The following is a 71,578-nucleotide window of genomic DNA, read 5'->3' as shown; positions in this document are numbered from 1 at the left end:
CTTGACTGGCTGGTAAGTGAGCCACGTTTACTAAAGAGATAGCCAAGGCAGAGTAAACCTGTATTACCACTCATTGGCATGGACCTATCTCATTGCATGCACTGTGCTCACACCAGCTCACCATTGGCAAGGTGGAGAAGTGGCAGGAGAGTGCACTAGCAATGCATTTGTTTCTGGCTGTAGAAGATTTGGGAATGTAATGGTTTTAAAGACTCAGAGCTGCATATTTCTACCCTACCAGCATATCTAAGACTTAGAAAATCTTCCTATCCTGAAGCAGAAAAACTTGCCTATATTTTGAAATGAACGAAAACATAAAAAACAAGGCTTCTGTCAGTGAAAATGGTTTTGACATGTTTTATTTCAATTGTGAGCTTTTACTAAGTGTTTGCAGACTTTTCATCTGTAACAACTCAAAACTTTGAAATGACATATTTGAATAATTTTGAAGCTATTCTTTCTCTCATTGCTTATATAAAGACAATCTTCTCAATTCCCTGCAAGCCTACACTTTTCACTGATCTAAGTGAATCCCTACTTCCTGCTTAAAAAAGGCATATCAGTTGGTATCATCTAAATCTCCTTGATTCAATTAGAAAGAGGTTTTGCAAAGCGGCAAAGTTAGGGAGTTTCTCTCTCAAATGCTAAATGATGACAAAGAGGTCACCACTGGACAGAAAATTAATCCCAGAACTGTTTTTTTTTTTTCCAGCTTCTAGTTTTAATTAGTGGTAATTCCATCTTTGGTTTGAGTCAGGAAATCACAATAAGATGCCTCATAAAGCACCTAGAAATTATTTGATAGTGAGACACCAGAGATGCGCATCCACATGTTTTATAGTCCTAACTGCAAGCAAAGATGTTAACTACTTATTCACTGGTAGTTGATTCCAAATCCCTATAAAGGGCTTTAAGAAAATGTATGTTCTTGAGTTTTACCCTCAGCTAAGTCTCCTTTCGTACCAGGTCTTGTAGCTACATGGCTAATGATGTGAGGTACAAGAGTATGAACCATCCAACAGCTTGGTGCTACAGGAAATCTATTCACTCCTTGCAGTATGTATTGCTCTTTAGCTACACTTTGCTCCTGCTCTGCATCCCTAGCACATAGACCCATCTTGGTAGTGACAACCCACTGAAATCAGTGCAGTTACACTTTTCTGTTGATCTGGTCCTACAGGCTCCCCTTGGTCTTCTGCAGCTGCCTGTGCCATGCCACACTTCAGCCTGTTGTGTGACCTTTTATTGGGCAGGCCAAAACCTTCTCCAATGCTGGCATATTAAAATGTCTGGATGTATATATATTATCACAGAATCATAGAAACATTTCAGCTGGAAGAGACCTTTAAGATCATTGAGTCCAGCCTTTGTCCCAGCCCTATCAACCACTAGACCATTTCCCTAAGTGCCACATCCACTCATCTCTTAAACCCCTCCAGGGACGGTGACTCCAGCACCTCCCTGGGCAGCCTGTTCCAATGCCCGACAACCCTTGCAGGAAAGAAATTCCTCCTCATATCCAGCCTGAATATTCATATGTATTTTGATGATGTATGATATCTGTAATTGTGTGACCAATTAAAGCAATTGAATTTGTTCAAGTTCAGCCTGAGGAAGGTTGAACTGAGATGCAAAGGACACAACTCTTTTTGGCCAAGATATGGCAAAGAAAATCTCTGCCATAACCAATGATTACAAACCACATGAATTACTCAATTAAAGCAAAACCCATCTTGAATCAAGAAAGTAAATTTAAGAAGCCCTTGGGATTTTTTTGAGAAGGAGGAGCTCCTAATCAGTGCAAAGGGAATCACTCCAATTTATTGCAGGGTTGAAATTACTCCCAAAGTTGTAAACGCTAATTTTGAAAAAGAAGAAAACATTCATATTTAAGAAAGAATTTGCTCCTCGGGAGGTGGGGGGAGGGATTGGAAACATTTCCCCACATGCTTTAGAGTTCATTATTGCACTGATCAGGGAAAGCATGCAAGAAAAGTGCAGTCAGGTGAATATTCCTTATTTAACTTCTGAACCACTAATTCAGAAAAAAAGCAATTTCTTCTAAATCTGAGTTCCAGGTGACTGCCTTTTATCTGAGCTCCATTAAATTATTCCCCTGCTAAATTCTCATGAAATAGGCTGTTTGCTCCAGCAGCTGTTGACTCCCTGAGATAATTTTGAAACCAAACCATTCTGGTTTTATTAGTGTTGATCTAACCTGCACCCCGATGATGTGAGGGGCTTGAGGAAGGTGTTTGTGCCTAGATGTCAACTTTCCTCACTAAATCATTGTTTCTTCACTGGCATCGGTACAAGCTGGGTGAGTTGGTTCCTACTTTTCTCTCTGGATGTAGGTAGAATTGGGATACAACATGAGAACATGACAGCAGTGCTACCTCCAACTATGATAACAGGCAGTGTCCTTGGCCTCATGCTCACTGCACAAGCTTGTAGCTAGATCCTTCTCATCCTCATTCTCACTGGACTGTCTCAGCAAAGTCTCCTCTCTTCAGTCTCTCTTCCTTGGTTGCTCCATGTGATTCATCCCTAGGGTTTATTTCTGTGGGACAACCACCAGACATAATTCTTCTACAGTCTCCTGTTTATTCTGGACTTAGACACTGCAAGTTTTCTACACAGTCCTTTTTGAAAACAAACTTATTTGTTTTTACTGACCCTGGCCAAAGTAGCTGTTCTGAAATCCCATAAGGTTGGAGCACTGGGGACAGACAGATGTGTTGAGCTGGGGCTGCTCCACATACCAAGTGCAGCTGGCTGAAAATAGCCTCGACAGTTTCATAAACTGAAGTATTGTCCAACTCTGTTTTCACGGACCTGATATATTAATGTGCTGAGGGGAATGGGCAGGAAAACTGCCTCAGCATTTCCTAGGTGGTGTTTTCTTGGCAGGTTTCTTCCCACACATGAACTCTGAGACACAATGAATATTTATAAAGCTTTTTATATCCCTGCCTATGATTTTAATGGCAAACTGAGCTCCTCTCATATTGTATTGCTTCTCCCTGTTCCTCTCCTTGGTGACCCTGCAGCCATCAGTGCCTGAATTCCTGCCTTTACATACCTCATTTTTCTCCCTCTCTGCAGTCTCTGAGGAGGGCCCATATCCATGACCCAGCATTTGTGGTTTTGATGGTAGTTACTGGGGTCTGAGGGGCAGCTCGCATGGCTTGAGCAGACACAGGCCTGTTTAGGTGTGTAGAAGTCTCCTGAAGTCTGGGATTCCAGGCAAGGTGCAGCAATGGGAACTGAAAGCCTTCTGCAAGGCTTTCAGGCTTCTGCCTCCAAGCTGGGGAGCCTAGGGGCCCCAAAATCCCAAGGGTTTGCAGGGTCCTCACTATAGAAATGAGCTGGGTTCCCAGAGCAGCCAAGTCATACTGAGGTCCGAGGACTCAGATGTCCTTACTCCAGTGTGGTCCTGCTAACAATCAAGGTGATTCTTCTTATCAAACCTTTGTACTACATATTTAACTCCACAGTCAAGGCAGCTCCTCCTACTTCTCAACAAAATAGGTCAGAGGAGAATGAGGCTCTTAATCTCAATGTCACATCATCTGAATTATTCTGTCACAAGCACCTTGAACACCTTGTTTACCTCCTCTAAAATGATCAGTAAAGCTTTTTCATCAATCAGCCTTATTTAACAACAGGTGGTTTACCAACCTGAGCATTTGAGCTGAAATAATTGCATTCTCCTGAGCCCTGTGTCTGAACCAGGAGGGAGCTGCTGTTGCCTTTGGGATGGTTGGGTGATATGAGGATAGGGGCATGGGATGCCTGGGTGGATGGCCAGCTGGCCACCTGTATCAGACTCTGTCCTTCTGCAGCATCCCAACTCTTGGGAGCTGCAAATTTCAGATTTACAGTGGACTATGAAGGCAAGGCTGAAGAAAATGAGAACTTCTTTGCTCTCATGGGCAATTAAAGAACCCAGGTCATTTTGTCTTAGGAATACAGGTCTACCTGCCTGGCTTGCTCCTACTTCACTGCAAGCTATGCTTTAATGGCAAAGCTTGAGTGGAAAGTGGGGGTGCCTGAGAAGTGTTCAGCACTCACAGGAAGACTGGCTTTTTGGGGAAGCTGAATAGTCAGTACAGTGAGTTTCCCTCCTGCTTGCCATTCTGCCAAAGCCTAAATCTAATTTTAGGCATTGAGCTGAATATGAACTCCTGAAAGCATATGGCATCAATTCTGATTGCTGATCACTTTTGGCAAGTTGGCTTGAAACAGCCAAATCCTATGAGTTGCTTTCCATTCCCCAACATGGAATGTGAAGAAAGGAGGAGGCTCTAGGGCTGAGAGAGACCAGATCTGGTCAAGTTAGCTTCAACACAATTCCTGTTTCAGCTGTCCTGTAGGACCAATTGTATCTACAAGAGCCCTGCTCTGGAGCCCATGCAAGCCAGAAAGAGACCTTACCAGTAACTCTCCACTTACAAAGGCCATGAGCAGTACAGAAAATCCAAAAGACTCCCCTGAAGTACATGATTGATGAATTAAAGAGTTAATGAATCCTCAAGAAGCTTTAAGTTTGCATAAAGGAAACAGAGAAGGGAGGTACACCAGTACATTTCTCTGGCCAAACCCACAGATGAAGACTAACTGAAAGCCTTCAGGGACAAAAAACCAGAACAATGTTCCTGTGAGGCCAAGAGTTTGTTTTGCCATTTGTTCTCTGTACATCACCACAGTATGCAAGTGCTGCTGAGGGTACAAGAGGAAATAACCTTATATTCATTGCCTACGTTCATTCCAGACACATCCTGAAGCTTAAACTGTTTCTAGCACTATTTTTTAAATCTTGGATCACTCCACTGCTTCCTCCATGGAAATCCCTCCATCTGGGGACACTTTACCAACTGGTTTCTTTGAGACCTGCTGCAGATATTTCCGTAAGTAACGTGCTTTGACCGTGTTACTGTTCTGTGTTCCCTGGCTGGGAGTGCTTGAGCAGACATTGCGTGAGGAATGTTTGTGGGAGTGGGTTGTTTTAAGTCAATCATCTAAAATACCAATAAAAGAGCTTTGGAATGCGAGTTGTGCAAATATGCACTGCAGACTTGTTTCTAAGATTACGCTCATCCAGCTGAAAAGTTCTGAAGTGCATGATGTAACCTACGTGTCCCATTGGGGCTGCTTCTATTGCAGATCACTAATGCTGTTGAAGGACATTAAATTGTTTGCAGAAACTACATGAAAAATAGTTCTAAACCCCACATAAACCCAAGAAAAAAATAGAGTGAAAAAACCCAAAAGGCAGATGACTTACCCATCTCCATATCTGACATAGTAACTTAGGGAAGTCTGGAGTCTCTTTTCACTCTGTTTTCAGTCAGTGCTGGAAGCAAAAGTGCCAGAAATCTCTCTGCAAAACTAGTTCTGATGAGATTTCCAGGCAGTTATGTCAATCAAGTTAGTTTGGATTAGCTGTGAATAAGCCCTTGGGCAGAACTAGCAAATGTTCATTGATCACAGATATTTCTGTGCATGGGGTCTGACCCAACACTCAATAAAGGCAATGAGAAACCTACTGGGGTAGCTTATGGGATAGCTGTGGAGCCTATTCTGTTTTCTCCAACACAGCTGGAATCAGCTGTTCCCAGACACTGGAAACTCGATACAATGAATTTTGCATGTGGTCCATTCACTCAATTTATGAGGTTTGCCTCAGGCCCAGGTACAAGTTCTCTCCCCTGCACACTGCTCCTTTTAGAAAAGTAATGTAGCAGGTGAGACCTAATAAGAATCACACTTATCTGCTGCTCTGATGCCTTGTTCCCCAGTAGTAATTAACTTCCTCTGGGATAGTTTAACTGTAGGGACAGTTCCAGGGCTGTCCCTGGAGCTTGTCTCCACAAGTAACATGCTCAAGTTATGCACCTCTAATGATCCCCTGTATAAACACTTTGCAGTGGTGCTTGCTCTGAGCCCAAAGGTGCCTGCAATCAACTCTGTAAAGGAGAGCACTATTCAAAGTGAGAACTGCTTTAAAAGGCTACCTCTCCTGAAGTACGCTGTGTGTTTTAGATGCGATAGGCTACACAAGAAGACTCAAAACAGACATTCAAGAAAGCTTGGGAAGTTTTTTTTTGGGAACTCCTTTAACTAAGCCATACTTTCTGACTTTGGTTCAGGACCCTCTGATTCAAGCACACCCTTTTCACCTGGTATCTAAGCCTGGGGAAGACCTCATCCTCCCTGCAATCCACAGAAGGCCAAAAGTCTTTAAAAGATTCAATTTCTATCAGAAGTTTTTGTCTCAAAATGAGTTCTCCAGCATGCTGAGAACAACTGATCTTGGGAGATTTCATATAGTGGAAATCTTGTGAGACTGTCCCCTACCTTGCTTTGAAATGCCCTCCTCTGTGTCTGTGCTTCTCCTGTGCACCCACCCTTCAACCTAAACGAAGCAAAAAGGTGCAGGCCCATATCCAAGTCACAGATAAAAATCTTTCATACCTCTATATCTTAAAAGCTATTTCAAAGATAGAAAGCAAAAAAACCTCCAGAATCACACATAGGAAGGATTCCATTTGAAGTGAGAAAGAGTGTGAGTTAATAAGGTTCTTGATCTTCACCAAGTAATTATGTGATAATGAATGTAATGAGATACATCTGTGGACCCATCTGAGCTGTATTGCATGGTGACAGTGAAAGGCAGTATGAAAGGAAGCATGTCACACCGTCTGTTTTGACAGTGTTACTGGTAGGGCTGGATTTGCTGACTGCTCTTTAAGAGTGATGTGTCAGCCTCACAGCATAGGGGTTATTAGTTTTTCCTCTACTTTGGGTGAAGTGTGACAATGCTGTCGTAGTGTGATTGTAACATTCATAAGAGCTGTTTCCTCTCTAGCTGCTGCTTATTATCCTGTTGCCCTCCTGGTTGTGTTTGTTATGTTGCCCTTGAATGCAAATACAGTGAGTTCTCAATAGGCAGAGAATCCTAAAGTCTCTTGTGGATTTGTTTGGGTTTTTTTGGGCTTATGAGCACAACTGAAGCATGTTTAAAGGACTGGATTGTATTGTAAAGAGGGAGAGAATATATGTGTCTAGGTTCCTCTTGTATCACAGCTTGACAAGCTTTCCTTGCCTTCTAGTCCTTTTGAGGAGTGAAAGAATTAAAGTATTCTCCAGCATCTTTATTGTTCCTTCAGAATAATCACCATTTTAAAGATGCTTGGCTTGGTGTTACAAAGTAGTACTCTGCCTGCCCAAACCCTAAAAATCTGGTGGCTGGTAGATAAAAATAACTGAGAATGATTGTTTCACTTGAGGCATCAATAACTTCAGTAGAACTGTTAGGGCAACAGCTCAGCTGCTCAGAAAACAGCAGAGAAAATGATCTCTCTCTTTTTTTTAATGTTAAGTAGCTCTGTTTTCTTGCTTTAGGGGTCAGATTTTCTAGAGGTGGAAATCCAGTATTGAATGCCTGATGGAACATGAGGCCTACCAATCTTGCTTGTGAGTCTGTGTGAAAAGGCAATATATGTGATGAGAAGTAAAAGCAATGACTGAGGGATCAACAGGGAATTGCAGACCTAATGCTTGTTTCTGTACCTAATTTTCTGCACAGCCTTGGGATGGTTGCTTTTTCTTCTTGTCCTTCCCTCGGCTCAAGTGCTGGACCAGGCTTGCAGTAGATGGGAGCAAGTAGGAGATGTCCTATGTGCTTTTTCAAGCAGCCTGGACAGTCCCACAGCTGGGTGGGGTTTCTGCCTGGGGTGGCTTGATTGAGCCAAGACAGCAGGGCACTATGATTCCTGTCTCCACAGAGGTTGTCACTGCACTCCCGTGCAGCTCTGTGCTTGTAGAGCAACGTGCCATGCTGGAGATGGGATTGGCAGGGGGCATCCTTGAGGCATTGGTTTTCCTTCAAAGTTTTTTTTTTGTTGTTTTGTTTTTTAGAAGGTGGATAGTTGTCTGTCACTTCTTCACAGCCTGGTTGCAAAGTTCCTTGGGCTGACAGCTCTCACTTTGGAGGCTGATGTGGGAAGACAGGTTGGAGCGTGTCTGTGTTTGTAGGGATCTGTGCTGATTAGGTTCAGATGTTATTGCCATGGAGGCAGTTAGTTGAGAGGGCATCAATAGACAACAGGCCACCTCTCTCTAATTTTGCTTTCCTGCCTATTATTTAATAAAACTACTGCTGCATTAACTTTACTTTTATCTTTAATTCTGTGACTGCAGTAAAAGCCAGTATTTGGGAAGTCACTGAATACAGGATAGAATTGGTTCTGTAATAATAATAATAACTTGTTTTCCTTCTTTGAAAATAAATATGGTCCTTGCTAGAAAGATTTACCTATTACTGGCAGTCAATCAGCCAGGACAATTTGGGCTCTGAGTACTTGATTAGAGTAACTTTAAGGAAAATTGCCTTCCTGAATCAAGTAAGGATCCATTAACCTGATGAAACAGGGGTTGCTTATCTGAGAGGTTAAGACTCAAAACATAGCCTGGGCTGCATTAGATGAGGCCTCTTTTAGAAAAGCATAAAGATGGAAAGTAATAAAAACACCATCTGTCATGTCTAGTCAATCAGATTTAGTATAAGAGAGGAATTATTCCTCTGACTTTATCATTGTAAGATTGTCTGTTTGTTAACAATGGGAAGTGTCAGGAATGCTGAAAACTGGTTTTATTTCCTCAAATCATTTCCAGCTCTCTTTATCTTCGAGAGAATGAATATTAATCTGAGTTTATACAGCAAAGAAATATTTGTAGATGAGTACAATGGCAAGGCATTCCACGTTGAGGCTCCTTAGTGATTTATTGTTAGAGGTAAAAGTGAATGGGAGATGGAGAAAAAGTGCCATGTACACTTTGCCTCTGAAAGTGATTATTTCTATAAACAAATCTCTTGAAAGTTGCTGAGCACTCAGAGGTTCTTTGAAGTCAATTGAATATATACCTCTCGAATGTTCCTCTGCATCCTAAAGGACTGGCATGCCCAGATCTTCTAATGTAGCTTAAGCACAGCTGGAGGTCATAGAAAAGGTGATTGTGGGCTTTTGGCATGGATTTATTAAAGCTAATAAATGTTGATGCTAATGGATCTCTCCATTACACACACACACACATGTATATATATAAGCACTTAGAGATATCTAAAGGCTGAATGCCAAACAGAAAAGACATGCCAGCTGTGGGCACAGGAGATGAAAGGGGTAATGGAAAGCCTGTACCAGCTTACCCCTAGCAGTGCTGCTCATCAGCCTCGGTGGAAATGCCATCTCCCCTTGTCACACACCACAGATGAGACTGTAGAGGAGCAACCTTGCTGTAGCTGGTACATGCCTATGCTACCTGACAACCCACGTCCACCATTCCCATCTTGCTACTGAAGCTGATGAGCTTTTCCCCACTTGACATGCAGACGTCCTCTCCAGAGAAGCAGGTTTAAGAAAGCAAGTGCTGGGGCTGGTGAAACCTCTGCTAGGTCTGGGCATTTTACTTTGCTCAGATACAAATGAGATTGGCTGCTAGTGAGTAATAAATATCAAGAAGCACCAAATACATAACTCATAGCTCAACACAGGAAGATGCTGGAAACTTTTGGAGTGTTTGTACCCTTATAGTGTATGAGGAACGACTTCAAAATAGATTAGGAAAGTGGAAAGGTTGGAGGTGAGTGGAGTAGCCTGAGGAGTGAATGTGGCTTAATTTGTCTTCATTAAACATCTGGCTGCTGTGTAGATTCGGGCTCTGAGCCTGTGTCTCAAATCTCTCAAAACATATGGGGCTGGCTCTGCTGCTGGAGCAGCAAGAGCCCAGCAAGGCTGTGGTGGTCTGCAGGTGCAGTAAAAGCAATGCACACCTTTGCATACTGCTTGGGCATGTGCTATGCTGCTGCCCATGTGGCATATTCAGCACTGCTCTGTAGCTCTGAGTGGCCACAATCTGGAAAATAGCAGAGGTGGATTTTATGTGCCTGTGGGAAAAACACTTCTGTGTTCTGGGTTGCTATGTGCACAACTGAAGCATGCAGAGTGTTTGCAGGCTCTTGTGTGATAGGCACACCACCATGCAAGACCCCAGGAGGAAGGAGGCAGGCTGGGGATAGAAGAGGAGGGTTAGAGCAAGTATCTGATTCAGTATTCAGTCACAGTCAGAAGATGCACTCCAGTTAAGCTACTGACACAGGAGATGTTATTTCTGGGAGAAAGACATGCTAAGGAGAGGGAAATTAACATGTACAAGGGGACTGGCATCTAGGAAAGGCTGAGCACCCCTGGTCCTGCCGACGTCAGGTGGATTAGATACCACTCACCTCCTAGAAGTGGACCTCTTTGGGAGAGTTAGCATAAGGAGGAAGAGGCACAGAGAAATTCTTCCTCCTAGACAAGTATAATCTTTTTACCTGGCAGACTCATGGGGAATTTGCTCTGAGTGCCAGTGGAGAGCCAGACTACCCTGGGCAGATGATGACCAGAGCAAAATGAATTGTGCTACAGAATTTCAAGGTCTCTGGAGACCCAAAAGCTGGATGTTTAGATCAACATTTAAAAAAAAAAAAAAAAGGCAAAAAAAAAAGTTTCTAATTTTGTGACAATCCCTCTGAGACCTGATGCAGGGAAAACCCACATGATTGTGTTTCCTGCTGAAGCTGGTGAGAGCTACTCACCGTGTTAGCAAATTGATCCCCATTGTCACTGCAGAGTGAGGCTGAAAAGAATGGATAGCACTGCAAGCTCATTATGAAAATGCATGGAACCAGAGGTAACAGAATCTTGGATGAGCCCCTGATCTGCCTGGCCCTTGGTGAGGCAGTGGAGAGGGATCTGATTAACATCTGAGTGGAAATGACAATCCCTAGAATGCAGAAGGTTGAATCATATCTGTGTGCGCTTGCATCTGGGAGAGGTCACTGTTGGAGAGATGAGATTTCTCTGGATTAGATTTGCAGGGTTTTGTTTTATCAGAACAGAGGTATTTCTGGGATTTACATGTTCTCTGTCTCTGGCAGTTTGCCCTGATTTGATGAAATACGGATTACACAATTGCAATCTAACTTAAACTGTAGTCAAAAAAATCAATTGTGTGCTGGGATATGGTGAGAATACCCTCTCTGTGATGGCAAAGATTTGAAATGGGGCAGCACATTATGTCTCCTGACACAGAGAAGCTTAGGAAGACTAAAATAATCAGTCTGTCTACTGTGAGTGCATGGTAAAAATTGGAAAAGCTGAAATTAATGCCTTCTCTGAGATTCTGCTACTCCCGGAACTGGATTAATGAGTGAAACTATTTGCCCCTGATGTACAGGAGATTAATGCTGCTCCACTCTCATTTTGTGGTGAGTGGAGTTAAGGTCAGGAAACTTAAAATATGTGCTCAAGGTGCTTAATGAGTAGCATCAGAGCTGAACCCTGGGGTCTTGCTGCCATATCCTGTTGCTGTGCCCACTTCTTCCCTGCCTGATAGACATCCCTGGTGCTGGGCATCCCTGTGAGCTGGCTGCGAGGAAGAGAGTCATTACAAGATTCCTGCTTTCTCATTATCACCTGCCTCTCAGTGAAGGAAAGCTTAGCAGTGAGTAACAGCAGCTTTTTACTCTGGAGCTGGGTGGGAGAGGGTGTGGGACTCACCACCAGAAGGGAGATATTGGCCAGATGAAGGCTCAGTGCCAAAAGGGACATTCCCAAGGCAATATAAGTCCCAGAGGCTGGAAGTTAGCTCAGAGAGGAGGGCAGTGTGCCTCAGGGATGACTGAGACACTGGATGTGACTGCCTTTCGGCGTTCCTTCAGACCCCAGGCTGCTGCAGGCTGCAGTGTCTTCAGTAGCTGAGTTATCCTTCAAAGCTTGTGGCAGAGAAATCAGTAGCTGTTTTTTCTTTGCTGTGATAATACTACCGGAAGGGCAGTTTAATATATAGACTGCTGGGCTAGCATGCCAGAGGTTCAAGCAGAGTCTGTCTTTATCAAGGTGATTTTTCGTTCTTTTGCTTTTTTCTGAAATGGGGATACTGATATCTGGTTACTGAGACCCACTGCTGAAAGGCTTCTGATGCCATCAGGGAGAAAATGTTCTTGGGACACCAAAAGATTCTTGAGTGCTTTGCCAAAGTCCTACCACAGCACATCCATCTTTATTCCAGCTGCAGAGACCCCCCACTGTCTCGTATCATGGACAACTGAGCCTCAGCCTCAGGCAAGTGGACAGGATAAACCTGCAGGTTTTTCTGTTTCTAGGCTCTGTTATTCAAAGGTTTTGAACAGAAAGCTGGAGTTATGCCTGTGCCAGATAGCTGTGGTATTGGGTGTCTGAGGGACTAGCACACCTTGTTTGTTAGGGGCATAAAAGAGACATTCAGAATTGATTGATGACTTACACCCTTTTCAGCCAAACAGCAGTGACTAGTATGTTAGAAACTGAGCTCCTATCCTCTTTTACAGCTATCTCAATCCTCTTTCTCTTGATTTTTTTTTTCAGAGCATTCTCTCTGTTGCTGACTTTTATATACCTTTGTGAATAGTAAAACTATTGTTTTAACCAGGGACTGCCTCTAAGAAGCAGGTAGCATTCCTAAAATGCTTTAAATCTCTGTACAGAGGAAACAAAGGCCAAGCAGGAAGGACAGAATGTAGAAACATCAGGGACTGCACATGTTCTCATGGGTCCAGATTGCCTGGGTTACCTGAATGTGCATTTTTCCTGTGTCTTGAACTTACTGAAACCAGTGCTACCAGTCAGCTCTGAGTCAGGTGCAATCTTATCCCATAGTATCAACTTAAAACTGGAGGTGAAAATAGCTGGAAAGGAATTCAAGAGGTCACTTTGCCTGTCTCCTTACTTACAGCCTGAATAGTTAAATGATTCCTGATTTTCTATGCAATATATAGCTTCCATGATGTTTGCTTACTGTTCATCAGTGATCTGTTCCAAAAGGGCACAAGTCTTACTCTGGAGCCAACTTCCAATTTTTTTTCAGTGTTCTTATGATAGTCCCATCTTGAGAGCCTAGGAGGCAATTTGAATTTGTGGTTGTGTTTTGTTTATGCTGGGTTTTATTCATTTCCTGCCTCAGCTGATCAGCTCTATCTTTTCCTGTGTTTTGCTTGGACATTCCCTCCAATGAAAAGTAAAAACCTAATTTTTCCATGCTATGACAGTTTCTTAAAAAGTTATTCAGAAAGAAAAGCTCTTTCCTGCTGTGGGTTTCCCCCCCTCCCCTAATCTTCTAACAGAAGTCGTAAGCATTGCTAAGTAAAGCTTCTTATTCTTCCCAACAACTATTGTCCCTCCAGCTTTTCTTCTCTATAGCATTGTCTGCCCTGTAGTGCTCATACTTTTTTTCTGATTGTTTTTTCCAGTGCTTGCCCAGAATCTCATACTGCTAGCTTTGCTGTGCTGCTCTTTGTCCTTATCTAGGTTACATCTTATAATATGACTAATGCTCACTGGATCCTGGCCATGTATCCTACATTCTGGATTTAAATCCTTCTTACCATCTTTCTTTAAAACATCTTACATGAATAGCCAGCTCTTTTGTAGCTGTAATTAAAGTTTTGCTTCAATCTTCCTTTCACAAGCCATTTACAATTTACCATCATCTTTTTTATGAGCTGTTTGTGCTTTTTTTTCTGTTCCTTTCACTTCAGCCTGCACATCCCTTGTTGCTCTATCAAAGGACACAATACCTGTAGGAATTTATTGCTCATTTCATTTTGGAATTTGATCTATGATCAGCACAGGTGCTCACTGTCACACGTAGAAGTAGCTATTGGGGCATGTTTCTCTTCACCCTACAGTTCAGATGTCTCTCAGCGTTTCCCTGGTGCATCTTTCTAGTCTTCCTGCCCGGTTCCACTGGGTCGACTTTTGATCAGTTAGTAACAGAGTTCATTAGGAAGTCCTTAGCTGTTTTGTAGCCTTGAATGTCTTTTTTATGTTGAGGTCATGATGTGAGGTATGGAACCGTGATGCAAGAGGGACTGGAATTTCAGTGCAATGAAGAGGGGAAGATACAGGTGGCTTCAGGGTCATGATGTGTGGTGATGAAGACTCCATTTTGCTCTACTTCTGAACATATAAAATTTTGCCACGAGCAATTTTCATATCTGCAGAAAATATCTGGAGTTTTCTCCTGCAGGGGACAGCAGAAGAGCAGGAGAAAAAAAAATGTTGACTCTCCTTCAGGCAGCTCCTGGCTTTAAGATGAAAGAGGGTCTGGGAGGATGGCATGTCAACTTTGTCTGCACTCCTGTGTGACACATGAAGAAACAGGAACTGGTGTACAATGTCAAAAGTTTGGATTTATGGCCAGCTGTAAATCCTGTCCAGTCACAGGTCCAATCACTCTTCTCACCCAGAAGCAGTAATTTTATTGAAAAATAGTGTAGCTGCAAGACAAAGTGGTTGATTGTGAACATCCATGAAAGATGCTGTGCAGCCTTCGTTACAGGCTGCATTCAAAGAGAGAGGCAAACTCCATGTGGCATTTGGGATCTGAGCAGAGGTAACTTCAAGATCAAAAAGAAATGAAAGATTCACTATTTTATTGGTGACCAAAGGACTGCTCTTGTGAAGTGAAACATTAACAACAGGGTGAGAGCGAGCCAGGATTGCTCAACGAGGTTCATCTTCAGGAGCAGGAGAGCTGGGGTCATCCAGCGCGTGGGAAGCAGCAGACATGGCAGAGGGAGATGGCATGCTCCAGGCTGCAAAGGAAGCCCAGGCTGGTGAGAGAACTTTTTAAAGATATCTTTGTGCTAGTCAGAGAAGAAACTGAAGGCAAAAAGACATCATGAAGCATGAGAATTTTCTCTGTTTAATACAGGTTGACTAGTGACCAGATGATAGGCTCTTAAATACAGATTGGATACTTGATATTGTTAGTGGCATTAATCTAAATATCTTTACAATTTTGAGTCTATAAGGGCTGGTGAATAGAGCAGATATGCAGGTCTGAAAACTTCTGCTATAATTTCCTGATTGTTCAAGTGATTTGATATGTCATTTCATTAGATTACTTTGAAGTCTGAGAGAAAACTGCAGGCAGTGGAAACCAGTCTTGATCTGTCTAAATCGGTTAAACCATGCTCCTTCTTCTAATCAAAGAACTGGAGAAAATAAGTCAGAAGAGACCTGGAGAAGTTGTCTTGTCCATCTAGGGCCAGGTCATCAATCCTGAAGTGTTGCTGGCACATGATAATCTAGCTATTTGTAATCTTGTCTTGGAAAGAGAGAAAGAGGAGAGAAACATAGATATAGTAAAAAGGCTATAAAAATATGGCCATTTTGTATGAATTCAAAATAGCAGTCATTATGAAGAGACCAGTATGACTGAGCTGAAAATCGAGAAGGGATTGCACCACAAGATGAATGCAGTTAAAAAGGCATCATCTGAGCACAAACAGATTAATGCACACAGTCCTGCAGCAGGAAGCAGTGAGAATCTGAGGATTGTAAATGCAAAGGGAAAATGTAGATTGTCTTCCTGTGGATTTGGAAACCAGAAGAAATTAAATGATGAACTGAAAGTGACAGAAAAATGTATTCATGAGAACTTCTGGCTATGCAAGGCATATACATATTACCTTTAAACATGAATCATCCTGCAGATTCCCCACTTGCATAGAGGGTAACTCAGAAAAGAGGAAATTTTACAGAAAACATTTCTTGCTTTTGTGCTTACCAATTGAAGTTTTTTAGCACCTGATTTTAATACAAATTCAGGTGCACACCTCATCCATCTCCCTGCTCTGCAACAGGACCTGATATTTAGCCAGTCCCTAATGTATAACAGGCATCAGAGATTGCCTGAACCTTGCAGCCCCAACCATGCTGTCTCTATTCCAATGCTCACCTGTCCTGAAAGGGGATGTGGTCAAAAGCAGCCCTAAGTCTTCTTCACTGAACATAAAGTGAGTTATTTTTCTCATCTTCAATGAAGTGGAGAATAGTTGGTGTCTGTGGCTGCTTTTCCTGTCAATGGGTAGGGGTAGTATTTGGTGGCTTTCTTCTATGAATTTAATCCTTTTCATTCCAGAGCTGCAAAGTGGTTTCTCCCATTTAGCAACACCATTTTAAGATCATACTCTGTTCTCCCTCAGGCTTGCTTTATCCTGGTTTTGGACACAAGCATGAGCAGCACACTGGCTGTGATGATGTTCTCTTTGCTCATGCAAAAGCTGAGGACCTGCATGTTTCATATTCACCCAATCTGATGGAAAATAATTGATAGCTACTCTAAGAGGAATTTCCCAGTTGCCCACTGTATGAGTAATTTCATCTGGGCCCTGTGAGATATTAAAGTGACTATAGTTAGGATATCTCAGAGCTGCTCTAGCTGTTGTGCGTTTTACCTTGTTGACAAAGAATAAACCAGTTTGGTTTGAGAGCATTTTTTCCAATCTAAAATGACTCATTTGTAATCCTTATGCCCCTTCTGGTGCTTAGAAGGGGGAGTATCAGATTAAGTATCTCTCTGGCTATGGAGGAACATGCCTGGGTTGTCCTATAATGTGCCTTTTTAATGGCAGTGGTGATGATTGTGCTGCTTCTGCCCTTCACAAGGGAAGTGGTTCAATACTACATTCAGCACTTGAAGGTCAACTTAATCAGGCTTTAGTGATTTGAGCACATTCAAGGTATCCAAATGTTCTTTAAGTGGATTTTCTCTCATTTCACCCATGTTCCTACTGGTTCATTTTAATGATGTTATGTATCTTGTTGCAATTTAGTTTTTACAGTGAAGACAAATAAAAAGGACACAACTTTTTTGGCATCTCTTCTTTGTTTGTTCGTTTTCTAGTTCAAATAACAGACTTTCATTTTCCTTCCTCTTTCTCCAATATTGTCAACAGTTCTAACACCTTTTCTTATTGCCTTTTGTGTCCCCCTGCTAGCTGTAATTCATTTTATGCCTTAGCTTTGCAGCCTCTATCGCTCTATGCTTGATCTGTTTGTTTATACTTGTCTTCAGAAATGCCACCTTATTTCCATTTGTGGTACAATTCCTTCCTGATTTTCAGTCCAGCTGCACAGGTCTCCTTCTATTGAGTCTTATTCTGAATTCATTTGTATCTGAGGTGCTTGCAGATTTATTCTCTTCAATTTGTTCTTGCTGTTTGCCATGAATTACTGTTTATTACCAGACATTTGAATTCCTTTTCTCCCTTTCTGTCTCAGAAAACCTTCTGGCAGCTAACAGCCTAAATGTCTCTGCAGTGTATTTGACAAGTAGTACGTTAATCTCACTGACTGATGTGATTTTTCATGCTATTTAAAAAATATAATATTAGAATAATCGTTTAGCTTATGTGACACATGGAGCTGTGCACACATGCAGGAAATATAGCTACAGGATTGCTGAAAATATTAAGGCATCATGTTGCAGCAGCATGGGATCCCTGCACAAGGGATAGTGAAACCCTTTCTGTCTTCCCTTGATACTTTTGTATTTAATAACTTTGCTGCTGTGTTTGCTCTGCTTGCCCTTGCGTGGCAGAAAACAGCAGGTTTCTGCTGGGGCAGACACCAACAGAGGGCTCGGAAATATTCCTGCTGTCTCTAGCACAGGGTCAGACCTGCAGGACGCGAGTCGGTGCTAACACAGCCTGCAGGAGACAGGACTAGTGTGCAAAGTCCTGTTCCTTGCACTGGCTGCAATGGTGGGTATGTTTTTGAGTTAGTATTGCTCACAAAGTGAGCTTAAATCCTTATTCCCTGCAGGCTGTTTGAGGCACCAGAGAAGTGACCCAGGTGAAAAGCAAAGTTGCTGAGTATGCAAATTTCTGGGAGGACTGAAGATGAGGAGCTAGTCTGTGGCAGTACAGGGGAGGTTCCAAATTGTTGCTTTGCCACTGCTGTAGAAGGAAAAGGGAATAAGAAACAGATGGACTTTTCTGGCCTTATCTGAAGTTTGGGCTTCATATTTAGCTGCCCAATTAGCAGTGAAACAGGATCCCTGAGGATCTTGAGAGAAAACAATGCCAGAGCACATGAGGGAATGTTGAGAGTAATTATGCTTCCTCTGTGCACTGTCACACCTCAGACTCTAAACTAAAGCCAGAAAAAAAGAATCTGTGGTGTCAGCAAAGGCTTCTTTCCTGGTTTGTCAACTGCAAACCTGATTTCTCTGGTGTTCAAGCACTAGCCTCAAGTACTGAGGCTAAGGATGGGTTTATGGAGACTCCTTGTACCAGCTGCAAATTCTGGGTATAGTTTGTACTTTTGCTGATAAGAGGGAAATATTTGGGATCATTCTTTGAACATTTGCCTTTTAAAGAAGCCAAATGTAAGGAAAAAAGTGCTGCAGTGTACTGAGAATACTGCAGAGCCACAGACACTGAGGACAGTTTATGGGAAGGTTGTGAATTTTGCTCCATAATTGCAATTGGCACTGGGAGAATACAGATTAAGAGCTCCTCTATTGCTGTGGGAAGGGCATGGAAGGAGGGACAGCAGGGTACCTTCAGGGGAGACCCAGGGACTCCTAGCAAAATGTAGGTTGCACATAAGGAGCCCTGAGGTGGCCTTTTGTTTAATAGGAAGTGGAGATGGGTTTGGGAGCTGCTTCTGGGTGCTGGCTGTGCCCTCTGGATTAAACTGTTCCATAGGAAAAGTCAAGGTCATTCCAGGGAACTGATGCAGGAATGAACTCTGGGTCACTTCCCTCCTGGGACAGCAAAGAAATGATTTCACACAGTGCAGGTGTCCATGATGTCCAGCGCCTGAGGCTTTGAGGCGATGAGCGTTTCAGTAGTTATGACTTGAGATGAATGCGTGGCTTTTCCATGGAATGAGATCCCTACAGAATAAACCTGTCATTATTGCATCAGGAGGCAGATGCATGCTCTGCTCTTAAATCTGCAGGGTTTCTGGTGTATCAGGGACCTGGGATTTTTATTCAGCTCACATCTGTTCAGCATACAGTGCTGTGCTGGGCTGGTGCACGTACGATAGCTGGGGGCATGCCAAGCAAATAGGAGGTCTGTGCCACGAAGTGCTGACAGCACCAACCTGTGAATAATTTAGGCTGCGTTCCTTGACTCTTCTTGAACTCCTGAGTTGTCTTTCCTGGTAGCATCTCTCTCCCCTTTTTGCCCTGGCTGCACAAATATGCTCAATTAGGGTTAACTCAAGCTGAATCAAACTTCATGCCTTAGGTTGGAAATCTTCCCAGTCAACTCACCACAGCCACATAGCATGGTGGGAGACAAGGCGAGAGGGGAGATGAATGCTTTTCAGAGAAATGAATCCAAGGAAACTTTGTTCACTTTTATTTCTGCAGGAGATGATCCTCCAAAAGGAGATTTCCCTGTTCAGAAAAAATCCCCGGTGAGTGTTACAGCTGGTTTCCTTTTCTTTGCTTTCTGCTCAGCTTGCTCTAAACATTGCAAGATCTCTCTGTTCTTTCCTCTGTTGTGTTCTGGCTAGAGACAAACACCCTTTCTTGCAGAGAGTTGAAGTAATCCTCAACAACTCAAGGCAAAATCTCTCCACTAACCTGATTAAGTTAAGAAAGTGCAGCTTAAAGGAAAAAATGAACTGTCTGAATTTTTGGGAAAAATGGTGAAGGCTTTGATTGCTGCCTTTTTCCTGAGCACTATTTTCCTTGTGGGGAAGGACTTACATCTTTGGAGTGGGATGTTGTGCGTGGGAGAGAGGGAGCTGACCTGTGCATTTGCTTAGTTTGATGAAACCCACCAGGGAGGTGTCCCCAGATGCTGCAAAGCATGAGGAAGGGACAGGGACTGAGGACAGGCCGCCAATGTGCGTTACAGAGTACAACTGTAGCACCAGAGCCTCAGGTTTACAGCTCAGGCTCTGATTTAAAGACATATTCAGGAGATTCTTTTGTTCCCTTGCAGCTTTATTTGTGCAGGTTTTCAGAATAACTCTGGTTGAGTGCTTGACCCCTAAAAACTTTACACTGTATTGACTTCAGGGAGAACAGGGCTTGTATTGCACCTGCTTTGACTTGCTGGACAATATGTTAATACTTGCTCTTAAAGATCACAGTCGTGTCATTAACAAGCCAACTATTTAACTCTACATTTTAAGTTCTGCACAGATATTAACTATTGCATATCCAGGGCTCCTGGGAAACATTAATCTTTGTCCCATTTTGCAGCTAGTCAGCAGAAAGGAGAGACAAAACCAAATGTCTCCTGTAGCTGGCACTTGAAATGCCCTTTCTTTTTTTCCAAAGACAGACACTATCAACTTCCAGAGTAACTTTAAGAGCTCCATAATCCCGCGGGTCCCAGGCTTACAGTGGTAGCTCAACACAGCTGACTATCTGTGTGCTCATGAATCCAGGCTTTGCTGTGGCTCTCTGCTGAGCAAGGTCCTCCTTGCCGGCAGCAAGCAAACTGCATCTGACTCCCTGCATGGATGAAAGCTCCCCACTTTTGGATATCCAGGCAGGCCACAGGCAGGTCAGTGATACAGAGGAGAGAATCCATGAGGGTTTCTGCATGTCCTGATGTCATCTTATGACATAAAAGCCAGATGGAAGTGCCCCGGCTTGTAAGCCATTGCTCTGTATTTGTAAATGCTTAACCAGAGTCCTGTCTCAGGCAGTTGGGGAGATTTAGCTGGGAAAACACTGTCTCCCACTCTCCTTTCTCTGCTTGCCCCTGCTCATCTATAGCAGGTGCCCATCCCAGAGCAGTGGTGGCTGAAATGGGTCACTGCTAAGTTTTCTGTCAATGGAAGGTTGCAGCATAGCATGTGGTACCTTAAACCTGCTGCAGATAAATCCGTCAAGGCTCACGCACCGGGTGTGGAGGGGATAGTGCAGGCAGCAGTGTTCCCTACACATGCTCATCTGGCTTTGAACAGTCACACTCTGCATCTCCATCAAATGTGGCTGTTAAGTCTCAGGAGTACTGATAGTGAGATCTGTGAGAGAGGAAGAAAAATAACCCAATTTTACAATTTTATTTCCGAGTTCAGAAAACGCCTCCAAGAACCCACAAGACACATAATTTGCCTCTTATGGCTTTTCTTTATTGTGAAAAACTTGTTGGAGAAACGTATTCTGTGTGTGCAAATACCTGTGTGTTTGTACATTTACAGCTTATATATGCCACCGTTTTCAGGCTAGTCTAAAAGCAGGAGGCCTCAGTGTGGCTTCTAAGGGAGTCAGTCCGCTCTGTGTTGCAAGCCATATGCCATATGTGTTCTGAGTAAATAATAAATGAAATGGATAATTATATGTTTACTCTAGTAAAGGAAGGAGGCCAAGATTTTCTTAAGAAGAAAGCAGCCCATAACTAGCAAGAGAAAAATAGATATTTATAAAATTATTCTTTTTAAAAAATTACTGTTATTATATTCTTTTTATATAAAAAGCTCTGATAATAATATATATATATATTTATTAAAAAGAACAGAAATATTTGTCTTTAGAGATGCTGGATTAGGTAGTGGAAAACATTTGGTGTTCTTTGGATGGGTTTTTTGTGTGTTTTTGGTTTTTGTGGACAGCCAGTCTCTTCTCTTTTGTTGTTTTTGTATAGAGTTGAGCAAGGTAGCATCGTTAAGCTAGACTCTTCAAATTGTGATGCTATTGCTTTGGGAATCCAAATAAGCTCAGGTCTCTTGGTGGTGAAATAAACCTGAATAAACACATCTATTTTGGTATCTCCATTTGCATTAGAGACTCTGGGAAGAAATACAGGAATTCATTGTTTCTGACATGAGGCACAACAATGTATGCGAAGAGTTCACCTCACTTCACTGGCCCATACCATGGCTGCTTAAAACCATAAATGCAGCTGTTAATATCACACACACCACCCTCTCCACCCCCCCATCCCTCACCAAGTGCATGGCCAGTCCCTCTCCCACTAATTGGCAGAGCTGAGCAGTGCTGTGCAAACCCGCTTTCCCTGCTGCGAAGCAGTGGAGCTAAGCAGCTGGAAGCTGCTTAGCTTGGACCTCAGTGGGGTAGTAAGAGGGACAGAGGCCCATGCAAGGTCATGCCAAGGCTCATCTGTTTAAATGCCTTGTATTCCACTCAGAAACTGATGATTTTAACTGAAGTAAAGTCAGGTTCAGTGAAACAGCCGCCACGCTCAGACAGGCTTGATAGTGCCATCACTGTTTTGTTTAGTTTTGATTAATAAATTGAATTATCCACAGTTATGCTGGTGTTCCTGGAATATGAAATGGTTGCCATGCCTGAGGGAGTGCAGGACACAGGGCTGACACTCTGCTTCAGTGAACACAGTGGCACAGTTCAGTGGAAGTGAGGTGCAGAGACTGAGGGCAGTTGTTGCATGGGAGGGAGCAGCTTTGCACAGAAGCAGACAGTGGCTCCCTGGGGTCTGCCAACTGCTGAGGCAAGGTCTGGCACAAGGAGATGGAACAGTTTTGGGGCAGAGCAGTAGCTTTATGTGAAGTGTGTGAGAAAAGGCATTCAAAGTTGGTTTTGCATCTCGATGGGTTTTCACATTGCAGTGGAGAGAGGGCAGGACCCTTCTGCTGGAGATTCTGGAGCTACAAGCGTGGTGGGCTGCTGACAGCCCATGAATCCCCATGGCAGTCCTTACTGGGCCCATGTTGGTCAGGCTGACTCACTTAGAAGCCTCAACCAAAGCAAGATAGGTGTGGACTCCCCTCCCTCCTTTGAATCCAACCCACAGGTCAGTTAAGCAGCAGTGTGTGCCTACTTTTTTTTGGACTGAATGGCTCTCCATTGCCCAGACACCATGGGGATATGTTGCTGAAAAAAGGCTTTCACAGAGGTGGCATGTTCTTGTTTGTCTCCTGCAGAAACTCTGTGGCTCCAACTACCCCATAAGCATTGCCTTCATTGTGGTGAATGAGTTCTGCGAGCGCTTCTCCTACTATGGCATGAGAGGTATGTGGCCTGTGTCTGATGACCATCTTTCTCATCCTTGGCTTTCTGTACACATTGAACTGATGTTCCAGGGCTGTGCTGTACGGGGTCTCAGCTTTTCAAAGTAAAATGGCATTTTGAGATGCAGGTCTGAACAAATGTGCCCTAACATTGATGCGACACCTGCTCTGAGCAGAAGCTGGGACTAGAGAGCTCCAAATGTACCTTCTGGTACATTTTAAAAATCTGATTCTCTGTACCAGACCTGGTTTTCCAGTGTGTGGTGTCTTTTGTAGAATGCTTGGAAATTGAATCCTACAGGCATGAATTTGCAAATAGAAAATATGCATAAACAGAACTACAGGTTATAGTAAGATAAGCTAGAAAATATATTTTCCAGCAAAACATAACTGTTTATGTGCAAAGAAGGCCTGATATTCATATATCTCATTTTAGCTTTTCCTGCTTTAGAGATTATGAGAAACAGGTCTGAAAGCACAAATCTTTCCACAACAGTGCTCATACTTGCTAGACAAATCAGTGGTTTTCTTGCCACTGTGATCCTGCTTACCTGCAGAGATAAACACTAATCATCTGATGTGATTTGCTTGTTTCCTTTTAGCTGTCCTGACTCTATATTTCTTAAGCTTCTTCCACTGGGATGAGAATCTCTCCACCGCTGTGTACCATGCCTTTTCCGCACTGTGTTATTTCACACCCGTCATTGGAGCCATCATGGCAGACTCATGGCTGGGGAAATACAAGTAAGTGAAGGCGTCTCGCTCGTTTGTACAGCCTACATCTACACCATGCAGCCTGTGCAAGGGTGGTGCTGTGTATGCTCTGAGTTTTGAGCTACCTCAGAGTAGCTGAGGCAGTATGGCAAGCACATACCTGTGAAGATCAGCCCCTCTCTGTTAATAGATAAGCAGCTGATCTGTGATCCTCTTTCACAGAGGGGCCAATAGGCAACAACATTGGAACAAATTAAGTATCACAAGCATACTTCTTCTCTACTGTCCTCCCTACCCACCTTGAGGAAGCCAAGGTGTAGGGTGATTAACCTCCAGCTTGCCAAGTGGTGTTTCTGAGAGGAATTCAAAGGTGGTGATGAAGCAGTATCAACCTCTAGATTTTGCAGTTTCAGGTGGAATGTCACTAACTAAACTATACTTACACTTTCACCCGAGTTCACTTAAATCGTCTCCCTCGGCACACAAGTAGGTGAACTATCACCTAAGTCCAGCAGTCTTTGCTTCCACTGCTAAGTTGTGAAGTCATCATCTGCCTCAGAGTGGTAGCGAGCAGTTGGATATAGGACTTACTTTGCTTGGAACTGTATATTCATTATCTGAAGAGTCTTGGCTCTCAGAGTGCTGAAGTGCAGTTGAACCCTTCTCTCTAGGACTAAGTACATCTGGCAGAAAAGTCTCATCAGGAAAAAAACAGTTGCCATATATATTCCCACCAGAAAGTTCTTAAGGAGATATCAATGTTCTTTTTTCTTTGTGATCAATTTTAGTAATTTTACTGTCCCTTTGAATGAAAAAATATAACTGTGGGAGTTTATTAACTTCATTATTTAAGGTCACCTATCAATGTTCATTGGTACTTGAGGATATCTATCTAGCAACATGATGTTGTGAGAAAGTAAATCCTTATGCAGACTTTTGTGCACTTTCCCTGGAGTAATGCCTATGAATTAATGGGAAGTAGCTTTTGCTGTAGTAACTTGGCCAATACCAGGGACAGGATAACAGATTAGAGAGACGGTTAGGAATGATCTGATAGCTCTAAATTAGCTGCTGCAACTAAGGTTTGGATGCATCAAGGACCGCTTCGGTACTTAAAGCTCATAGGGCTTCTGTTGCCTCTGTCCTAGCGAGTCCTACCTTCCCTCTGTGCGTGTTTAGTGTGCACACAAATACATAGATGTCTTTTAATCCTGAAGGTGATGAAGGAATAGAATACACTCAAGAGCCTGATCCTACTCAGATTTCTTCTTCTCCCTCACCAAGACAGAGGAGGCAGAAAGATGAGCTCAGTCCTTCGCTGGCACTTGAGATCTAAACCAGACTTGCAATGGGGAAACCACACTCCTAATTTGGATGTGTTAGGTGGGTTGAATATGGGCAACAGTCCTTACAGGTGCCTTCAAGTTAAGGGATTCACTTAGATGCATGATATGAAATGCCAGTTATGCATAATCTGGAAATTGAATTGGACCTAACAGTACTCTTAGATTTGCAGCCTTCCATGCATGACAAGAGGGGGACATTTTTAGTTTGTTCTGTTCAGCAACACCTTTAAAGAAAGCAGGCCTTTAATCTGAACCCATTTGCTTATCTCTTTCGTCCAGTGCATTCAGTGTTGACACAAGAGAGTTATAGCTGCCTGCTATATCAGTGGTATGAACAAAACAATTCCTTGCATGTCTGCCAAGTAGACCTGCTGTATCAGGAAGTACAGGCACGCTGTTTTCAGACCATCTATCATTCAGCACCTTCAGTCATTGCTGTTTGCTTTCCTCACAGGACGATCATCTACCTCTCCATTGTGTATGTGATTGGCCATCTGATAAAGTCAGTCGGTGCCATTCCATCCCTGGGCAACCAGGCGGTTCATGTGTAAGTAGTTGTTGAAGCCACAGTGCTGTAGGTTGCAATGACAGTTGGTTTACCCAGGACTGACATCTGTTTCACCTCCATCAGGCCAGCAGTTTAGGGGCTGTGCATGAGTTGCTTTTATCAGGGAAGGATTTGGGGGTGTCTGAGTAAAAACAGAAGGATGGATCTAAAGTGAATGCATCAGTACGAACTGGAAACCACCAGAGACTTTAAGCCCTTTGAGATAGGGACCCCTGATCACCCTTCTCTGCTTTAACATACTACTGGAGCATGGTCTCCTCCATCCATCTGCCTGCACCAGGTTAATTCCTCCCACATTTCCTCATCAACATGGCTGCCCAGCTCAGCAATGTTCCCCTTTGTGCAGAAAAAACAAAACCAAAGAGGAGGGATTTTTCTCTTCTATAGGGTACAACCCTTGACAGAGTCACATGGAATCACAGAATGGTAGAGATTGGAAGGGACTTCTGGAGATCATCTAGTCCTGCTCCCCTGCTAAAAAAGGTCCACCTAGATCAGGTCTAGATCAGGTCTAGATTCTGAACTGATAGGCTTGTCATTCTTCCGTTGGCATGTCTGAAAACACCAAGCCGTTTTTGTCTGGGTGGTCACAGCTCTATAACTATGCACATACAGGCAGGAGCACATCTCATTTACAGAACAGTTTCCTTTGTCCCAGACCTGGCCAGTCCTGACACTCATGTTCCCTACAGACATAATCTGTCGAGCCAATGCTGGTATTTTATAGCAGCACTGGGAGGCAGAAAGCATCTAAGAATGAGCCTAATTCAAACAGTCTGTGCTCATCCAGGTTGGAAGGCCACAGGAAAAGGCACATTTTTTTGGGCCTTTCTTTTTCTGTCTTTTTTTTTTATTGATCTCTGCAACTTTTGTTCTCATATGAGTGAAAAGTAATCCCATGGATTTCTGATCTCTAGGAAGTCCATTGGGTCTCAGAATAGCAAGAAACTGCCAAAAGCAGCTTGGTTACTTGACTGGTACTGAATGCAGAGATGAGGATAATTAATTCGTTTTTCACACTTTTCTGGTTCATCCTCACTACCCATGTGCAAAAGACAATGATACCAGAGGAATCATGGTTGGGTGACACTAAAATATTCTTATAAGCACTGCAAAGGTTCTGCAATGGTGATATTTTTGTTCTTGCACAAAGGGTCCTGTCTATGGTTGGTCTGTTTTTGATCGCCCTTGGAACGGGAGGTATCAAGCCGTGTGTCTCTGCATTTGGTGGGGACCAGTTTGAAGAGGAACATGTAAGATTTCTTTTCTTTCCTAAAATCTACAGTGTTTGCTTACTTTCTCAGGCTATTTGTATGATCAAATCCCATTGTACTAGAATAAGGACTGATTTGTTAGGAAAAGCTGTAGTAAAATGTGAGGTAGAATGGTTTGCATAAAACTTGAGAAAATCTGGGTGATTCAGGAAGGGAAAATGACAGAACAGCAGGACTGATATTGGGAAGGAGAGGTCATAATTGCCTCAAATCACTTAAATGTTAATTGGGTGTCAAAATAGTTGGAAAATCCTGTACATGGAATTGTAGCCATTTCTGAACCAGCTTAACAGGAGTGATTATGCAGCAAATGAAAGAGAAAATGGTATCACCAGCCTATGCTTTCTTGGGAATTATTCCTCAAATCAGTCATAGTCTGTGTCTTAGACATTCAGAAAGAACAGAAGGAGATTCCATTCTTTTCAAAGTAACTTTGGTACTAAATCTACCCAGAGTGTTTTCTAGATATTACAGAACAGAAAATTTTGAAGAGTTGGGAAAATGTTTCTTTTTTTTGCTCTGTCTGTGCTCTGCATCCTGTGAATGACAGCCTGGTTGCTTTGTGTCTTCATTCTCTAGCATGAGGGCTTAACCCCTTACTTGCACTAATCTCCAACTCCCATTATGTAACACAGTGGTTCAACTGGGTATAAGGCAGTGCTTAAAGAAGCGAAGCAGGTCAGGAGGTACTAATCCTCAGGCAAAATGCATGATTTTCAGATTGACCTGAAATGAAACACTTGGATAGCACAAATAACACAAAATAACAATTTATTTTCTCTTAATGAAAGTATTCAAGTAAGCAGCTTCTGTACATGGCGTAAGTCCTCAAATACGTGGAAGGCCATTGCTACAAGAAAGAAAATGTTTTGGGATCTGTGATGAGCAGGCTTAAATTCAAGGAGGGTTATTTAGGATTGACTGATAGTAGCAAAAAAGTTCCAGAAATAGATCCAGAGAAGTATTGAAAAATATTAGGAACTTTGGGAGGCAGAAATTGCCATCAAAGGAGGCATTGAAGATGGACTTTTCTGTCAGGAAAGCCGCTGATCTTGGACAAGGGATGGGAGTCCGTAGGGCAGTTGGCAGTTTGTCTTTTGCAATGCTCCAGCACGTAGTCAGCATTTAATGAAGTAATAATACAGACTAGAACATTTATTTTAAAATTCTGGAAGACTTGTGCTTTCTGCACAAGAACTGTGTGATGCTGAAGTGATGAAGCTTATGGTTACTAAGGAGTAACAAAACATAGGATGTTTTATGGTCATCTATTCAAAGCAGCTCCTTCTGTGGGCATGTCCATCCTGTGCTGTCAGTTGGAGCTGATGCTTTAGAGGATGCAGAAGAGGGAGCAGAAATCATCTGGTGGTCCTTAGCCTTCCCTGTTGGCACAGCTCTGCCCAAAAGCAGGCTGGCAGTACAGCACATGTGCTCTGGGAATACGCTGTGTGCATGCCATCATGTGTGCATCCCAGCTTGCAGTGCCAATAGCTGTCCCAAAAGGATTCTAACAGGTGCTACAGCAGCCTTTTTAGAAGTGCTACTTCTATGAATATTAATGATTAATAATGTTTATCCAGCATCTTTCAATTACCACCTAATTACAGAATGATAATATGTACCACTTATCTTCAGAGTGTTTCATAGACTTCAGCTAATGAATCTCAGCACCCCAGTCAGGAACACACACATTATTATCCCAAACTTGCAAACACAGCTGAGTTACAGAGGAAAACGTGAATTACCTGTGGTTGTGTGGTCCTGTATCCATTCTGCAGCATTCAGACTGCACCTCTCAAACAAATTTATCAAATACTAAGGCTCAAACATTCATCTCTGTTGCCTTCAAGAAAAACTAATTTAGAGAAAGAAAACTGCAAAAAGCCTTTCGATAAGGACAATGTGTTCTGCTCTATTCATTCTTTTCAGAATGGAAAGTTTGGTATTTTACCATTTTGAAATGACTTAGCCTTTCAGAAGAAAAAAAAAAAAAGTTTTATACTATGTGATAGAAAATTTAAGTCTTCCAAATCAGAAAGAGAAGTTTTGATTTTGTAAGGAATGAAAGGTTCGAGGTCAACCGGAATATTTCTCTACTCCAGAGTGGTGTTTGAGAGGACTTATGGTTTTCATCTTGCACTCCAGCTAGGATGAAATAGGTTTTGAGAATTCCCAATGAAATGAAACATTCAATTCCCTCATAGTTTTCAGGATACCAATAAACTTCATCTGAGCCCTTAAGTGCACACAGTCATTTGTTCCGTCTGGAAACTGGGGATGTGGTAATTCTGTATATAAAATGAATAAATAAATTGCCCCTGCTGTTCCCACCTAGAGACACATTTATGTTTTCAGGTAAATGCACACCATCGGTCTGCTTTTCTTTTAAGTACTTTTTGAGTGTGATGGCCTTGAATCTGCCACTTTGAGAACAGTGCTACTACAAACAGTGATAGAGACCGATTCAGAAAGAGGTCAGAAAGAGAAAGGAGATTTGTCTGCAGAAGATTTCCAGACATCTTTGTCTATGAGAATAGGAGTCCAAGCTAAAAATGCTTGAACATAATATTTACGAAATGTTATATGAATGCAAAGGCTGTTGTGCATATTAACGAAGGACCAAAGCTGCTTTCAAACAGTGTGATATGGTGTTTAAGGTACTAAATAGCTTTCTCTTTGTTTCTTTATTTCCTGGTTGCCAAGGAGATGAGGATTATCATGTACGGTACCTTTTCTCAAATTAGCTAATCCAAATCATGTTGTTAATGTACGTCTGCTCCAAAGATTAAGAAAACAGGGAGGGAATTCTTTTTTCCAATGAGTGTAATTTGCAAGCTGCCGGGTCATTATTTTTGTACTCACTTCTGCTTTTCTCTGACCACTTTTTTCCCATCACTGAAATCTGAAAAGGTGTGAAATAAGATTCCCCAGATTCTTTATGTATCACTACCCTCTTCTCTTATCACCATGTTTATGGTAATTGTTGCTCTAGTTTTTATAGCGTCGAAAGCCGCATGCTTCAGGTTTTCTCAGCTCTCAGAAATTCTGAGTTGCTCAGATACAAAGGGTTAGAGGTGTAGCATGAGAATTTCACTATAAGAGAGTGGGACTGTGAGGAGTCTACTCCATCTAGTACACCATCCATGTCAAGCCATGACAGGGCTACTCTGTGAGTGGAAGAGATTGCTGAGGCTGCTCAAGTCTCTAGATTCCCTTATGATAACAAAATGAAGGTAAAATAAAGATGTACTTTTACTGGCTTAGGAATAGATAGTTCCAGGCAATTAGACACTGGTAAGATCAGAAATGGAGTATAAGAGATAGTAGGACCCACTGCTGTTTGTTATTAACCATGGGAACCTGCCATAGGGATGATTATTGTAAGCCTTAATGAATCCTTTAATCCAGGAAAAATAATTTACAAATTAATAAATAATTTACAAATTACATAATTATGGATTAGATAGCCTGGAATGCACTAATAAATGAAATTGTGAAAGAGCTGGAGTCAGACAAAAATCCCCTAATCCAAGTGAAGGGAAACCCAGGCTCCTTGGTGTGGCAGTGAGAGGTGATGGGGCTCTCACTCTCACCTTCCCAGTATCTGCTTCACAAGGGGCCATAATGAAAAGCTCTTCCATGCCCACCCAACTTCCCTGCAGTAATTCCCTGTGATAAGAGACTTCTTGCCATATGAAGTAACAGTATTTCTTGTTGGCTGTACCATCAGTTACTGGAAGTTTTGATACATTTTTGGATCCCAGGCTTCATTCCTCAAGAGCTGTCCTCTTTTAGCTGCCTGCAATTCTTCGCATTTTCTCCCATTTTCTAGCCTTGTGAATATTTTTGTCTCAGGGAGTAGAAGGGAGCAGGACGTTCTAGAAGGACTGGGGACAGAACCAGGCCTCTGAGAAGCTTCCTTATACTCAGCTGAGTTAAAACTTTGCATTCAAATGATGTTCAAGGTGCCCTCAGGAGTTCTCTGCCAGGCACAAAGCCATGCCCCAAGCAATCTGCTCAATACCTTTACAGGACCTGGTGACAGCTGGGAGTGAAGCCTAGGTACATGGGAGTGTATTGGCTGCCTGGGCTTGGTCTGTCCTTAAATACTGGTTTCACTGACTCACATGTCCTGTAGCTAGTGATACAGATGAACATCAGGTAGGTCAGGCAGCTTGCTCTTCTTTCTTGACATTTCTGGCCCACACAAACACAGGGAGGAGCTTTAGTACTACATATATGCACGTGACTGTATGTATTTTTCCCCCCACAAGCAAAGAGAGACTGATCTCAGTCGAATGCCCTTGCACACTACTCCTACAAAAAGGACTAAACTCTTCTTGATTCCTTATAAATTATGAATTATGCAGGAAGAAAGGGGATCAGCAGGAATCCTTTGAGTGTATCAACGATAGTATGTTACATCATCAGTTAAATACCGAACTCTTTCTCTTAGAGTTCATCCCTCTAACAGACTCTTGAATTTGCTCCTGTAGATTTAATTTACCCTATTAGTTTGAGGCTGACTGGCCTCAGCTTGGTAATCTCCTGCCTGATGGATACTTCTCATTTGCTGGCACTCTCTTGTTTATGTTGTCATTACCAGCTTCTCAAAGGACACCGATTTCTTTTTCCATTTCTACACAGGAGAGGAAGGGGAGGGAAAAAAAACCCCACAAGGTAGATGTGAGAAGAAATTATGAGCTTGTCAAACAGTTCCAAATGGGATTGAATTAGGTGACAGAGGATCTGAACCATGGTACTTGTTCTGAATAAGTGAATGCTCTCCCCTCCTTCCAATTTCACAACACTCTTGAAGCACTGGCTTTTCCTCTGAAATGCCAAAGAGCCCCAAAGCACTTCTCAAGTAACGTGAGCTGATTTGTGTGAACGTTTGCTATCACCTGAATGAAAGCTTGTTTGCTTAACATTTTATGTGCTGCGTGTCAATATTTACTCAGCCTTCCTAACAAGAGAACTGATAGTATTCAATTTGCAAGCCCAATGCTTTTCATTAGCCATGACATTGATATCATCTTCTCTTGTTTTAGACCTCGGAGAGAAGCAAGTTCTTTTCCATCTTCTATTTATCCATTAATGCTGGAAGTTTGATCTCCACGTTTGTAACTCCTGTATTAAGAGGTCAGTGTTGATTTTGAATAAGACAGTAAATAGCTGCCCTCTGACTACTCTGCTGTGCATAGTTAGGCTCTTATGACAACTGAATGGCAGGCATGATATTATCTGTGGAGTGGCTAGTGTATTGCATTTATGCCTTGTTAATCAGCAGCGTAACAGATTTATAGTACTAGCAGATAAGTTCCAGAGACTATATTCCTGATTGTATTTCAAAGCCAGCCTGCACTGTAGAACTAAAATATGAAAGATGGAGGAACCTGTATAGTCACCTAAGCCTCCCCATTGACAGTGAAGGATTATTCCCCTGTACTGCCTGCAGGTAGTCTGTGCATGGGAACTGATCTCTGCTGTCCTGTACAGGGCTGGTTTTGAAGTCCTACTTGCCTATTCCCACAGGGTGTTGCTGACTTCTGGAGGACTCTGTCCTGGCACTCAGGCATGTCTGTATGGGTCTGCTTGCAAGATTGCAGCCCTGAGCAACTAGCCTTGAAGACAAAGCACAGGCCTATGCCCCATTTAAGACCTACTTTATATTCTAGACAGCTTGCACAACCCTTTTTAGTCCCCAAGTCTTGTTGCACTTCATTGTATCGCAGTGCCTAGAAGCCAACGGGATTGGCATGCTGTAAATAAAGAGTCAGAGGCAGAGCAGCAAGACACAGGTGATGGGGACAGGGACAAGGACAAGGTAACCTTCACACTGAGTAGCAATATTTTTCATATTCCACCCATGGCCTCCAGGGAGCTTTCTCTGTTCAGAGTGGTTATTTTAACAGGCTGTTCTTTTCACAAGGCTGTGGGCAATTGTGCTTGTCTCATATTTACACCATGCACATAGGCAAAGACAGGTGCTGTATCTCGTGCTCTTTCTGTCACTGGAGTCCACGGGTCAGCATTCTGTTGGGAAGGGGCTTTTGCTCAATGCAATCAGCGGGCAGATGAAATTCTAGTCCCCCGTGAACATCAAAACCTGTAGCAGTATGACCTAGCAATAAACTAGTTGCAACATGGAAATGAGGTGGAGAAGAAAGGGAAAAAGTAAATTTTTTTGCTAAGTGTGAAAGCTTTTCTTGGAAGAGCAGAAATGCAGTTCATAGACATTTGGCAGAAATGGGGGATATATACTTTTAGGTGGAGAAGTGTAACTCATTTTGCATGTCAAAATGTGCCTATAATGTCTCACTGCCAGTTTTGTTGGATTTCAGCTGATTTGCTGAACAAAGTAAATAAATGCTGTGAACACACACAACTGTGCAGCTGACCATGACTGCCCAGGGGCAACAATAGGAACAACTGAAGGCATCATGGGCTGGTATCCTGTTGACTATGTTGGCTTAATTTAGCCCTTTTATTATTACTCCATGTAAGAATGCACTAATTTCTAGTCACTGGCATGCACACACAGGCTCCACTGCTGGCTTGCTGTTTGCAACTGGACCTCTAAATTCTTGTGTCCTGAGAACTGATCTGGACCAAGAGGTGCTGGGTTTCAGTGAAGTATAGCTCAGATAGATCAAACCTGGCTTTTTGATGGGTTAGTGAAGGACCTAACATTTGGAGCAGGCTACCTCTAATGAGATTGGGAAGGTGAAGAGAAAGTGAACTGGACTTTTAAGACTAATCCTGTGCTCCCACTTATGTAGTAGAGGTATTGTCTTCCCCTCTGTCCACTGTAGATCACTATGAAGTCAGGTTTTTAGCTCAATAACTCATGCAGCTGGCACAAATAATGTGAGAGCAGCACTGGTTCTTTAGATCTAGGCAAATACAGGATGGCCTCAGGTTGTTTAAAATGTTGTGGATGGTTTTTTTTCCCCCAATTACAGTTCCTACTACTTATTTCTACCACTTTGTCTACACTCTCCCTTCTACCATCCTCATCAATATCCCACTATCAGCTGCTTTTGCTGGCAGACACTAACCCTGCTTCCAAATTGTCTTCATCAAGGGAGGACAACTGTTTCAAGGAGATTCAATTCACAGTGTCAAACACCAGTAAAGAAGATTTAAAGCCAGGGGAAGTGACTGATTTAGGGGAAGCAAATCAAAGGCCCTGGTGCCATAAGTCTGACTGTAATGAGATTCTTTTATTTCTGACTTCTTTTTCAGGGGATGTGAAATGTTTTGGAGAGGACTGTTATGCTCTGGCTTTTGGTGTCCCAGCAGCACTGATGGTGTTGGCACTCGGTGAGTGGAAACAATAATGCTTGTAATAGGAGTTGTCATTTTTGAGTGTATGGATAGATGAGAAAATGCACAAATTCACTAGCTCTGGATGGGTACTGCAATGGAAAACTCGGGGGTTCAAGGTCATCCAACAATTCCACAGTACAGAACAGCAAAAAAACCCGCCAACCCACTAGTTCACTTAGTGGTGGGCAGACCATGGTTCCACTGCTATGCTTTATTCTGATGAGAGTGTGGTCTGGTGGATGTTTCTCAATACAATTGTCTTCCTCTATAAAGCAAAGGGAGGCACTGAAATGATTCTCCTAGTGGCTTGAAGCTTTGACTATGAGCAGGCTTGGCCTTTGAACTGCCATCTGAGCAGTCCTCAGAAGAGAAGCTTTGCATGCCACTTGTAACTTTTCTACAGGCTCTTTGCAGTTTGGGGCCATCTTTAATAGCTCAGACTTGTGCTTCTGAATCTATGCATCACAAAAATTGCAGAAGGAGCTGAATGAGACCTTACTTTATTCTGAGCTGTCTCACTTTGCTTGGCTGTAGTAATTCCCACAATTACAGTGACAACTTATTATTATGTTGCAATAAAAATCCCTTATTGTCCAAGTGTCAGGAGGCAGCCACAATCACCCTGCTTCCTAAAGCTTGCATCTTAGCCCTGTTAATGTACTTGTCAAGATTTCTTCTTCAACCCTTCTAAAATGCTCAGCAATTTTTACATTCATACAGTTACTCCTTGGTAGCCAATACAGAGGACACCCCATTAGCTTTACTTTCACGGTTGCAAGCTGCTGAGGGGAGCAGTCCCCTTATTACACTGCATTTGAGAGGTTTTTGACACAGCATGGGGTGACTTCTCATTCAGCTTGTTAACTTAATTGAGAGACTGAGCAATTGTGTGATTTAACCACAGCATCTGTGATTTGAAAAGTTTGTCCCCTAGAGAATATGAATGTTGCTCTTTCCCCTCAAACTTCCATCAGAGAGAAGAATTAGGATTCTGGAGAAATGTCATCAGGCCACAGCTAACGGTACAGCAATTATTTGAAAAATAAAAGCTCATGGTCATAGGCCTGAGAAGCTTCTCTTTTCCACTGTTGCCTGTTCCTATCAGTTTAAGGCAGCACAAGCTGCTCTGTGCACCATTGTGTGATGAATGTTTCTAGCAGAGTAGTAGTTGCCCTGGGGAAAATGGACGTGTAAATATTGCAGTTTCAGTGAGGGCATCAATCGAAATGTGTTTTTAGCTAGTGTCCTGCTGCCAGATTCCACAGCCTGCCCAGCAAAGCAGCTCTGTGTTCTTTTGTAACATGCTAAAATGCTCTTGGAAGTGATATATTTGATTATGTGAGCAGCATGCAGAACTGGAGAAAATACTCTTTCAGCCCTGACTGGCCCTCTCCCTGTGATGATGGAAAACAAGGATGGATTTAGAGGTGGAATGGAAATCTTACAGAGCAAGATTTTCTGGGCTGTTTCAGTTTCTGAAAGATGGGAGAAGACTGATAGGATTTAATTCCAAATGCCAAACCAAATGCAGGAACTGCAGTTCTCAAAGGCATCCCATAATTCCCAACAGCATCATCCAGAAGGTATTTTGGCAAGCCTGATGAATCACCTTTTAGAGGCACAGGGAGATGCTAAAAATTACATAGTGCAACTTACCCACTCTGAGTGACTTTGGACAAGTGTCAGTGCGACTCACCTAAACTGACTGCAGAGATGTCTCTGAGTTCCACCCTGGATGAAAAGGGTCTTCATAGTGAGAACAAAAAAAGAAATGGTTAACTCTCTTCAGTGTCCCAGGCCTTCTGTGTTAGGACAGAGGTGTCTGCTCTTCTCCACTGGCTGTGGACTGACCCAGACAATGGGGTCAGTTTAAAAAGTTGAGGTTGGTTTGTTACAGGGATTTCACACTCAGTGTTTCCCTGCTGACATCTTTGGAATTGCAATGTGCTCAGAGGCTCTCAAAGAGCGGGACAAATGATATGTAATCAAATAACCCCATCTCTGACAGGATTTTAAAGTCTCAGTCCAATATTCTTTGTGCTTTGAGGGAGAAAAACAAGACAAAGCAATATCTCAAATTGTATATTCCTTCACGGAAACCATTTATGGAGGTAAATTCTGTTAACACCAGTGTGTGATGCAGTGACCTTCATGGCAGTTTCCATTGAAATGTGTGTGAGATGCAAGAACACAGAGCCCACGCTGGATCTAGATTAATCCTCACGCTGTTGCAATGACTCAAGACTGATTTCCAACATCAGATGCAGCAATTCAATGTCGATTGCATTTTAAGTTTAGCCTAAAAAAAAGCATAGATGGAGGGAATTTTCAAAGCTTTGATTCTCAGTGTGAATCAGATGTGGAAATGCCTTTTGTGGCAGAGCAGATCATGAGATGATGGTGACTTCCTAGGGATCCCACTGCCTCATGTAGGATGTTGCATCTGCTTCATCTGAAGGCATTAAAGGAATCCTGTAGATTTATTTTATTAAAGGTACAATCCAATAAGCCCCAAGGGCAGAGGATTTCTGTTGAATACACAGGTGGGGGATCCTTCCCAGAAGCCAGTGCAGCACTGAGCCGCAGTCATGTGGATTCCCATTTGGATTGTGATATTTTTCAGTTGTGTTCATTGCTGGAAGTGGACTGTACAGGAAAACACCACCGCAAGGGAACGTCTTACTGGAGGTGTGCAAATGCATTGGTGTAAGTGTGCGTCATTCTCTCTTTTCATGTGTGACTCTGAGGTTGCAGGTCAGAAAAGTGCAAAGGGAAAGGGGAAGTGCCATTTGGAACTCTTCTGTATGCTGCTCCTGGATATTTTGCTGATGAGCTCTAAGGAATAAGAAACAGGTTTAGGTCCTAGTTTATTCTTTCAGTTTTTCTATTGTTTTCCCTTAGCTCTGTGAACTGTTCAGTTGATATCAGTAGAACCACTAGTGGCAGATGCCAGTGGAGGCTGAAAGGAAGATTTCAGAAACTCACAGAGTATCTGAAATGTGACTCATTTTTTTTTTTCAGCTGAATAATTTCAGTGAGTTTATCAGTTCAGTGGACAGTGATAGCACACATTCATATCACGCACATCCAGCCTTTCCATGTAAATGCAAGAGGCACCTGCTAAACTTGCATGATACCCTTATCAATTACTTTTCCTAGTGTGTGAGCTGAATATAGTATGTGTAAACATACTCTCTTGTTATTAGGTGGATAATGACGTTTCTTTTTCTGGAAGTAGTTGTTAACAGCAAATATTTTCTTTTTGCCTAGTTCAATCCTAGTGACAGATTCACCTTGTAGAATTAGCCCTGATTTTAAAGATAGGAGTTCTAAGCAAGGTCTGTCATGCTTTTTGCTAGGGTGGCTGTGTACAGTGACTGGAACACGCAGCATAAACAAACAAGTTTACAAATTTGGTGTCACTGATTTCTCCACCTGTGAGAAACCAACTTGAAAGCTGGTCTGAGAGTGAATGAGGCATGGGCCGAACCAGGAATATGCAAAGAAAGGTCTACAGAACAAGAGGGGTGTGAGAGTTCTGGTTCTGACATTACTTTGGATAATGAGGCATTTCCTCCCCAGCACAGTGGTCAGGTGCTTTTTGGAAGAGAACTGCAGAAATGATGCTTACAGCTTTATCATGTAGCAGGTTTTAAATCATGCATGAAATAGACTTTGGGGGCTGATGTCAGATCTGTCTCTGAAAGACAAGCCCGTGAGATAGTTTATTCCCATATCATACCTTTAATCAACTGATGTCACAGAGATTTCCCTGCAGAGAATTGGTCATGAAACATCCACTCTGAAATTTTATTCATAGAATCATAGAATGGTAGGGGTTGGAAGGGACCTTTAGAGATCATCTAGTCCAACCCTGCTGCAGAAGCAGGTTCACCTAGATCAGGTCACATAGGAACATGTGCAGGCAGGTCTTGAAGACCTCCAAGGAAGGAGACTCCACAACCCCTCTGGGCAGCCTGTGCCAGGGCTCCCTCACCTCACAGTGAAATAGTTTTTTTCTGATATTTAAATGGAACTTTTTGTGTTTTGGAGGTGTCCAGGAAACCCCCTACAATCTTCTGTCACTGCTTACATTTGGGGATGAGAGAGCCAATCTTGAGTGAGAATGTGATGAGGGCAGGTATGCCGTGAGAGAACTACTCATCTGCTTTTCTCCCTAGTTTGCTCTTAAAAACCGCCTGAAGAACCGCTCCCGCCAGATTCCAAAGAGAGATCACTGGTTGGACTGGGCCTCGGAAAAATACTCGGTAAGCGATGTTCTACCTGACAGGTTTGGAGAGGGAAGGGGGTAGATGGGCAGAGGAGAAGGCCACAACACTCCTTACATGCACAGGGCTCTCATTTGTCCCATCCATTCCCACATCTGTACTCTCCTGACCCTTAATGGACAGTTTAGGTGCTGCACTGAAATGCAGAAATGCAAATAGGTGTAACATCACAAATAAGTGCAAATTGTAACTGCCATGTAGAAAGAGGGGGGAACTCTCTTGCTTCGTGGCTTGAATCACCTGTTGTCTATTTTATATTTTTCCCTGTTCCCTTTATAGAAACAGCTGATTGGGGAGGTTAAAATGGTGACACGTGTTCTCTTCCTCTTCATACCGCTGCCAATGTTCTGGGCCCTGTTCGATCAGCAGGTACAGTACGGTGCGTTGCAAGTCTGTCTGCTGCCCTGAGTTTGCACCCTTGGCATTCCAGAGTAGCATCAAAGGATCCTGGGGACACAGAGCTCCATGTTCCAGGGGTCCAGGGGCTTGCTGAGGCAGTGCCCACCATCACTGCTGGCCATCCCTTCACAGTCCTGAGGGATGTCTGGCACAGGAGAGTGAGAAAGAAGTGTGCCCTGCCTACTGGCAGGCATTACAGGGAAGGGAAGGGAAGGGAAGGGAAGGGAAGGGAAGGGAAGGGAAGGGAAGGGAAGGGAAGGGAAGGGAAGGGAAGGAATAAATGGGAAATAGGACTGCCAACACTATTGTCTTCTCTGTCCCCATGTTTTCTAGTCCCATAGGACATCTTGAAGGCTTCACATCTGTCTGTTCTCTCCTTAGGGATCCAGGTGGACTTTGCAAGCAACAAAAATGAATGCTGATTTTGTAAGTACTTAATGTCAGCAGGGCTGGTAAGATTAGTAGTAACATCACTGCTCTTGCTCTTTAACTGGAATCTTGCCGTACTAAGAGCATCTGCTTGATGAGTCTGGGTAAGTTGCACTTTTGGTGATTAGAAGTGAGAGTCTCTGTGCAGCCATGTTCAATTCATCACAGCACATCTTGGCAAAGAGCAAGGGTTTAGGAGCCATGAGCAACCTGCAAGGTCAGGAGTGATGACCTACTGGCATCCAGTCTTTCTGTGACCTTGAACAAGTAAGGTTTCCAGCCTGCTACTCCCACTGAAGACACAAGTCAGGGAAAGTTTAAACAGTCCTTGTAAGGTGTAACTAGACCTGTTGTAGTTGTATATTTCTGCTCTGGCTTCTTGGTGATATATTAACGAAGCCTCTGCAAATCAGCAGGGATCTTGTGATTGTAGGATAGAGAAGTGATGGGGATTAATTAGTAGCTATAAAATTCTTCAAACATGTGAATGGCAAATAGTGCAAGGTGCTGTGGCAGATAAATGTGGATCAGCTATTTGTCTAAAGATGCCACCATACAGGGCTAGTTTGCAGACATGTATGTTTTAACAAGCCATCTAGATCTTACCTGTGGATGCTCACATTAGAAGTTAGGATTGTAAGTGACCGTTTTCTAGTTTAAAATTGACTTAAACCCCAATATTGGGCCCTTCTGTGTCACTCCTGTTAAAAATTGGGCTCCCAGTGTGTGATAATCATTAATTAATTGTGTTTAACTAATTCAAAGGTGGCCTGAAAAAGACTGCACCTTGGGTAATATTTATCCAGCTCAGAAAGACAAAACAATGAAAGTTCAGGCACTCTTTGTGATGTGTATCTAAAAGTTTTGTTTTCTGCTGTTTTACTCACATGCACTTAGTGATCCATTAGCAGAAGATCTAAGAATCACCAGGTGTTCACTTATTAAACTCTCCCTAGTGGAGGAGGACATATTCAGGATTTTGTTACATAAACTTGGATAGATTTCTGGCTTGTATCTTAGTCTCATCTGCTCTCCACTGGTGAGTTGTTTCAACTCATGAAGGAGATGATTAACTGCAACATTGGGGTAATCCCACCATTAGGCTTGTTTGTGTTCATATTTGTAATATTCCATACTTACCCTTCTGCAGATAAAAGGATCAGCTGGGAAGTCTGGGGATAAACAGAGAATGATTCAGTGTGAGATGAAATATTTGCAGGCTTGTTTCCTAATGGCACATTTATATAGTGTGCACAAAGTAGCAGGAGGGAATATTTGCCTGATATTCTTAATTGTAAGGCTCCTTTTCTGTGACCAGTAGTTTCCACTCTCCCAGGAGGCAGCTGCCAGCAGAGACAGGCAGCCATTCTTGATTCAGCTCAGAACAAGCCTGGCAGACAGGAGACAAGCCCTGCTTGCTTGGAAAGATAGTATTTCCTTCCTAATTTTTCCTCTTCTTCTCTTCATCTTAATTTCAAATGAAAAGAATTGTGTGGACAAACACCAGCCCTTTCCTGGGCAGCTTATCAGTCCCTTTGGGGACTGGGACACCTCCGTCTATCCCTGTTGACCTTGTCTGGTTTTGGGGGCTGAGTACAGCATTACAAGGGTGAGGCACCTCTCGTAGCCTTGAGGACTCTTGCCTCAAACTGAGGAGTCACAGTTGACAGCCTGTGGGCTTTTCCCATTGCAGAAGCAGGGAAGGAAGAAGCTCTAAGTCCAAATACCAATTTGGGCACTAACATGCTCATTCCTCCTCACTCACATAGTTCATGGCTCAGTCAGTGTGAAAGACAGGTCTCAGTACCTGTCATTGGCTGTGTCCTTCAACTGTCTTGAATGAAGGGCTGAGTGGGGTTTCCTTCTGCAAATGGATTCTCATCAAACACTCTCCTTAGATGAGTGAAAGCCACAACATCAGCTGCTAAAGCCAACATAAAGCATTTGAGGAAAACACTTTTGCTGCTAAAGCTTCTACTGGACCAGTTGCTTATTTGCTATAGGCACTGTAATATTATGGTGTTCAGGAATCACTTGTATTATCTTTTTTCTTTCAGGGAATATATGTCCTTCAGCCTGACCAAATGCAGGTAAAAGACACTATAGGGTAGGAAATAACCCTTAAAAATACATTTGCTTTTTCCCAGCTGGTATTTTTTCTCATGAGTCCAGTGGCCTGCCCTTGCTCCTTTGGAAAGTAATAGCAGTGCCCATGCTCAGTGCTATGGTGTGGGCTGTGCCTTAGTGCTCACTAGCTGTTTTCCAAGCTTAGTCTTGGGGTTCATAAGACCCCAAGGGTGTCCTAACATGGAGGCTGAATCTTGCAGAGACATGCCATCATAATAGTTCTTGAATTAGTGCTGGCATGTGGAGGGTACAAGCTGTGTCTCCTTTTAACATGCCTCTGCCCTGGGATAAGCCTTGTACCTGAAATAATGTTTCCTTCCTCCATTTCTCCAGGGCAGATGAAAATGTGAAGTCTCCAACGTGAAGGCTCCAAAACAGTGCTGTGTTGTCACAGTTGATAACAATTCTTACACTGAATAGCTCTGGCTAAATTCAGAGCTGTTCTGTTCCCTGAAATCTCCCTTTCAAACTGAAACAGCATCGCTCTCGGCTTGTTCTCCATCACAATGTCTTCCTGCTCTGCCACTGCTGGCTGGCAGACAAGCTCTGGCCCTCCCAGGAGAAATGTAGTTCCTGGGGGATTACTAAAATGTGTGGAAGTGTGAGAAATTGCCAGTCTCACAGAATATTCTGTTTCTTTGGGATTTTGCTGAAGTCCCAAGATATTTCCATGACTGCTGATTTGTTGTAAGGTCCCACCACAGCACCGAAGGTCACCTGCTTTTGTTGTCAGTCAGTTTTGTCCTTTTAAAAAACATAATGCTTCAGTTTTCTCTTCAGGGAAATTGGACCACTGATGCTTGCTTACCTCTTGGAGGGGAGGATATGAACAAAACGTATTCGTGCCTGAGAAAACTAAATAGCAGAAGCTGTCGCAGTGCAAACTATGATTATATTTTAAAAGGAGATTTTTAAGTGTTTGTTCATGTCCTTTCTATAATGGAATTATTTCTGGAGGACAGTGCTTTATGAGTTTAATTACTGAAAGTTGCTTTCTAGTCACTAAACTCCTATTCTTTTGTATTGCAGTTCTTAAATCCACTTCTTATTCTTGTCTTCATCCCAATTTTTGACCTTGGGCTCTACCCCCTGATAAACATGTGCAAATTTAATTTTACGTAAGTACTTGGGGACCATGACTGACTCAGTCCTTGTGCTTTTGCAGCAAGTGTGCAGAATAGCTTTTAAGGACAAGAAACACGAATTTCCATTCACCCTTCCCAGTACTTTTCTCTATTTCAGCCCCAGAGGCAGCATCACCCTCTGCCATAGGTCCTGGAAGCTCCAGAGGGGGAAATTCAATGATACTGGATTCTGCTGTGTACAGATTTTCCCTGAAAGCCAGATATGAGCAGTCCTGCTTTGAATTTCATCAGCATGTTCTTTACCTTAGCTCTTATATCACCCCAAAATAAAGCCCTTCCTGAAAGATTTCTGTGGGGCCAAATTCACCATCCCATGTGGGCTACATGTGGTGGTGTGAAAGCAGATTCCACACTAGAATGTGAACCAATGAGTACATAAGAGAATTTCCACATGGCCCAAGCACTTCATCCCCAAGTGTTTGTTAGCAAGAAGTGTGGTGTAACAGGAGCAGACCCCTAGGATGGTTCTGAGACCCACTTTGTGCATTTTGGGGGGTTTTACTTCAGAACATCTGTCCCTGTGGACTGATGCCCTTTAGCAGTGGGAATATGTTACATGTACTCATGGAAAGCCTCTGCTAGCGTAGTGTCAGCTGAAAGGGACAAAGTTTCCATGCTCCAGCACCACTTTTCAACGTGAGCCAGTGTGGGAAGGGGTGATGAGTGGGAGATGGGCTTAAAAAGCATTTTCCTAATCCAAACTAAAATGCTGGATAGACAAAACCACATATAATGGGGATGGAAGAAGCTTCAGAAGCCTACCCCTTTCCCATCTTGCTGAGTAACTTGCACCCAAGGACGTATCAAAGACTCTGTGCAGCCCTGCGACGGTGCCCTTTGGAGGACATGCATCAGAAGCTGTGCTTCTCCATGCTACCTCAGTGAGTCCCTGCACTGGACTGAGCTCTGACATGACAGGAAACTTCCTGGCTGGTGACCAGTTACAGACTGGTTTACTCAGCAGCACAAACTCATGCACTGATAGGACTGAACAGAGTGGTGTTTCTGTCACCTGACTGTGGGATACTAACAGGTTCCTGTTTAGTTGAGCTGTAAAAGTGGCCGTGGAAACACTGCAGCCTGCAGGGTGTTAGCCATTGTGTGCTGCAAAAGTTTGTGCTACAAAATCCCAATGCAGCATTGAAGATCAAAACCATTACTTTGATTACAACATGCAAGAAATAAGTAATTTCTTATGCCAGGGCATGTCACCTAGAGACAGGATTTGGGTTCCTAAACTGGATTTCACACAGTTCAGTCAATCTGGAATATGAATCCAGACCATTACAAAGAGTGGAGACCACTGAATCTAGAACTAGATTTGCTTCTATTCTCAATAACTCAATACTCAGTTTGGACCTGCTGTTCTGAACCTATTTCATTCTATTTTATATCAGATCATTCGTTTAACTCTGATAGAGTTGCACTATCTTTGCTCCAAGTTCAGAATCAAACTATTCTCTAGAAATGTAAATGTATTGGCATGAGAAATAACCCAGAATGATGCCACAGATGGTCAGAAACACTGATGACACAAACTGCACATTTTCCTGCTCCTCGTTCCTGCTGCTAAATAGTATGCTACTTTTCTTTTGCCTTTCCCAAAAGGGACTTGATAGATCATTTCTAGTGCTTCTTCCAACATCACAGGTTAACATAAGGCCATGAGCTATTCCCACTAGAAGAGCTAGGAAGAAGATAATATGGAACTTGCAAGCAAAGAGCTTTTTTTTCATGGCATATCAGTTTTAATTGGCCTCAGTCCTGGCCTCATACAGAATAACAGAACAGTTTTAAGTTAAATGATTAGCAATTTAAACGGTGTGCCAACCTCAGTGCCACCTGTTGGACAGTTTATTACGTGGTTTTGGCCCATCTTTGGCTCTGAGGAATGGTATTCTACGTTTTGAATCACTTTTTTTCTTAATGGCACCTCTTTCATTTGCTCCATAGGCCTATAAGAAAAATGGCAACAGGTATGATCCTTGCAGGGATGGCATTTGGACTTGCAGCTATTGTAGAAGTCAAAATAAATGTAAGTATAACACAAGGGATTCCTCTGAAATACTTTCTTTCCCTGGATGTTTTTATTGACTCCTGATAGATAATCCTTTTAACCATTGTCTTCCTTGATCACAGTTTTGACTGTGTTCTTTACAATTGCCCACACTGATCCAGTTTCTAATGACAATTCTCACTTTGTCTACTTTTCCCTTTGTCTCTCTCTCTCTCTCTCTAGTCTTTGCAGTTTTTGCTGTGCCCAGTCATCTCTGTTGATCTACATTCTAGATTCCCATCATCAAAGTGCTTGACAGACATCTAGTTAATGCTAGTGATTAATCCCCAAAAGGTAGTCTATTCTCTCTCCTGTTTCTTGCTGTAGCTTTCCTGTCTTTTACTATTTGGGCTTTTTGTTGTTGTTGCTGGTGGGGGGAGGGGTGTGTGTGTGATGGTTTTGCTTTTTAAATTTAATTACTTTCTTACTTTAGAGTGAGGATGTGGGGTTTTTTTTACCAGCTACATTGGTTCTCCTGTGAGGCAGGTGAATGCAGTCACTTCCATGGTCACGGGCATCTGGGATTGCCAGGCATCCTCTGACAGGATGGCAGCAAATCTCTTGTAAATTCGATGTTAGCTCCTGAAGATTTGTACCATTTGTTTCTGGCTCAGGACCAGCCTTGTGCAGACTTTGGCTGACCTTTGTCTCATGAAAGTTACTATAGGATTAATTTTTAAAGCTTCCATGTGTACTTAAAATGTTCTGTTAGAGTGGCTGGCACACAGCCCTGGATTAACGCCTGCTGGTTCCTCAAGTGAATCCACTGACTAGTCTCCCACTGAAATGAGACTCTATGGGTCCTGATCTTCTCTCTGATCTCTCTACATGAGCAAAGAAATACTGTCATTGGCCCAGAGAGCAGCAGCTCTGACCGAGCACTGAAAGTCTGCTTTGGCTGAGGGTGACTCCACTGGGCAGAGAGAGGCAAGGTGACTTAGAGGTTTACCCTGAAGGCCACTAAAAGCTCTAGCAAAGAAGGGGATAGGATGGACCACCTTGGCTTGTCTGTGAGTAGTGCAGGTGAAAAGCCACAGTAATGGCACTTAGTGGATAACATTAACAGGCCCATGGGTCTAGAGCAGCATATGGATAGAGGGAAATCAGTGTTGCCCTGCCTTCTCTGGCAGTGTGCCTCCCCACTGAGGTTCAAAGTGCCCTGACTGCAATACCCAAATTATAAGATGAGATAGACAAAAATTAATAACTCTGAAGTATTGCTGGCAGCTACTTGAAATAAAGTGAGAAAAAGATGGAAGTTTGGTTTTTTTTAAGAAAGTAATTCATTTTAGATCTCCAGGTAATACAAGGCTGACACTGATTGATGTACTCTTTCTAGGAAATGATTCCTGACAGAAAGAGAAACTTCAGTGCTGCAGGCATCATCTTCCCCTTCTCAGAAAGCAGGGAATAAGATCAATATAGTCAGCTGTTAGATAGGTTTGTATCAAATGATGCAAAAGCACCGATTACAGACGTAGAGCTGGACTGGGATTTGCAAAACTGCTTAGCTGCTGGCCTAATTCTTTTCCCAGTCACTGACTGCAGTGGGAAATAATTATTCTGGTCACTCCTTTTGAAACCTAAGGACAATTTTTTCCATTCTGATATGGCAGTTGGTTAAATCGAGGCACTAGGGAGCTGTATAATGAAAGCAATCTCGTCGTTCTACCTACCCAGCAGTTGTGTAGCCTGTACACTTAGTGGTATGAAGAGCAGGTTTTGAAAGGAATGATAAGTTGTCTGTCAAGCTACTATGAGGAAACCTCCCTAAATAAGATTTACGTTCAGCTTTCTCTCAGTGCAGCTTCTGATGAGGAAGGGATGGAAAAGTGTCATTACAGAGAGGAAGACAATTATGGCTGAAAATACAGAGAGATTAAAGTGCTAATAAAGCATACAGATGGCACTTAAAGGCTTTTACTTTAATTAGGAAACTGATATGCCTCAACTTGTCCCAGAAGAAAGTTTAATTCGGGTCTTGAATTTGGCAAAGAACCCTGTTCAAGTGACAATCCAAGACCAGGCCCTATTTCAGCAACCTGTGGAGGCTTTTCAGGTAAGCATATATGTAGGGCTGGAAGGCCTGACTGATGTCCCATTGAAGAATGAGTGGCTTTTTTTCAGGCATTTTCTAATAAAGCCCACAGAAACTAGATCTTTTTCTTCTCTACCACCTTAGAAGTGTTTTAAAGTATTTTAAAAATGGAGCATATAATCTCTATGGATGAGACAATTGGAAAGTCTGGGGACATAGTTCCATGGTAAAGGAGGAAATGGCTAACTTCATCAGGACTAAATTAAGAATAAAGGAAAATTGTCCTGAGGTGAGCATGTAGAGACATTCAACTCATCTCCAGTGCTCAGACCAGGCATTGTTAATGGGATCTGGATGGCATCTGAAAAGCATTTCCCTGCAAAGAAGGAAAGAAGTAGGAAGTCAGTTATCTGTCTGACTGGCTATGGGCACTGCATTGTTTCATAGTTCAGCTTCCAGATTACTTTACATGTCAGGCTAGTTTGGGACTCGGTCCATTGGCCACCAGCAGCTTGTGTTGTTTTAGATGTGGTCCCACTGGGGCTCAGCAGGGCCAGGGAAATGGGTAGCTGAATGGGCAGAAGGTGTTCCCTGACCTGTGGGTTGCATCTGGCAAAGGAAGGTTTTCCAGGCTCTGTCTTGACCGTCCCAAAGCTTATGTCAACATAGATCCATTGTAGAAGACAGTTCTGACTGTTAACCTATCTTTACAAGCTCCCTTAAAGTGAGCATAGGGTTGCCCTTGGTGGGAAGAGGCAGATCCTTTCTCTTCTGTGGAAAATGTAACCAAATTTGTTTTTTTCCCACAGAACACATCTGACTACTCAAAATTAACATTGAACAGAGAGCAACAGAACATTCACTTCACCCTGCAACACCAAGGATTGTCTCTTGCTTTTAACTACACCGTGAAGGAAAAATCAGTATACAGCTTAATTGTTTTTGAGGCAGAGGGAAGCCTATCAAGCCGCTTAGTGAGTGTGGGAGTGAAGTGTAAATACAGTATTAATTCAATGACTGTGATGATACAATGGGGTAATAGGCTCATTAATTCATTTGCTCAGTTACAATGTCTGTCTGATTGCTCTGAGTTGCTCTAAACCTGACTTCTTAGCTAGCGGTACTGGATCCACACACATTTCTGCTGGTTGATTAATAGAGGCGTTATGGCATCTGAGAGTTTCTGGGCACACTTTAATCCAGTGAACGCTGCAGTGGGAGAGCAGAGTCGTGCCTGCAAGGCAGCAAAGCTTGAGAAAGCTGAGGAAACAGAGGCAAAGATTTTCCCCCAAAGATGGTTCTATAAAGCAAAGATGTTAAAGAGGCTCTAGGGCTGGGCACGGAATAAAAGCATCGGAGGAATGATTCTGGGTTTAGTTATTGCAAGTGTCTAGTGAAAATGCACAGAAGGCCCATTTGTTCTGCTGAACAGAATAAATGATTAAGCTCATTGCAGGCTCTGCAGAAGAGCTGTCTGCGTTTGGACTTCTATGAATTGCTGCAACAGTCAGAGGGAGGCATATGGGGTGCATAGGGCCAGATTCTGATATCCTAGACGTGCAGCTGTATCCTAAGAAGCCCTCTTGAAATGTTATTGCACATTGTGGCAGATGTATGAATGCCATCAGAATCCGTCCTTATGCTAAAATATCAACTCTTTTCTCACTTCCTCAGCCCCCAACCCTGCAGGGTTGCCACACCAAGCATTCACTATCTTACAGTAGAACTCACAGAATTGTTTTAAAAAATGAGGAGTTAGAAGAATTTATTTGTCTGTAACACTGTGGGTTTTGCTGCTTTAGGGTTTAGGGCCTGGGGCTCATTGTCACACAATGTTAAGTTTCCCTGTGACAGTACTGACCTTGTGCTGTTACCTTAAGAAATGGATGCTTGTGCAGTGATTTTTATACAGTCCTTAAGAGGTGAAAGCCTGCAACAGGCTGAAGCAAAGCAGTCTCTCAGCTTCAGTACATCTCTGGGCTGGCCTAGCTATCTCACCTTGGCACAGGCAGGCTCCCACGTGCTGTTGGATGTTGCTGTTGTCCTGTCATTCTCAGCTGTAGCTGAGAGGTGTGGAGGACAGTGTGGTAAATGACACTCACTTTTCTAGTGTTGTAACACAAGGAGGGCAATGTCAGCATCACTGCTGTGTTGCAGGGCTTTCCCTGGAGTAGCTGTGGACCACGCCAGACTCCCTCACCACTGGGTTTGGCTCTCTCACTCAGGTGGGGGTGGTTTCCTGGAAGGATCCAATCTGAAATTGGTTTCTTCTCCTTTGTTGGCTGTTGAGTAGGCAGGAAATGAATTTGAGAGCTCTGGGGATCATCGATGAAAAAGAGTAGTAATTTGGCTAGCCTGTCTGCAGTGAAATAGTGTGTTGATCCCCAAGAGTCTCCCCTGGAAAGGAATGATGTTGTTGTTTATTATTTATTGCTAGAACATTTATTATTAACTGTAGCTATTTATTATTTAGGGCATATAGTCTTTGTGGGTCAGCATATCACACTGAAGCACAATAGACATTTTATAAGTATACTGAAATTCTAGATCCTTGGTCTCAGATGCTCAGGGTTTAACATCAGGAAAGAAAGTGTGGAGAAAGGGCTAGAAAATGTTAAGAGAAAGCCAATTTCTTGAGGTACAACCAGTCCCTTTTGGCTTGCTGGTTTCTATCTGTGTGCACCACAAAATGAAATCGCCCTCCCAGTTTAAATGGACATGGCACAACTGCAGATTTCTACCAGCCCAAAACCTTGCTCTGTATTCTTTTTATGTGCCATACAATCTTCAGGGCTCTACTGTCTCTTTTTCAGCATCCTACACCAAATAAGTTCTCCTCGAATGAATGTAGAGCATGTTAACTATTGAGCTGATGCTCTAGCTGTGATCTCTGGGAGAGGCACTCTTACTCCTCAATGTGCACAACCAGGGGCCATTTCAGGAACATGTTTGCCGAGACTGTGAACACAAACAAGCTCAGTGCATCTTAGTCTCTCCTGCTCTCTGCCTGCACCATAGAACAGTCTAATCTCTTGAGTATTCAGAGTCGGGGAAAATGAATGATACATGATGATCCAAATAGAAACCTAGAAGTTCCTCTTGGCTGCAGGCTTCTGCAAAGTCTATGAGTATGCCAAGAATCAAGGTCTCAAAGTTAAGCAGTTGCAGGTTATATAGAGGTATGGCACTCATGTTTAATTGTAAATCATCACTGAAAGAGGCTAATGTGGTTAATGCTCCTGCTATCTTCAAAGCAGGACCATCACTTTTTTGAAGGGCATTACACGCCACAGGAGAAGGATTACTGGCTGAAACTGTAGCCTTTGTTACACAGGATGAGAGAAAAAAGGGTATGATCTCAGCTTAAGCCCTTGGTGGAGCCATGATTTTGCCATTAGCTTTGTTGTACCAGGACTTCACTCTGTGGCCTGATATAAGGTTTATCTGAGTGCCCCGTTGATTTCCCTGGGCTTTGCAGCACATGTGTAACTCCACAGACACTAGTATTTTTTGCTACACATTGTTATAAGGCAGCATTAATAAATGTTTGATTTTTGTCTGCCCTTCCCCTCTTTAGATTCCAGACTTGGAAGCAAAGCCAGAAAACGGCTTGGCAGCTGTTAGGTAGGAATGGCATTTTTTTGAGGATTTGGAGGTGGTGGGGTGAGGGAAACTTTCATCTAATGCAAACTGTATGTAACATAACCCAGATGTTCTCAGGTTGGAATCTAGTCCACGGTTCTCATGCAAGATGCGGGTGTCAGCTGTGGAGGCTTGACAGCGTGTCACCTCCCACACTTGCCATGCACAACTGAGCGTTACTGCTGCTTGCTGCCTAGGATTGTCTGGGATGAGATGCTGACATAAAAGATCTCCTCACTTGGAAGAGTGGTAAATTCATCTCAATGTGTCCCATCTTTTTTGGGAAAGAAAGGGAAGAAGCAACCTGGAAAGAAGCTGTTGCCATTTGCCCTCTGCAAACTGGCTGACCCATGATGTTACCTCACACACAAATGCCTACTAAGTTGGGTCCAGCAACAATTTTACATCCTTGTAAACAATTCAGCTGGACATTGGGCTCTGCTTAAGTAGCTAGTCTATTTTCCTGATTTGAGCTGGTTCATGAACAGGCCTGTGCCACTCTGTGCCACACTGCCAACTCACCGAGGCCACAGTTACCTCCAGTGCTGCATCACCAGAACTGTGAGGCTGCTGAGATGCAGAAGCAGCAGATTTACAACAAACAATAGGAGATTCCAGCCAGACTTTCTGGAAGATATGAGCGAGATGCAATTAAAAAAAAAAGCAAACCAAACCAGACCCAACCAAAGAAAAAACTTTAGATAGTATGAGACAGTGTCCAACTCCCTTATCTGACAGCCTATGTTGACAGGGCAGCAGAGCAGCATCTCTTCACAGCCCTGTGCTTGTGAAGGCTTCTATTGACTAAACGCCACCTTGGAGACATGATTAATACCTGCAGTCAGGAATGTCTTATATCTTCCTGTGAATATTTTCCACAAAATCCTAAAACTTTCCCTCCAGCAGTTTCTGAAGGGGTTTCAGGAAGAAACTTTTTCCACTAAAAAATTACTTTTGTTAAGCATTTGGCTGTCTTCATGGATTTCATCCCCATCTTAAGAACTAAAAACCACAATAATTTAAAACAGTCAGATAAAGGAAATGGGTTTAGTTTTGCTGGCAATCTTTGAGTTCTCAAAAAGAAACTGTCCTTTATGTATGCAAAAGCACATAAACACTGGGGAGCAAAAAAGCCCCAAACCTGAACATTACCATGAAAGTTTTGATATTGATGAAAATATCTTATTTTGTTAGAAAACCCTTTCCCACTGGTAGAAACTCCTTTGAAAGTATGTTGGCTTCATACACACTCTCATCAGGACACCCAGCTTTATAGTTTCCTGGGGTCGGCCCAAGCTCTGTCCTCCCAAATAGACACAGAATGACCTTTGATGGTCTCTGAGGAGAGATTGCCTGGAAGTCCTCACCCAGAGTCACTTTTTACAGGAGAGAGAGTAAGAAGGTAAAATTACATAGCTGGGAAAACTGATCTTATATTGAAAAACTGGGCAAAGAATCAGGCAAATATTTTGGTAGCTTGCAGGAGAGGCTGTCATAACCTTATGGAGTTACAGAATGCTTTGGGAGAGAGAACGTACTTCTAAAGTGTCAGATATTATGCTTCTCCTGCCCTGTCTGACAACTCAATGAAATATGCTTTCTTTGCAGATTCATTAATGGTTTGAGCCAAGATGTCAACCTCACCATTGATGGCAAACAGTACATTGCTGTTCAGAAAAACTACAGTGCTTCTGGGTATTCACTGCTAGAGAGGGACAAGTAAGTTCCCCTTGCTGTGAGAAAGGTCTTTGCTGGGGCCTTTCCTTGGATACCATGGGGCTTTTCTTGGGCAAAGAGCAAAACCTTCATTGCTATTTTCTTGGCATTTGTTGTGGGGGCAGATGTTGGTAAAAAAGCAGAGTTACTGGCTCTGTGCAGAGCAGGTGCTCCAGGCCACTTGTGTGTGTGTGTGTGCAGAAACACCATGCATTTAGTCTGCAAACTGTCCACGCCAAAAGACAGCAAATCAGTGTCTCTGTGTGTAATATGCAGTTGAATAGATTCAGGTTCCAAATAGTGTCTGGCATAGCTCTGTTCCTGTGGTTGTTATTGCTTTGATAAGATACAATCAGTAGAGACAAAGCTTGGGAATTTTATTTCCATGACACGAGTATAATGACGTTCTAATTTAGGCCATAATCTGAGTTTCTCAGTCAGGTCACTGCCACTTGATGCCTGCTCTATTTTGATATTTTTTAGGCTCAAACTGTTAGTGTTAGGGTGCTCTCAGGAAAGGACAATTCGTGTTCCATGCTACAAAAGTGTTGGTATGTGGGATGGTAACATCAAGTAACATTACATGGCTTTGCAGGCTGGGCTTGTTAGACAGGGGCTCCATATGGCCTTGGTTTGGCAGCATTGGAGCTGGCTCTTGTAGGGGATTTCTGGCATTTGCAATGTTTCAAAACAAGCTTCATGGCTTTTCTCTGCATCAGCTCCATCCAAAATATTTATTGCTGCAATTTAGTGGGATGCAGCAGTCATTGTGGCAGTGCTGCTGAGCTTCTGTGCCATCTCACACATCCAAAATCAGAAGAACAAATATGAAGGCTAATTTGCTTTACTGAAAGGAAACAAAGTGGCTCAGGGGTGCCTATCTCTGATTTTTCTGAAGGCTGCTTCAGCCTGGTTAACTTGTCTGGCCCACAGTTTCTGAAGGGGTTGAGAAAAGTTTGGAAGGAAAATAAAACTGGGGCAATGTGTGTGTGTCGGGGGAAGAGGGTGCATTGGAATCATTGCTAGGAAGAAGAAACCATTTAAAAGGTTCAACAAGGACAAGTGCATCTGGGGAGGAACAACCCCATGCACCAGTACAGGCTGGGGACTGACCTGCTGGAGAGCAGCTCTGCAGAGAGGGACCTGGTAGTGCTGGTTGATAATAAACTAACCATGAGCCAGCAATGTGCCCTCGTGGCCAAGAAGGCCAATGGCATCCTGGGATGCATCAAGAAGAGTGTGGCCAGCAGGTCAAGGGAGGTTCTGCTCCCCCTCTCCTCTGCCCTGGTGAGGCCTCATCTGGAGTCCTGTGTCCAGTTCTGGGCTCCCCAGCTCAAGAGGGACAGGGAAGTGCTGGAGAGAGTCCAGCACAGGGCCACCAAGATGATCAGGGGACTGGAGCGTCTTCCTTATGAGGAAAGGCTGCGGGAACTGGGGCTGTTTAGTCTGGAGGAGACTGAGGGGGGAATCTCATTAATATTTACAAATATCTAAAGGCTGGGTGTCAGGAGGTTGGGACATCATTTTTTTCTGTTGTATCTAGCAACAGGACAAGGGGTAATGGGATGAAGCTGGAACACAAAAAGTTGCATTTAAATATAAGAAAAAACTATTTCACTGTTGAGGTGAGGGAGCCCTGGCACAGGCTGCCCAGGGAGGGTGTGGAGTCTCCTTCCTTGGAGGTCTTCAAGACCCACCTGGACACGTTCCTGTGCGACCTGATCTAGGTGGACCTGCTTCTGCAGGGGGGTTGGACTAGATCATCCGTAAAAGTCCCTTTCAACCTCTACCATTCTATGATTCTGTAAGAATGTTAGCAATAGCTTAGATCCTTAGGTGAACTCTAGTCAGTGTCTAAGTGCTTCTGGAAGGAAAAGATGGCAAGAACTGTAGTGATGATCTCACATGAAAATTACTGCAGCTTTACATCATACATCCTTCCTACCTCATTGTAGGGGCATGTGTGGTAGCTCTGCTCTGTGCTCTCTGTGGGACTATCTGGGAAATACTGTACTTCACCATTGATTGTATCTAGGTATAATAATGGAAGATGCACAACTGAAACAGGAGACTTCCCCCTGGAGCTCGGCCTGCTTGACTTCGGTGCCTCGTACACCATTGTGATAACTAATGTAAGTCTCCTCATGACCTTAGCAAGCTCCTTCTCTTCTAGTCCCTGGCAGTGCTTTAATTCTTATGTTTATCATTCTCACTTGATTTCTCCACCCTTCAAGACCTGGGAGGCAGCCATCTGAAGTCAGTCCACTATATAAAGGCTAGTAAAAGGTTTTAGCAAGGCATGTGGATACTCATTCCACTTTACAATGCGATCTCGTCAGATCTTATGGATTAAACAAGAAGTAAGATCTTACCCTTAATGGAAATCCTCCAAGGAAAATCACGTGATCTGTGGTTTGTACTGGTCTGATGCCATCCTTGTTCAGTTAACACTGACCCATCACACTGCAAGGAGCCATTAGAGTCTGACAAGAGCTGACTGCTTGTGGTCTTTAACACACAGAATCTGGTGTTGTCTCACACCTCAAAAACTCTGCAGAAACAGTCTGCTGTGTCCTCACATTTAACTTACTGATCTTCAGGCTGATCTTCCAAGGCTTATGCGGAGGGGAAGAGGGGCAAAGTGTTGAGGGAGGAGGTTAGTGAGGTCATGCGTCTGTTTTTACTCCTCTCGCTGTCGGTACAGCTCATTTGGAGCCTAGCATACAGTCAAGGCATGGCTTTCTGAACAATCCAGCCCTGAGGGGGCGTGAGCACTGCTGAGAGGATGGATTCCTTTCCCTGCTTGTCAGCCTCTTAGGCATGCTGCTCCAACCTTGGTCCAGCTGGCAGGAGGCACAGAGATGAACGTGATCAGCTTAGTTCCCGTTTTAACCTTTCCACTGCACAGGCACACAGACAAACCAGGTCTGACAGGACACACTGCTAAGCTGCCCTCTGAGACTTTGACTACTGTGTTGTGATGAGTAGAGCAAAGTGCTGTCAGCTACTCCCTGGCAGAAACATCTCCCTGTTGGGCAATTAATGGGGGCTGTCTATGTCTGCAGAGTCCAAATACGTGGAGGGAAGAATATAGCTGCAAAGCACCTGGCAGGTTTTTTTTTTAACTCCAGTAGCTGGAGAGGGATGCACACTCCTGGAGGGAACAGGCAGATGCTACCATCTGTGACTGCAGAGATTTATGGACTCAAAACACATACACAGTTGAAGTGATGTTGGCCAGACCTTTCCTCTATGGCTGCAAGCCTCTTTCACCAGATGAGAAACCAAGTAGAGAAGCTTTATGAAGCATATTGCACTATTAATATTACACTAAGAATATTGCCTCAGCACCTCTGGGTTGAGGTCGATGTGTCCCATGTCATGGTGGGCAAGGATTCCAGTTTATGGTCCCATGTACAGAAGTCCCTGCTGCAGCTATGGCTGCTTGGAGGTGGCTGTACCTCAGCCCTTCTGGACCCAGTGTGAGTCCTTTAATCTTTCTGGCCCTCTGTTTTCCCATCTGTCTCGCTGTAGTTTCCTCCTTTCATAGATAGTTTGCTCCAGGCCAAGATAGTTTTTAATGATTGCAGTGATTTGTACTGAGTCCTGCTCCTCTGCCAAGAGTGCTAGATAGAACTAGGAGTACAATATATTAGTCAGCTAACATGGCTGAACTGTGATACTTAAATCAGGGGGATACTGCCTTCCACCCAGCCTTCTTCTGTGTGCAGTTATAGTACAGTGCTTGTGACATTTCTTTATAGGCTGCAGAGCAAGGAACAGCTCTCCTCTCACCCCTTTTAGCCTGCTAAAATACAGTCTCTTGATTTGCCTCCCTGCATGATGATTAAATACATCTCATAAACATCCTTTGTGTTTTCCCAAGTACTTCCCTTAAACACGAAGTTTTCTGCCTGAAGTCATTTCAGCCTAGTGTTTTCCTGGCCACTAGTCAAATCTCTCTCTGTTTTTAAGCCTCTGCTCATCAGAGGCAGTATTAATTACACCTGGGAAAGCAAACAAAAAGAATGAGGAATGCAGCTACCATAACTATCTGAACACTTACACAGGACAGTCTCTGCTACTCTACTAATCCTAAGCTGAATTTGTTGTGGTGTCACTGTTACAGTAGGGGAGTTGTACAGTGCCAGTGAAATGGGAGCAGTGGCCACATGGCTGCAATGAGCATTTCCCCTCTCGTCCTCTCCTGGCCTTGGGGACAGCAGTAGATCACATGCTCTGTATAAGTACCACACAACCTTTTCCCAACCACACCACAGAAGGCAACTCATTGGTTTGCAGTAACTCCTGCAGCTCTTGCAGCACAGGGATGAGCTGAGACACTTCCATCCTGCCACTGCTGCCCTGCACAGTAGGAGCCAGCCTGTTCCCAGCGGGCTTGGAATGGCAGGGGTCAGACCCAGAGTTTTGCTTCCAGATCACTTGAAACTTCATTTTAAGAAGGATGTGATCACTGAGCAGCTAATCAATGTACCTTTATTTTCCTGCTAGGTTTCTGGAAGTGTTGTTAAGACATGGAAGTCAGAAGATATCAAAGCCAACAATGTCCATATGGCCTGGCAGTTACCACAATACTTACTAATATCTGCTGGGGAGGTGATGTTCTCCATTACAGGTCTGGCCTTCTCCTATTCCCAGGTACTCCAATTACAGATTAGAGTTAGGTTAGGCTTATAATTAGACTTCAGGATTTATTCACACACCTGCTATTGTATTGTAATATATCCTTTGGCATGACACTTCCTGACAATGTTGTCTGTGGTTCAGCTAAAAGTGGGAATATAACACAGCTTGCTGGGTGCCCTCAAGATAAATTAATTCATTCTGTGAAGATACCTCTTCTCAGTTATACTCAAGAAACTTTTCTTTTCTGGTAAAGTTGAGAACAGAGAACAGAACTGGATAGAAGTTTATTTTAATGTGAAATCTCTGAATACTGTAATATCAGATTTTTATCTCAGTGAAATATTTCATAGTATTTTCCAATGTTAAAAAGACAAAGGGATCTCAAGGGCTACAGAGTATGGGCTTGGAATCTGATTTAAGCTGAGAGACTGAAGGAGTGTGAGCTTGGAACCTGCTTTAAGCTGAAAGACTGAAGGAGTCTAAGCCTACAGGAGCCTGTAACAAAGGAGCAAGGGGTAACGAGCATGCAAGGGATGATTTTTGTCTGGGGAGGAGGTTTATGAGAAGAGTGAGACATTACAAGATCAAAAAGATGAAGGTACACAAATTTACCCATGGAATAAAGTGCAGATAATTATTAGTGAGAGTGATTAATACAGTAGGTGATCTGTCATGGGATGTGGAAAATTTGTCATCAGCAGGAAGTTTAACATCAAGATTTAGTCTCTCTTCTAAAGGTGTACAGCCACATGATGCCAGACTCCAAGCTGCAGGGCTGTTTGTGTGGCTCCCTGAACTTCTTGGTAATACTATTTCAGATGATGCAGGTTGGGGATGATCAGGATCCAGTTCTGCAACAGCAGCGTGTTCTCTTTCTTCCCGTGTCCTCCTGGAGGATAGGCTTTGAAAGGTCCTTGTATGCAGCTGTTGAAATTAACCACAGAGGAGACTCTGAACAGAAAAAACTCCACCATCTCCTCCTAGACTGAGCCCAGTGACACCTACACCGGGCCAGACATCAAAGGGAGAATCAGGGCAGAAGGGCACAACGTGATACCCACTGACCAGGGCCTTCTCTTTTCAGTCTCCAGCCAGCATGAAGTCGGTGCTGCAGGCAGGCTGGCTGCTCACAGTGGCTGTTGGGAATACCCTTGTGCTGGTTGTTGCACAGGCTGCACCAATGGCACAGGTATGGTTTGGCTCTTAAAACAGAGGTAATGCTTTAAAACAGGCCTGGAAAGTGCTTCTGGATGTCTGTGTCCTGGAGGCACAGCTGCTCTGCACAGCACTAGGCTCCTGCAAAGGCAGGCTCTCAGACAGGACTCTGCATTGCCCTCAGCAGCATTGCTCTCTGGAGCTATGGCTTTCCCTAAACCTTCCAGTGCCAATAAATAATGTGACCTGCACTGCAGTAATGTTGCTGGTGCTCAGCTCTAGGCAAGCAGGCTGTATTTGGGCCTGGAGTCTGGACAACATGCTTGTCATGCATTCCAGTTGCTTACCAAAAGCAACTTGCCTTCATCCAAGCTAGTCCAGTGGGCAGGCAGTCTTCTAAGGCCTAGAGTTTGGAACTCCAGGGCCAGCTGCCCATGGCACCCCTGAGATATTGGGCTTGCATGGGGAGGCTGTGGTGGCAGAGCTTGTTTAATTCAGGCTGTCAGACTTGTGGGATGATGGCATGAAGGTATGAAATGGGACTCATTTCTGGCTAACATGAAACTGCCTGTCCCAAAGGCATTGTGTGGGCAAAAGACCCAGGAGGGTATGTTCCAGTCAGGACAGATTTGTATGAAAAGATTTAGTGAAACTAGCCCAGTCTAACTGGTTTGTTTCAAGGTATGTCACATGCTCATAATTACATTATGTGTACTTCAGTTTACAAGAAAACAGGATGAGAACATTTCTGTTTTGTGATCCATCTCAGAAGCTAAATAGTAATAATTTTCACCCAGCTCTCTTAAAAAGCACTTGGTAAGTGCACAGAAACCCTCTGGACTGAGAGTCTGAGGTCCCCTGACCTGCTGTTCTCTTTTCTTTCCTAGTGGGCTGAATTTGTCTTGTTCACTGTTCTCCTCTTTGCTGTGTGCATTATTTTCTCCATCATGGGATATTTCTATGTCAGTGTGGATCCAGAGGACCTAGAAGAAAAGGAAGAGAAGAGAGAGACCTCAAGCAGAGGAAACATGATTAGTCTCGTTCCTCAGAAAACAAAGCTCTAACACATGGGTTGGGATGTGAGATTTTTTGTTTGCAACTCAGTAGATGGGGGACAGAGGTAAAAGAAGAGTGGGGAAAATGTTGTTTTATTTTATAGCATTGCAGTCATTATTACTCAAAATAGCCACTTTCTACATGGGGCCAAATAGCCCTCTATAAAAACAATGGGGGTCCTGAAATCGGACCAAAACTCCCTGGGAAAGCTCTTCTGGTATTAAAAGCCCTTATAAGTAAACACAGTGTAATTTAAAACCTGCCCATCTTTTTAAGCATGGAATGCTTTCCTATGATTTTGTTTTAAACATATATTTAGGGCAGCAGGGAGGAAGATTGGAAGGAATGCCCTGTGACAGCAAAACTTTGGAGTTCTTGGGAAGAAAGAATGAAAACACAGTATAGGGATTAGGGAAGAACAGATGTTACCGGCAGGGAAATTTGTAATGCTGCCATCAAAGACTGAAAATGTAACACACAGTCCCAAAGGATTTAATCATGTAACTCCCCATATGAGTATTTCACCCCATTATTGCCTGTTATGAATGGTCCTGATTTATGACTTTCACCTCCACTCTCAGAAGTAATAACAGGGAATTAAATTCTGCAGGCTAAAATATTCCCAAAACACTACTGAAGAAGATATGAATCTCTCTGATACTGTTTTTTTTCCCTAGAAATTCTTAGCAACTGATGGTGTTCCTTGATTAGATGTGATTAGTGAATTGCTTTATGCTTTCTTATTTCAGAATTCCAGGCAGTTATTTGCCAACTTTCTATATATTAAGCCTTTATTGGTCATTTCCTTTTACAGCGCCTGCTGCTGCAAGTTAGGATATGGCTGATTTCTTATCACATGCCTCAGTTATTCCCCACTGGGATACGTGCAGCAGTTTCTATAAAGTTTCAGACATCCTGCAGTGAGTTAAATAAGGATGCCCTTTATAATTTTTTTCAGGCTACAAGAGGACACCATAACATAGGAGATTTTCTTTTTCCTCTCTGTTTTTGTTTCTCTCTACCGAACTTTGGCTATAGCGAGTTTATTGGAGCTGTGATACAATTGCCTGAGTTTCCTCGCTGTGAAGCTGTGATTTCATGTTTTGCATAGAAGTAATTCAACCACTGCTGATCTGGGAAAACTGCTCCCCCTCTATTCTGCCCTGGTGAGGCCTCTTCTGGAGTCCTGTGTCCATTTCTGGGCTCCTCTGCTCAAGAGGGACAGAGAACTGCTGGAGAGAGTCCAGCACAGGGCCATCAAGATGATCAGGGGAATGGAACATCTCTCCTATGAGGAAAGACTGTGAGATATGGGGCTGTTTAGCCTGGAGAAGAGAAGCCTGAGAGGGGACCTCATCAACACAAGTACCTAAAAGGCGAGTGTTGAGAGAATGGAGTTAAGTCTTTTTTCTATAGTGCCCATTGACAGGACCAGGGTTAATAGACACAAGCTAGAAAACTGGAAGTTTCACTTAAAAGTGAGGAAAAACTACATTCTTTTTGAGGTGAGGGAGCCCTGGCACAGGCTGCTCAGGGAAGGTGTGGAGTCTCCTTCTCTGGAGGTTTCCAAACCCACCTAGTACACGTTCCTGTGTGACCTAATCGAGGTCACACAGGCTTTAGCAGGGGGTTGGACTGAATGATCTCTAGAGGTCCCTTCCAACCCTGACCATACTGTGGTTTTGTGAGAGTCCCTGCCTTTCCCTGTAGTTTCAAGGTCATTTTTGTAGTAGGTGTAGCCTAATTGACAGCAAGGGTGTCTATAGACTCTTCAGCTTCACAGAGGATAGTTTTTAAACGATGCTTTCCTCTTTGATCTTGGCCTTGGCCATAGGTGGCCACTGATGCTTTGATTCAGGAGATGATGAAATAACACATTTCATTTTTTTTCCTGTTCAGGACAGTGCTAGAGAATGTGTTTAGCTTGACACTTCTGCTACTTTAATGCGCTGCCTTGTGTGTGTGTGTTCTTGAGTAAGACTGATAGAACTCTGCTCTTTGGTTTATAACTGGAAGACTCACAACCTCAAATTGTTTCCTTTGCTTCCTGTTGTAAATGGTCATGAATGTTCACCACTAGCTCTGCATAAGCTCCTGCCTGCTGTGAAATGGAACCTGGGTGTTGTGCCAGAGGAGGACCATGGTCTCAGATAAATGACAACAGGCTGTGGGTGTGCACACAGAAATACTTACCGTGAGTCAGTGGATGAAGAGGCATTTACTAAGCTGTGGTGGCTGGATCTGGGCAGCTGAGCCCTGCGACTCATCACGAAATGAAGGGTATTGAAAGCCATCTATTAGGTCATCCAACCTGCTCCTCAAGAAGCCAAGTGATTATTATTCCCTCTGCTTCCTTCTGGTATTGTTCCCCTGCTCTAATTCTGTGTGTAGGTTCTTTCTCCTCCAGGCGTTGTTGTTTTCTGATCCTGTTTTGTGATACACTATGAATCAGCTCAGAGGTTGCTGAATCACTCTGCTGTGATGCTGTTTGAGCAGCTTCCAATTTGAGGCACTAATAGAAAGCCCCCCCCCTACAAACAACAACAACAAAAAAATCCCCATGCTGAAGGAATGGACAAGCTCCAGTAGCACTGAACAAACACAATTTAGAATTATTGGAGCATTTAATTTTTTTATAAGCCCTGAATTTGGAAGTGTGTTGGTGTTCCAGGGCATATGTGGTGAAGAGACAATTGAAAATTATTGGAGCACTTTCCTTGGGAAGCACTTGGTACACTGCAGCACAAAGTGGCATGAGGGAAAGCAAGATGTCCAGAGGACACAATCTTCAAGACTACATATGCTCAAGAACCTCTTGATTTTTGTTGTATTTCCTTACTGGCGGCACTACCAGAAGCTGTCACACACTCTGAGCTTGATTTAAAGGAATCATTCCAAACTCATAAAAGATACATTCAGGATGTCATCTCTATCTGCTTTTTAGATTCCTGATGCCAAATTGCCCCTTTCCAAACATCTCAGTGTTCCAAACTCTCACCATAATGCTGGGGGGAGAAAAATTGCAATTCACAGTTGGGAAGGTTATGAACAGGAAGATAATGCTAGAATTGAAGTGCTAAGATGAAGCTTGGGACTGCTCCTGCAGCCCCTCTGGGGAATTTCTTGCCCCAGATAATTCTCTCACAGCTGACACAGTTACTTCTTCTCACCTGCACAACATCACCTGTTGGAAGCTTTGTCCTCCTCTAGTCTGCCTGCTTGCTTATTGGTTCCTTCCCTGCTGTTTCAGCTGCAGCTGTAAAGCTTTGCTAATTGGAACCATTTATTTGAAATGCACCAGCAGTTTGGAGGGATTTCCACTGGGCATGCTGACAACCAGCCAGGAGCAGGTTAGGGGCTGTAATGAAGAGCTGCCCCTGCTGTAGCTGGAGAAGGTGGCAAAGTAGCACATTTATCACGGTGCTTCAGCAGTTTTAGAGCCACAGCTTCCTCCTCGGAGCCCTTTCATCACTTTCAAATGGACTCCAGTCCGGATCAAGGATTTAGGACCTGATTCTGTGGAGCACTGAAGCCTGGGTTTTTCTTCTATATGGTCAGCTCAGAGAGGAGGCAATGCACAGCCCTTAACACCCAGTTTTATAACAATATTTTTATTCCTCCTGATCCTTTGTTTTAGGATCAGAAGGAGAAGCAAAAATAGTGATACTATATCTATAGTAAAGCTATGTGAACCCCTATTAGAGAAACAGCAGCCTGACCAGCTTTGCCTGTGACTGAAGGGAGTCTCAGCTGTTGGTGGAGGTTGCCCTGCAGCAGATTAGGGAATGCTCACACCAGCTGTTTTAGAGGCTGACCTACAGAAATCATTATCTCCAGCTAAGGATCAGCAATGAGCTGGTGGGGTATGTTACTGCATGAGCCTTCATGGAGATGGCAGGGGTTGGGCTTCTCTGTGTGTGTGTCTTTATCTGTTATTGAGGGATGCTCTCTGATAAAGATTCTTTTTGTGCAGCAATTCTCCCTTCAGTTGCACTGGCTGTCACTCAATATGTTTTTCTCTTAGCAGGTTGTAAGCATGACCAGTGTTATTTTCAGCTTTACATGAGATTAAGCATGAAAATGAGATTTCAAACTCAGCAGAACTGCTTCTTGGCTCTGGGTTCCTTAAATTGACCTCATCGACCTTCATGTGAGGTAGTAAAACACCTTTAATTAGCTCTGTGCAGCTCAAGGGGCTTGCATTTCTCTTCTTCTCTCCTTTTTGTCACAGCCCCACAATTCCAAAGGATGAGTTTTAGAGAATTCCAGAAGATAAGCCCTGGGAGAGCTGCATGGGACAAGCTCAAGATGCAGCTGGTGTGTGCTCTCAGCACTAGCTGGGAGACAGGAGCCAGGCCAAGGAGAGGAGCTTTTTCCTCTCTGGAGAACAAAATGGGGCTGGGCAAAATAGCCTGGGGCAGAGCTTGCCCTGGCAGAAGATGTGGTTTTCCCAAGCACTGATCTGGATGTGAGTTTTCTCTGGCCTTGGCTTTGGGCTGAGGCACTGTGCAAGGAGATTGGAGACTCGGGCAGGGAGGAAAGAAACAGCTATGTGGTCAAGATCTTCCCAGCTCCTCAATGAACAGCTGAAATTCCTCACAGCAAATTAATTGGAGAGAAAATGAGATGGTAGAAGGGGAAAGCTCAGATGATCAAGTACTCTCCTAACTGGTAGTGAAGTGCCATGATGGGACTTAGTCACCTATGGCTTGAAGCCTGGTTCATTGTCCCAGAATATTGCCAGAAGCAGCACACAGACCTGCACCAGTGGGCCTGCACTGACTGGAGGATGTGGATGCAGCTGTGCTCCTGGAGATACCCCCACCATCCATGGCAGCCACCACCTCAGCTGTCCCTCTTGGGACAGAAAACATAGCTGAAGGTGTCTTACAGATGGGGGTAGCAAAGGAGGGAGAGCTACAGATAGGGATGACTAATGGGCAGTTTCAGCCAGGGCCATTCAGAGAGAAATAGTCTCCTGTTCTCTTTGAGTTTCTTTGCCTACCTACAAGAAACACTTTCTAGCATTAGCATCTTAAACCTGGCAAATACCAGCTCCATGGCAAATACCACAGCTGCTGAATTTTGGATGGTACCAGACTCTGCATTTCATTAGCACTACATCTGTTATTGTGATATACTTTTAAAACAGCATTTAAGAGATGTTTCTCATCCCAGATGTTGACAGGTCTGGATAGGTTTAGCATGTTGATAGCCAGAATTACACTAGTTTTTCATGTTAACATGTGCAATAAACCTGTCATGTACCAGTAGATGTTGTGGGGCCTTTAGATTTCCACAGCAATTTAGAAAAAAGCCCAAATCCTCAGTGAAGCTGGCTAAGCAGGAACAGTGGCACTGCTTCCTCGTGGGAGCTGCCCATTTAAAGCAGGGACCCTCATTCATCTCTTACAAAGCACATCCCAGAAAGACAATAATGGAGGACACTGTTAAACATTTTGCCTTGAGAAGGGCTCATGCTGCATTACAGCAATTGCATGAGGGAAAATAATTGCTCTGCTTAAAATCCTTCCTTCCTGCAGTCTCAGGTGGTCAACAAGGAATGAAACAATTTGTTTCTGAGCGAGCTTTGAATCAAGGAGCTGCTGTATCTCTGCTGTGTTTTACTAACAGATCAACATTAACCTGCCTCTACTACCTGTAGATCAGAAGACTGTTAGGATGCTGAGCAGCCATACTGCAGGCTCCCACTGTGAGCTGATCAACTCTGATCTCTTTATTTTTAATGAATAGTTTTAGCAGTTCTCCTGCAGAGCTCAATTGGAATTGGTCTAAATTTAGACCAAAACTAAGGACCTGAAAGAACTGTAATCAACAAGATAAAGAGCAAAACTGACAAAAAAAACCCCACCTCCTAAACACTCAGTTCTCAGTGCTTAATTACAATTGTAATATGCTTACAGAAAGTTAAAGCCTAAACCAGAATGTAGCAATTCAGTTGGAGCCATGGGGAGCTGCAGCTAGAATCCAGCAGCGTGACAACTGGCAGCCAAGCTGAAGACACACAAGTCAAGCAAACATCACTTTTTAGGTTATTTTTTGTCATTGCATATGTTGTTCAGTCTGCTTGGCCTGTCCTGTTCAATCTACCCATGTGTGTGAGGAAAAGAAACTGAACTGACTTGTGGGAGACATGTACCCTTCCCAAGCTGCAGCTTGCCTTCCCTCGGATTGCAGACTCCCAAGTTAGCTCCAAGTCAGCCCCCTCAGTCCCACATGCTGATCTTCCTTCCACAGAAGTCACTGAAGCTTCTCCCTGATGACTTTGCCAGCCCACAACACCTTGCTTATTCCTTCTTTCATGAAGCCTCCCTGCTGCCAGAAAGAATGTGTCGTCTTGGGGATTGTCATGGATAATGCTGCCTGCTTTCCTGCAGCCAGAAAAGCTGCTCATCCACAGGACTACCTTGTCTGGGCAGAAATCACATGGAGCCAAATATCTGGGTGGTAACAGGGCATCTACCCTGGCTTGCTTTGCCTCTGGCTTCTTGCCACAGCCTTGTATGGCCTGATGCATCTTCTGTAGGCAAATCAGTTCAGAAACAGTGGGGAAATCCACCATCTCCACATGCCCAGCTGGCTGGTTGTGTAGAACCCTTAGGGTTGGAAAAGATCTTTAAGATCTTCAACTCTAACCTCACACTGCCAAGCCCATCACTAAACTAAACCATATCCATTAGCACCTCATCTATGCCTCTTTTGATATCTCTAGGGATGATGACTTCACCACCTCCCTGGTCAGCCCATTCCAATGCTTAACAGTCATCCTGTAGTCAGCCTTTGTGTTGTGCCATGTCAAGCTGCAGGGACTTCTGAACCATAACACTGCTGTTACCAGCCATGGGTGGTCTGTTTGTGCTCCTTGTGGCCCCAGCTTGCTTTAGTTGCCCTTTGTACATTTTTTATGGTCAAGCTACTCCTTGCAGTCTCCTACTTGTGCTGGAGGCTTTGGAGATCTCCCCTACCAGTCACCTGGAGAGACTTTCTCTTGCAGAAAGGTAGGAAAAAGCCACTTGGATTGTGCTCATTGCAGCACTGGTGTGTGGTCAGTGGGCTACATCTACAACCACAGGTCTCCCGTCAGTGTGGATGTGGCAGTCAGTGAAATGAGGCTGGTTGCTCTGCCAGTAGTGCTGGCATGGGGACTGCTACTGGTGGTGTGGCTGTCTCTGTGGCCTTCCCAGCCCTCACTGGGAAGTTTTAAAAGCTAATGTCAATGTTTTGCTGTGTGAGATGTATATTATTACTGTGGTGCTGTCAGGCTTCAGCTTCTGAATCTGCTGGGCAAGGAGCTGCTTGCCTGGGCACAGCTACTTCTCCTGACACAGGGACCTGTGCCAGTGCTGCTTGCCTGTTGCAGAGCATTTTCTGCTCCTTCATCATCTGTTTGTCCAGCCCCAGTAACCACCTCTTGGGTAACTGGCATCTCCCAGACCTAGTGATATGTTATGTGCCCACCCACAAGGGAAGTTTCTTTGCATGGGGGTGCTTTTGGTTGCTTTGAGCTCTGACTCTGCCCAAATCAGCTTGAGGCCTTCATTCAGGCTCTTTCCATGCTTAACCTCTGCATCAAAACACTTTCCAAGTAACGTCTTCGTGCTGTCTTCACCAAAGTTAGAAACCTCTCCAAGCTGTTGTGCCAATGTGGAGTTCTTTTCTGCCCAAGTCAGAGGTGGGAGAGGCCAGCAGGAATTCAGCAGGTGCCAGGAGCTGCTGCCTTTCAAAAAGGCCAGTGGCTGCCAGTCCCAGCAGCTCCCCACTTGTGAGGCCATGCACAGGCCAGCTGCTGCTGTGCCCTGAGCAAATGCTGGGATGCCTCTCTGGGGCTGCAGCTCCCACATCCCACCTGTGTGCCATTTGTGCTCTGTCAATGCCAGCTTTACTTCCTGACACTTTACCCAGCCCCAGAACTTCCCAGCAAAGAGAAAAATGCTCCCTCTTTCCATAGCATGTATTTAATTTACTTTCCCCCCCTCTTTTCTCATTTACAACCAGTGCCATTAGCCTGTTATTTCAGGGCTAGCCAAGGGAGCTATGTGGTCCCCCCATCTCATCACTGCCTTTAAGTAAAGGTTCTCCCACTGTGACCACCCGTGAGCACCTTCCTGGAAGCTGTCTGCAAATTCAGGTCCCCCACTTCTCCAAAGAGCACATCCCTCTTGAGACCAGGGAATTGACATGTTTAAAACCAGACAGTCTTTTTATGGGGAGTAGCCAGCCTGAGTAATGTTTGCATTTCACCCTTTGCTGTCTGTGGTGCTACTTTTGGAGTTAATATCACTGCTTTTCTTTCCTTTTTCCCCTCCAATACTGTCCTGAGCACCTGCATTCTCTATAAAATAAATAAATGGCCTTACCTATTTGCAGGCAGATGGTCAGCCCATCTTCTACCAAAACTTTGACAGTGCCATGAAGAATCCTTTGGCACTAACAGTGCCAGCATAGTCTTTTACATCCCTACTGGAGGACTTCCTTGACCCTTCTTTCCTTTTGTATGTGCTGATTAAAACCAAAGGGTTTGTGCTTCATTTCTCACAGCCCACAGCACTCCTCAACCTTCTGTAATGCAGGCTCTGAGTTCCCTCTTCTGTTTGAGCTGAAAACTATTAAAAGCCATTTAGTGCTTCAGAACCAGTCATTTTTTATCTAATAAAGTGTCTTTCTTTCTTTCTTTCTTTCTCTCTCTCTCTCTTTTTTCCTTCCTTCCTTCCTTCCTTCCTTCCTTCCTTCCTTCCTTCCTTCCTTCCTTCCTTCCTTCCTTCCTTCCTTCCTTCCTTCCTTCCCCTTTCCTTCTCTGTTCACATCCATCAGCTCTGGAGTGAAACACTGTTCTAGTGTTCTGTCAGTCTTCACTTTTCCAGAAAAGACTGAACTTTGAGCTTTTCCACAAAAACCTTATATCTGGTGCCTGTAGTCCTAATGCTGTTTGGTTTTCAGCATCCCTTGAAGCCACCTTCTGTTGGCTTTTCACTTCTGTCTGCTCAGTGTTTCTTGGCTGGTGTCACCATATTATACTTCCTGGGGCCTGCTGACCCAGGAGGTAAAATACGATGACAATTGAGTGAAAAAGGAGCAGAAAAGTCATCCCAGTGCTTTTAAAAGATGCACTAGACTGAACCTGCTCAACTGTGAAAGTTTTGAGCCCTTTTTCAGCTTGTTAGAGGAGGAGCAGGGACTTTTCCACATAGAGGTGTTGTCTCATGCCTATCGCCTCCTGCTCTGGTTGAGAGGGGATGCTGCCAGGTCAGAGCAGCTCTACCATCCCCACTGTTTTGCTCCTACTCTTCCCCTGGCTCTGCATTTCCTGAGTGAATCTGCTCTGGTCCTCTCCTTGATGGCCTCTCACAGTATTGGTATTCATTCCAAGGGAGTCCTTGCCTCCAGCAATTTATTTGACCAGTCTCATGATATTATCTGTGGTGCCACCCATCATGGGGTTTCTTTTGCCTGTTCGGTCTCCACTGTTTTCTACTGTGGTTTTTCTTGATTCAGACTGTCAAAGTCTTGCCAATTTTGTCTTCCTCATCATGGTTTCCCATTATCAATGCAGTGCCTGGAGTCCAAGTGCCCTTCATGCCACAGATCTGCAAGCTAAATAAGTGTAGCAAATCATTAGGGCAAACTTTGACTGCTCCTGTCTCCATCAAAGGCTGGGATTGCATTAAGTCCCTTTGATAAACTGACCCGACAGGCCAATTTGGATTGTGCATGTGGTATTATGAGCCTCACAGGGCTTGTGATTAAAAGACATATGAGAATGCAATTATTTAGAGAGCAACTGGGAGATTGCTGTAACTCAGGAGTCAATTCTTTATCAGAAGAACCCAAATCTGCAGGGTGGCAGGCAGCTCCTGGGAAGTGTCTGCAAGCCTCTAATTGCTGGGGGAGGTGAGAGTCACCTTTGTCTCCTGCAGGTCTTGATGTGCTTGATAACACTGTGAAGGGGCAGGAAGGGGAATGTCACTCTGACCAGTCCTGTCCTCAAGGCACTTGCTCCAGGGCTGAAACCTTTCACACAGGTGGCTGCTTTATCTCTTTCTACAGTTGGTTTGGGTGTTTTTTCCCCTCCAAAAATGTAGCTGTCTTTGCAGCAAGAGAGAGCTCAGCTGGGTTTCTTGGCTGGATTCCAATCAAATACTGACCTGCACAGGGAGATCAGCTTGATCTAGGCTGACTCCCTGCATCAAATCCCCAAGCCTGGGGCTGGATCCTGACCCAGCTGGAAAAACTCTGTTAACTTAGGCTCTGAATCAAACCCTGAAGATGAGAAATGTCTGACTGGACACAATTTTGCCCATTTTTTTCCTCTCGAGTTACTGAGTCAGAGCTGGATGGCATATGTAATTGTAGTAGGGCTATTCTTCTCTCTCTCTCTCTCTTTTTTTTTCCCTCAAGGAACATTCATGCTGCATTTTAATTACAACATTTAGAATAATTCCAAATAGCTTGAGCTCAAATTGATCTTGTTTTTCAGCCAGAACGCTTAATTTCCATCTATTCTAATAAATGTGCTATTGATAATAGTTTAGGTGCAATACAGCAAAGCTCTGCATTAGGCAGCAGCTCTGGAGGGCCAAAATTCTCTTATTATCCATTATTGATATGACAGCTTGCAAATATTGAACAAACAAATTACCAGGTTTTCCTTGTTCCCCTCTTAGTTTGCAATCTCAGTCTTTTTGACAGGCGAATTCAGGATTAATGATGATCTTGTTTAAGACAGCAAATAGGTTTTATTCTCTAAAGCCACAAGTACAGTAGGAGAACTAGCACTGGCACATTGAATTAAATCTCATCCTCAAAGTAAAATTTTACCTTTATTCCCTCCAATTCTCCTAAGTAGGAATTGGATTTGCCTGGTAAAGTGCTTAGACCTGTTATTAATTTCTCAGTTTATGTAGTCATTTTAAATACAGAGGCTTAACAAGAAGGAGCAGTGAAAGGAGGGTTTTTTTCTCTCCCAACCCTGAGCTCGCTGGGTCAGTTCAGATTGTAAGTGCTTTAAGGGACAGGACCTGTCTGAGCACAAGCACACCAGCAAAGCGACTGCTTTGAGGCTCGATAGAAAAGAGAGATCCAGAAAAGACCTGCTGGGTTCGGTCCTTGGGGGTGCACTGGGAGCAGCACTGGGAAACGTTCAGTCCAGATCCTGGGACTGTGAAACACATCCACGCTCTGCAGCAGTTTCCTCTCTGCCTGCTCCAGGTCTGAACACAGGGTAAAGGGTACAGAAAGGGCTGAATTGCCAATGGCTGCTTGGAAAGAGTATTTCTCGTGCAGATGGCTGCAGGTGAAGCAAGGAGGATGCTACACCCCACGGGAAAGCCTGATGCATCTCGCAGGGGACTCAGGGGCATCCTCTGGGGGACAACACGAGACTCAAAGAAAGCATGAGGCAAGCCCTTGGGAGCACATGCTGGGCACTGGGCCATTCCTGCCCAGGGGGTTCAGACTGTGGGCTTTGCATACACAATACAGGAATTCACCAGTGTGCCAGCCAGGCTTTGGAGATGAGAAGGGAATTTGTTCTCAAGCAAAACCACCTTTTGTTAGCAGAAAATCTGTGAGTTGGATTCCCCGAGGGAATAGTGTTTGAAATTCACAGATGATTAAAAGATAACACATTTGAAGGGCTTTTTTTTTCCTGTTGTTTTGTCTTCTGTTGTTTTTGGTTTTGTTTTGTTTTTATGGAGGAGTTTTTGTTTGTTTGTTTGCCTTTTGGGTTTGGGAAGCTTGATGCCACACATAAGTTTCTTCACAAGTGACCAGGCCACGAATTTTTTACTTTAATGCAAGAAAATCTGAGGCTTACCTTAAAAGAGAAGTCTCCTGGAGTTCTGAAATACCAAAGGTCACACCAGCAAAAATGACTGGAGTTGGTAACTCTGAGTGTAGTGTATCACATCAGTCTTAAGCAAAAATAAGCCAAATCAAACAAGACTTGATGAAACAGAGTAAAAGCAGGCAACCAGCACAGCTTGGCTTGAGATAATGTGTTAATAGAGTGTTTCTCCATGGCTTTTTTATTTGATAAGCAGTACAACAGTCTGTATGAGCTCCCTGCTGATTGCCCATCCCTGTTGGCAATGTCAGTGCTCATTACTCCTTTCCCTTGGAAGCAGCAGTGTCCATTGTGGAGCAGGAGGGAGGGGGCACAGCTGTGCATTTCAACATGTCTGCACATCTGTTCTCAGTCCTGGAGTAATCCCCATGATATGGACATCTTAGCTGGGTGTTTAAGCCTTCATCTCACTTCTTTTTAAGGCTCGCCTAACACTTTTCCAGTGAATTGATGCAGCATCAGTCACAGTAATATGCCAGCTATGATGTTCCTGCTAATAACCACTGAGGAGACCTGTGGCTCAGGGCCCTGAGCTGGGAATGGACATTTTCTCTGCAAAAGCCAGGAGGAATTTGCTGATCAGAGCAGCTTGCAGATGTGTGGGGCAGCAGCAAGAAACTGCCCCTTATTAAGTCCCCAAGCATCTCCCAGCCTGGGAGTGTCGCCATCGACATAGTTACTCTTTCAGTCCTCTTCTGCTCTTGGGGGTTAAGGCTTTGTCAAAAAACTGCCTGACATGCAAGTTTATGAAGTTCAGCTACCAGCTGGACACACCAAGGGTAAACTGACTCCAATTACTTGCTTTGCTTACACCAGCTGCCATGTATTACAAATTAAACCAGCCACAAGGAACCAAACTCTTAAGCTGCTTTCTCATAGTCATTAATTACGAAGACACCATCACTCATGTTTGTAGTCTATGAACTGTCCTGTGATAACTGATT

At 43.6% G+C, this 71,578-nt stretch overlaps 1 protein-coding gene across 1 annotated transcript; it reads left to right on the top strand.

Moving 5' to 3' along the window:
• Nucleotides 1–19,172: 19,172 nt before the first annotated feature.
• On the top strand, nucleotides 19,173–58,779 carry SLC15A2 (solute carrier family 15 member 2). The gene is made up of 22 exons (XM_062004883.1): nucleotides 19,173–19,304; nucleotides 22,752–22,839; nucleotides 23,441–23,582; nucleotides 25,353–25,445; nucleotides 26,620–26,719; nucleotides 31,792–31,882; nucleotides 33,989–34,066; nucleotides 36,696–36,778; nucleotides 38,254–38,340; nucleotides 38,641–38,730; nucleotides 39,142–39,186; nucleotides 41,247–41,279; nucleotides 42,346–42,434; nucleotides 44,415–44,496; nucleotides 46,451–46,576; nucleotides 47,365–47,529; nucleotides 50,133–50,179; nucleotides 51,806–51,916; nucleotides 53,949–54,045; nucleotides 56,426–56,572; nucleotides 57,645–57,749; nucleotides 58,603–58,779. The coding sequence occupies exons 1-22, from the start codon at nucleotides 19,173–19,175 to the stop codon at nucleotides 58,777–58,779; spliced, it is 2,208 nt and encodes a 735-aa protein (XP_061860867.1).
• Nucleotides 58,780–71,578: the final 12,799 nt, after the last annotated feature.

Source organism: Colius striatus, chromosome 11, assembly GCF_028858725.1.
Source record: "Colius striatus isolate bColStr4 chromosome 11, bColStr4.1.hap1, whole genome shotgun sequence".
Lineage (NCBI taxonomy): Eukaryota > Metazoa > Chordata > Aves > Coliiformes > Coliidae > Colius > Colius striatus.
The sequence above is the reverse complement of the archived record's forward strand: the minus strand, read 5'-3'. Positions and strand labels throughout refer to the sequence as shown.

Excerpts from the sequence above, each read along its gene's own strand:
- SLC15A2 (XM_062004883.1), top strand. The coding sequence starts at position 19,173 with ATGGTGGGAGACAAGGCGAGAGGGGAGATGAATGCTTTTCAGAGAAAT. Across the intron at positions 34,067-36,695 it reads ACTGATGGTGTTGGCACTCG|TTGTGTTCATTGCTGGAAGT; the intron begins GTGAGTGGAAAC and ends GATATTTTTCAG. Across the intron at positions 56,573-57,644 it reads TGGCCTTCTCCTATTCCCAG|TCTCCAGCCAGCATGAAGTC; the intron begins GTACTCCAATTA and ends TTCTCTTTTCAG.